The 72,089-nt window shown below is 35.5% G+C and overlaps 3 protein-coding genes and 1 pseudogene across 3 annotated transcripts; 2 read left to right on the plus strand and 2 right to left on the minus strand.

Annotated features, from left to right (window-relative positions):
- The first annotated feature begins 28,057 nt into the window (after nt 1–28,057).
- LOC120173949 (transmembrane emp24 domain-containing protein p24delta3-like) lies at nt 28,058–30,852 on the plus strand. The gene is made up of 4 exons (XM_039180972.1): nt 28,058–28,364; nt 28,976–29,200; nt 30,551–30,627; nt 30,708–30,852. Exons 1-4 carry the CDS (start codon nt 28,137–28,139, stop codon nt 30,850–30,852), a joined length of 675 nt encoding a protein of 224 aa, XP_039036903.1. The 5' UTR covers nt 28,058–28,136.
- Nucleotides 30,853–31,997: 1,145 nt separating this feature from the next.
- On the minus strand, nt 31,998–34,620 carry LOC120173914 (pto-interacting protein 1-like). The gene is made up of 6 exons (XM_039180950.1): nt 34,260–34,620; nt 34,061–34,170; nt 33,080–33,971; nt 32,733–32,966; nt 32,493–32,642; nt 31,998–32,367 (listed from the first exon to the last, which is right to left on the minus strand). Exons 1-6 carry the CDS (start codon nt 34,500–34,502, stop codon nt 32,215–32,217), a joined length of 1,782 nt encoding a protein of 593 aa, XP_039036881.1. The 5' UTR covers nt 34,503–34,620; the 3' UTR covers nt 31,998–32,214.
- A 1,248-nt stretch (nt 34,621–35,868) lies between these two features.
- Nucleotides 35,869–39,065, plus strand: LOC120173915 (annotated as a pseudogene).
- A 9,942-nt stretch (nt 39,066–49,007) lies between these two features.
- On the minus strand, nt 49,008–50,613 carry LOC120173948 (aquaporin TIP1-2-like). Its single transcript, XM_039180971.1, has 3 exons — nt 50,467–50,613; nt 49,824–50,001; nt 49,008–49,654 (listed from the first exon to the last, which is right to left on the minus strand). The coding sequence occupies exons 1-3, from the start codon at nt 50,611–50,613 to the stop codon at nt 49,008–49,010; spliced, it is 972 nt and encodes a 323-aa protein (XP_039036902.1).
- Nucleotides 50,614–72,089: the final 21,476 nt, after the last annotated feature.

A 72,089-nucleotide genomic window follows, 5' to 3' on the forward strand; every position in this document is an offset into this window, starting at 1 on the left:
CATCTATTCCATTGGCCTTTGCACATTTACGTTGTCATGATTGAAATGTTCTTCCTCTGTAAGTTTCCTGCACAAACACAATCTAAACAACCCTTTCTCCTCAGCAATATCAGTCAAGCCAAATAAATCTTGCCTAAGTAAAACTTATCCACCATAAGCTAATATAACCTATATGAAACTAAAATGATGTGCATACTTTGTTTAGACGAGTAATAACTTAAGTGAAAAGACTAGAAATTGAGTCTTTTTACGGAGTTATCAATAACGTTTATGGAATTGATACAAGAGTAATTGTAGAGTATGAACTGTTCTGAAATGACTAGATGAACGTTTATGTTGTGTAATGTGCTAAGTTGATTGAATATCCCATTGTATATGCATTGAAAGTCATAGGTTCATTTCGACATACATTGTATGTAATTTTTATTGATCGATTTTGTGTAATGCATAACGGTGCATTTTCGTAACAGTATTGTGTGTACTTTTGGCACTAGATGTGCAATCATGGTATTCATAATGAGTTTGTGAATCAAAATTTCATTATACAATTATGTATAAAAGTTATCGATTGATTTTGTTTAATGCATAACGATGCATTTTTTGTATCAGTACTTTGTGTACTTTCGGCACTATATGTGCATCCATGAAATTCATAATAAGTTTGTGAATTTATATTTTGACACTTTTCTTACAATGCATGTACCTTGAATTCTCATTTGGCATACATTGGGAAAATAAAGAATAAATTAGAAAATACTGATTGATAGGTATGTTGAGCATATTAAAGAGAAGTATAAACTAAAACATGGATAAGTTATAGGTGATTAAGTAAAGAAGGATTTTGAGAAGACTGTTAAGAAATGATTAGTAAATAGATTTTGAAGATAAATTTGATTTGTCATCAGTTAGAATAAGAACTTTAAGATCCTAGAAATATTAAGAACAATGTTGATGAATTGGTATGATTTTTGGTTTCAAGTGATTACTTGGGATTTTGGATGTTTAGATGTATGTATTCAAATGATATAAGTTGGCTTTAATAAGTGTAGTTGAATTTAAAGACATGAAAGGAGATTTATGTGGGAGATATAGCTGAGTTTTGGTAAAGTTTCGAGTTGAAATGGGTATTTTTGGGCAAGGGTATCAGTACTGAATAAACAGTACCGATACTTCAAAGCAAAAATAGGTGAAATCTGGGTTTGAGTATCGATACTGGAATAATAGTATCGATACCATAAGGTAAAATTGTATGAATCCTTAAAACAATATCAATACAGAATGAGTACCATTGATACTGATGGTATCGATACTAATGGACAAATATCGGTACCATTTTTTGTAATTCGAATTCCAGAATATAGATTGAGTATCAATACTGAAGGATATTATCGATACCATAGTGAGGAAGTATCGGTACTGGGCCTAAGATACTGATATTATTCATATTGAAATTGTGAATTAAGTGTTTCGTTTAGCTAAAGTTATTGAGGATTGATTAATAGTAATGTGAACTCTGATATTCATATCGATCGTATTATTGTGTAGATATTGAACGAAGGCAAGTTCCAGACGATTCAACGTTATAAGATCTACCAAGAGTGATAAGGGTTTTGCTTTGACTAAGTGAGGCCAAGGTGAGTGCATACTACTATACATATATTGTTTTATGAAAAGAAGACTTGCAATGAGTCTATTTCCAATGTTTTGATTTAAAAAATGTTTGAAAGTTTATTAAATGCTATGAATACATGTTTATATGAATGTAAGCATAGTTTTGATTCTGTTACGATGTGAACATATACTATTTATATTGCATACTATGTGACATTGATATATGTGATGATATAAATATGTGACATAAGCTATGTGAACTGTATAAATGGTAAAGCCCAAAAGTATGTTATATGAGATCTAAAGGTATAATTGGCATGCCAAGAGTCAAGATTCTAAACGGTCCTTCAGGACAATTCTACGTGGTTATTCGGGATATTTCTATACAGTCTTTCGGGACATAACTATGTTGTCATTCAGGACATTTCTACGTGGCACTTCAGTGCATATTCTACACGGTACTTCGGTGCAATTCTATGTGGTAGTTTCGACTGCAACCTAGTGCACAACCTCAATGCACTCACATACCTTGAGTTCTCAAAAATGTACCATGGGCTATTAAAAAAAATAACATGAATGAACAGTATATGATGTTATATGTTTTTTGAAATGTATTATGGTATCTTTATTCTATGATGTTTTACAAAAGTTAAGTATAAGATTAAATGTTTTAATGTTTTATTACACACTTTATTGCCTCACTAAGTCAAAGACTTAGTGTGTGAGTTTTTTCACACTTAGGTTCAAAGAAGACTGAAAAATAGAGCTAGGATAAGTCAATACAACATATCTCTACCAAAGATCATATCAGAAACAATTTAATATGTATGTTCTTTTGTTATATTGAATTTTGTTGGCATGTAAAAAAATGTTTAAATCGCATATGATCTGATCAGTTTTCGTAAACACACTTTATTGTATTTATGTAAATTAGTAAGTTTTATTTTCAATTTGAGTTTGAATTTTCCATATTTCCTTTTAATTATGGGTTCCACCATTTAAACAAATAAATGTTTAAGTTTTTAACTACTTTTTAATAGTTAATGGTTTGAAAAGTCAATGTGACACCTCGAATCCGTATTTGGGTCAGATACGGGTAGGGGTGTTACATTTAATGATATCAGAGCTATGGTTTAGCTGATTCTATGCTTAAACCTAATTCGATTGTGTTTTAAAAAGTATACAAGCCAACAAAAGTGAAAATTTTTTGATATGATAAGTAACGAGTATGTTGTTCTTACTAATAGATTTAAATGGTTATATCTTATTAGTTGGCTAACTACGAGGGCTCCCGAAGTGGAGCGGAAGATGAAGGATATGAGGGTAGTAGCAATTCACCTGCCCTGGCCAGGCAAGGTGAAGAACAGGTGCCTTAAGGAGTGCCTGTACAAGATCAAAGAGTGTTTTCCAGGACGTTGGACGTTATTCTGATGCGTTTCAAACCACTTGCTCCCTCAACTCCTAGAATGAATATAGCAAAAGAGTCGAAAGGGTTAGAACCACCCAAGTTCATGGGTGAATCTGAGGAAGGTCCTGTTGTTGTGGACCTTTAGCTTAATGATGTAAAGATCATGTTAGAGGGTATCCACTTGTCTGAAGTAGAGAATTTAGATGGAGCGGTTTTTTGCTACGAAGGCAAGCACGGGTATGGTGGACTAATGTCACCATGAGAATGTTAAGTGACCAGGTGATGTGGTCGTTGTTGCTAGAAGAGTTTAAGAACAAGTACATAGATGATTAGTTTATTAGGAAAATAAAGAAAGAATTTATAAGCTTGAAGCAAGGGAATCGCACCGTGTATGAGTACGAGTGAGACTTTAACAAGATGAGTAAATTTGCTGCTGAACTGGCTCTGACTAAGAATGATGCATGCGATTGGTTTGTTGAGGGCTTATGCTCTAGACTAAAAGAGTTGTTGATAGTTTTGAATCTATCCTCATTTCAAGAAGTGGTCAATTGTGCTAAAGCTCTAGAGAGAGCTCAGAATGAGATGTTTGGAGAACAAAAAGCTCAGATGACTAAGAGAACTGGTGCTTCATTGAGCTCAGCACCATCAAAGAGAGGCAGAGGTTCTGGTTTTCAGTCTCATACTAGATCCGAGTTAGATGCATCCATTGTCAAATGATCAAATCCAATGAGAGTTAAACAGACTCAATCAGTCTAGTCTGGAGCTGGAAGATCAAATCAAGGTCAATCGAGGCAGTGTCATAATTGTGGGAAGAATCATATCGGAATATGTTGTGTAGTCTTTGAAGCATGCTTTAGATGTGGGGACACCATACATTTTATCCAGGATTGTCCATTGATGACTGGTGAAGCTGCACAAACAGAGCGATCTACTACGATATCTCATAGAGGTAGAGGAAGAAATTGATGAAGGAATCAGTCTGAGTCGTCTACTCAACATGAGATAGTTCAACAGCTTGGGTCTACAATATTAAGACTAATGAAGATCACGATGATCTGGGGATCATTGTAGGTACTTTGCAGTTACTTGATAAATTTGTTTTGGTTTTGATTGATCTGGGATCAACCTATTTTTATATTAGTAGTAAATTGGTGAGAGAATTGAAAATCCAATTAGAAGCAATAAGTAACGATGTAATAGTGACTAACTCATTAGGGCATAGTGCTAAGGTGAATCAGTTGTGTCGAGGGTGTCCCATAAGGATTAAGATAATTGAATTCCTTGCTAATATGATGGAATTACCCTTTGATGAGTTTGAAGTGATCTTGGGAATGGATTGGCTATATCATTATCATGCCCATGTAGACTGTAGATTGAAGAGGATAACTTTGATAAGTCATGATGGATCAGAAGTGATTGTAAGTAGTGAAAGATTTAATCTGTTAGTAAATGTTATATCTGTAATTTTGGCTAAGAAGTTATTATTACAAGGATGTCCAACTTTCATTGCTAATGTGATCGATACTCGAGTCAAGAAGAGAGGACTAGAGGAAATTCCGATAGTCTAAGAATTTCCAGATGTATTTCCAGCTGAGTTGTCAGGATTACCTCCAGATAGAAGTTGAGTTTTAATTTTAGGTAATGCCTGGAACAACACTAATTTCAATGGCTCCTTAACGAATGACCCTGAAAAAACTAAGTGAGTTAAAGACTCAGTTGCAAGAGTTGTTGGATAAAGGACTTATGAGACCTAGTGTGTCACCTTGGGGTGCTTCAGTGTTATTTGTAAAGAAGAAAGATGGTTTGATGTGTCTCTACATTAATTATCGATAACTAAATAAGGTGACAATAAAGAACAATTATCCTCTCCCAAGAATCGATATTTTTTAATCAGTTAAACAGAGCTTCGGTATTCTCTAAGATTAATTTGTGCTCTGGTTATCATCAATTGAAGATTCAAGAAAGAGATATTCCAAAGATGGGTTTTAAGACTAGATATGGTCATTATGACGTTATTCCATTTAGGTAGACTAATGCACCTGCCGTATTTATAGACCTCATGAATAGAGTATTTCAACCTTATCTTGATCAGTTCATGGTCGTCTTTATTGATGATATCTTGGTGTATTCAAAGTCCAATGAAGAGCATGATGTGAACCTTAGAGTAGTTCTTCAAACTCTACAAGATAAGAAGTTTTATGCCAAATTGTCTAAGTGTGAGTTTTGGTTAACTGAAGTAGCATTCCTTGGACATGTAATATCGGCAGAGGGGATTCGAGTAGATCCTCATAAGATAAAAGCTGTATTAGATTGAGAAATTCCAAAGAATATGTCAAAATTTTGGAGTTTCCTAAGTCTTGTAGGTTATAATCGAAGGTTTGTTAAGAACTTTTCGATGATATCTTTGCATTTTTCCAAGTTGTTAAGGAAAGATGTATCCTTTGCTTAGAGCAATGAATGTCAAAAGAGTTTTGAAGCGTTGAAGAGAATTTTAACAGAAGCTCTTGTATTGGTCCAACCAGAATATAACAAGGATTATGTGGTTTACAGTGACACATCCCATAGTGGCTTAGCATGTGTATTGATGCAAGAATGTAAATTGGTAGCATATCTATCGAGACAATTGAAATCGTATGGAAGAACTATCTAACACATGAATTTGGATTTGGCTGCAATAGTGTTTGCTATGAAGATATAGTGTCATTACTTATATGGTGAGCTTTGCTACCTCTACACGGATCACAAGAGTTTGAAGTATCTGAAAACTCAGAAAGATTTAAACTTGAGACAACAAAGATGGATTGAGCTTCTCAAAGACTATGATGTAGTAATTGATTTTCATCCAGGAAAAGCAAATGTGGTAGCTGATGCTTTAAGTCGGAAGACGTTCTCAGCTTTGCGAGCTTTAGATACGAGATTGTCATTAAATAGAGATGGTGCATTACTTACAGAGTTAAAGCTTAAACTGACTTTATTGGATCAAATTAAAGATTTACAAGGTAAAGATGATAAGTGTTTGAAAAGAATAAAACAACTGAAAATGAAGGAAGTAAGGATTTTGAAACTAAGCTCGATAGTAATTTGTATTATCGAGAGAGGCTTATGATTCCAGATAATGAAGAGTTGAAGAATGACTTATTGTCGGAAGCTCATTATAGTCTACTGATTATGAACCCAGGTGGAAACAAGATGTATATGGATCTTAAAAGTCGATATTGGTGGCCAGGAATGAAAAAACAAGTATCACTGAATTTGTGTCCAAGTGTTTGAAATATCAGCAAGTAAAAGATAAACATAAAGTTCCTTCAGTATTGTTGTAACCAATCTCTATTCCTCAGTGGAAATGGAAGAATATTACGATGGATTTCATAACGGGATTACCCTTAACTCCGAATAAGAGAGACTCAATTTGGGTGATAGTTGACCGATTGACCAAGTTAGCACATTTCATTCCCGTTTGAGCTGATTTCTCTATAGACAAGTATGCTTAATTGTACATCTGAGAGATTGTTCGACTTCATGGTGTGCCTATTTCAATAGTACCTAACTAAGATCCACGATTTACTTCAAGATTTTAGAACGCTTTGCATGGAGCCTTAGGGACTCGATTGAACTTTAGTATAACTTTTCACCCTCAGACGGATGGACAGTCTGAGCGGACAATCCAGATCCTAGAAGATATGTTAAGGGCATGTGTTATCGAGTTTAAATAATCTTGGGAGAAGTATTTGCCTCTTGATGAATTTGATTATAACAACAGTTATCAATCGAGTATTAAGATGTTTCCCTATGAAGCTTTATACTGGAGGAAGTGTAGTACACCATTAAATTGGTATGAGCTCAAGGATCAGGACGTTCTTGGTCCTGAATTGATCAAGGAAGTAGAAGAGTAAGTTCAAGTCATTCAGCATAATCTAAAAGTGGCAGCCGATAGACAGAAGTCATTTGCGGATTTAAAAAGAAAATAGATTGAGTTCGATGTTGGAGACAAAGCATTTTTGAAAGTCTCTCCTTGGAAGAAAGTGTTACGTTTTGGCCAGAAATGATAACTTAGCCCTAGATTCATTGGCCCATGCGAAGTTGTTAAGAGAGTGGGACCAGTGGCATATCAGTTAGCTTTGCCACTGAAATGGAGAAGATTCATAATGTCTTCAATGTTTCCATACTTAGAATATATCGATCTAATCCTTCTAATATCATTGCGCTGGAAGAGATAGAAGTTCAACCTGATTTGACTTATGAGGAAGAACCGGTGTAGATTTTGGCATATGAAGTTAAACAGCTAAGGAATAAGATGATTCCATTAGTTAAAGTTTTATGGAGGAATAGAGGAAGCAACATGGGAACGTGAGGATTATATACATAGACAATTTCTCCATCTCTTTGTACAGTGAAAATTCGGGGATGAATTTTCTTAAGCGGGGAGATTTGTAACATCTCAAAAATCGGGCTAGTGACTAAAGTGTAAGATTTTTAAACTTCGTGATTAAAGTAGACAAATTAAAATATTCAAAGAGTTAATTGAAATTACTAGTGCAGGTTGATTAGAAAATATTGAAAGATGGAATGGTATAATGGTCATTAGACAAGAAATAAATTTAAAATATATTGTGAATGTGTTAAAAACACGTGTAAAATGATAGAAAGAGTAAAAGAAAAGTTTATAATTCTCTCTTTGTTCATCCTTTCCACCGTGAGTGCTTGGCTAAGGTAAGGAATCTTTAACTTAGTTATTTATTGTAATTTATGATTGGTTTTGATTCTTGGAGTATTAAGGAAACTTGAGAAAGCTTAAAGAGAAGTAGAAATTAAAAGATGAATAAGTTATGGGTGATTAAGTAAATAGGGTGAGAAGATTGTTAAGAAATGGTTAGTAAAAGGATTTTGAAGATAAATTTAACTTGTCATTAGTTAGAATAAGAAGTTTAAGATGTTAGAAAAGATTAAGAACAATGTTGATGAATTGGTATGATTTTTAGTTTCAAGTGATTACTTGGAATTTTGGATGTTTAGATGTATGTATTCAAGTGATATAAGTTGGCATTAATAAGTGTAGTTGAATTTAAAGGCATGAAAGGAGATTTAAGTGGGAGATTTAGCTGAGTTTTGGTAAAGTTTCGAGTTGAAATGGGTATTTTTGGGCAAGGGTATCGGTACTGAATGAACAGTACCGATACGTCAAAGCAAAAATAGGTGAAATCTGGGTTTGAGTATCGATACTGAAATAATAGTATCGATACCATAAGGTAAAATTGTATGAATCCTTAAAACAATATCGATACAGAAGGAGTAGCATTGATACTGAAGGTATCAATACTAATGGACAAATATCGGTACTGTCGAAACGATTTTTCCTTAAAGGTGAAAAAGGTGAGATTTTGAAAACCACATTAATTCTTAATTGTCCCTTTTTAATTTAAAAACAAATGCGATTTAAAAAACCTCTCGTTTCGAAAAATTTTGAATTTCCTTTACGATCGAAAAATACGGTTCGAAGAGTCGCCACCAATCTTTGATTAGGGTGTGATTGGGCACCCAAAAATTCTTTGTCATTTTAAATAAAAATTAATTTTAATTAAAACAACAAATTGAGGTCTGCGTGATCAAAATCCGAGTTCGGGAGTCGATTACGTTTGGGGAAGGATTAGCACCCCCACAACGCCCTAAATCGGTACCTAATCGATTAATTAACGTATTTGCAATGAACTTTACAAATTCGAATTTATTTTGATTTTTGATCTCATAAAACAAAGATATAAATTTAAAAACATTCAAAAGCACTCAAACAAATTAAATTAAAATTACCAAGTCATTTTAGAAAGATAAAGAATGTTCGATTATTTACAAATATCGAGACCAGATCTTAAAGATATAACAACCTTTTCTCGATATATTTAAATAAACGAACATTTCTTTTTCTCTCGTTCCCAAATTTTAGGTGATGAATCAATTTTTTTGGTTTCACTTTCGGGATACATTTTTATTTTAAAATCATTAAAAGCGGACCTCAAATTAGTTATGACTGCCCACTTCAACAATTTTAAATTAAAAGGGTATTACCCTTAGTCCGATTATGTAATAGGTCGAGTTATGAAAATAAGGCTATCATGCAAATTATACCAAAATGATGTCATGTAAAGACAAAATTAACTAAAATATGCCATGCACTCAAACAAACTTCTAACTCTTATAGATAAAAAAACAATAAAATTCATATGTATTTACAACACTAACATACATTAGAATAAAACAATATATACAATAAAACATGCTATTAATAACTCGATTTCACATTCAAAATTACCATGAAGGACCATAATAAAATAAAATTAAACTAAGCATGCAAAGTAGGAATAAACAACTAACTTAAAAACAAATCTAAGAATGGACTATGTTAAAATAAATTTAAATTTAAAGAATTAATTAAAAAAGTCTAAATTATGACTAAATTAAATCTATGGACGAAAATAAAAATATTAACATAATTACATACCAAACGTAAAAATACAAGATATTAACTTGAATAAATAATGGGGTCAAAATAGAAACTTTTTAAAGTAATGAGCCAGAATCACAATCATTGCAAAATTCAATTAAACACACAAAATGGACTAAAATAGAACATGCAAAACTAGAAGACCGAATATGCAAACAAGAGAAAATAAATACCCTAGCATTTAGGACTAAAATCAAATGTGCATAAAAGTTAAAGACCAAATTACGAAGCAAACAATACTCGGCTTCAGGACTAAAATGGAAATCAACAGCATACGCAGTGACCTTAAAATAATTAGCCCTAATAACCTAACATAAAACCTACTTTAAACTAAACCTAATCCTACACTCATATTAAACCTAACCCTCAGCCGTTTCACTCATCTTCTCTATCTCTCCCTTCTTCTTCCCCACGCTCGCACATTGCCCAAACCAGAAAAGGAAATCTACCGCTGCTCCATCTCTCGGCCACCACGTCTTGGTGGCTCTACTCCGTTCGATACCCAGTATAACTCCAAAGTTCAACGCCCACTTAAACTCGGCACTAGACCAAACTTCGATCCTATCCCTCTCTTCCCATGAACGCTTCAAGTTCTTCACACCGGCCACCGCTCGCCGATGACCACTCTCCATTCAACACGGTCTTCTACTTTGACCACTCAAAACAGAAATCTCAACTACTCATCTCTCAATCCCGACGACACGAACGAATGGTCTCTAAGACTAAGGGTAAGTAATCTCTCTACTTCTTCATTTTGTTTGGTTAGAACATGCTGTTAATAATAAATGAAAATAGTTACTGAAATATGGAAATGGTTGAATACCTGTCGAAGAATATTCGCTTGTATGCTCTGTATATCAAAATGGAAACCTCTGTTTACTTTCCAAGATTGCCTTGTTCTTTCTTCTTGCTCTATTGTGTGAAATAAAAAATAAATAAAACTGTTCTCTGGTTTTCGTAATAATATCTAATTGCTTCTGAAATTTGTTTTTTATTTGTTGAAAAATAGATGTTGAAGGAATCGTTTTTTTTCCTCTAATTACAAGATGGTCTCCTATTTTTTTTTCCCCCTTGTTGATGAATGGTTATCTAAAAAAACTGACCATCCCCCATTTACAGTTTTTTGATAACTCACAATACCCCCCACTCTCTACAAACCGTTCCCTCTAGTTTTTTCTGGTTTCTTAACTACCCAGACAAATTAAGCATCTACAGCTGCCCCTCTTTGTTCATTGTCGTGTAACGAGAATAGAGCAAAGATCAAAAGATGACCGAATTTGTCTGGTCTTGAGAATGTTACGTCAGGATAAATACTTGAAAAATCTTCAAATGACGAGCTTGCTCCCTATTCCTTCAGGAAGTATAAGACTCGAACAATCTTCATAAAAAGTGTCTGCTCTCTATTCATTCAGAGAGTATAAGACTTGAACAATCTTTAATAAAACGGGTCCGCTCTCTCTTCCTTCAGAGAGTATAGAACTCGAACAATCTTCAATAAACTTGTCCGCTCCCTATTCATTCAGAGAGTATAGGACTCAATCTTCAACGAACTTGTCCGCTCCCTATTCCTTCAGAGAGTATAGGACTCGAGCAATCTTAATAAAACGGGTTCGCTCTCTATTCCTTCAGAGAGTATAGAACTCGAACAATCTTCAATGAACTTGTCCGCTCCCTATTCCTTCAGAGAGTATAGGACTCAATCTTCAACGAACTTGTCCGCTCCCTATTCATTCAGAGAGTATAGGACTCAATCTTCAACGAACTTGTCCGCTCCCTATTCCTTCAGAGAGTATAGGACTCAATCTTCAACGAACTTGTCCGCTCCCTATTCCTTCAGAGAGTATAGGACTCAATCTTCAACGAACTTGTCCGCTCCCTATTCTTTCAGAGAGTATAGGACTCAATCTTCAACGAACTTGTCCGCTCCCTATTCTTTCAGAGGGACTCAATCTTCAACAAACGAATTTGCTTCACTACTCTTTCGTGAAGGCTTATAGAGGATTTGCTTCAAAGGTCAAACCTGAAAATCAAACATTATTCATCATGAATGTATATTTGAAAAATATTATACTAAAAAATTTAGAAGTTGAGAAATTTTTTGAAAATCCATCTCCATCGTGAAAACTTGTCTGGAGCCATTGAATATTTGAATCTACTTTGACTCAATTTTCGTATAAACATCATTCTTGTCAAAATCTCAAGACCAGTTATCTTCATCTCGATGCTTTCATATCTTCAATCTTCAACTATCCCTGGGAAACCTGTAGATATTTAAGCCATCATGCGATTATGAATGCCATGATCCTACTCATGCCTAAAATGTATGCAATTATGCAATTCAATGTGTTTTCTTCTTTGTAGGAACTCTATCTCCTTTTGATCTCGATGGAACTCGGCTTCATCTTGGGCACAGAACGTTTGATCAGTTCACCCCAGTCGACAATCTCAATTCCATATCTCTCGCCTTAACAGTACCTTGACTTATTTCTTTCTTGAAACCCGTCAGTATCCCTGACCAACTTCTCGACCAATGATAACCTCCTTGGGTCATCTTTTAATGGCTGAGATTTTCTTTGAATTTGAGGATTTTAGTTTCCCATGGCCACACAAGCTTACATGTTTAAACCATTGTCAACTTCAGAATACCTGCATTTTCCAAAATCTTTTGCACAATAATACAAAATGATCTCATGTACTTCAAGTTAAGCTATATGTTTTAACCTTTCAAAATAAGATGTTTGCAAAAGGGAAATTATCAAGAAAAGACATCTCTTTATTTATATAAATACAGAGAATTTTAGGCAACTAAATGGCAAACTTTTAACTGGAAACAGTAAAAGAACAAAAGAGTAGGCGTCTTCAAATATCAATAATGCAAATGCTTTTGAACTGACACGCCGTTAGAATGTCTCGAGTGTAGCTTTTATCAAAAGGATCTCCAAAATTGTGATGCTTACGAGTATGAAGCTACTTCTAAACTCCCAAATCTCTATCATTGGATGCCCTAAACCAGTATTGAATCTCATATACATTCAATTTCTCTTGGTTATTTCAATCGAGACTCATTAATCTTTAGTCTCATTCCTGATCACCAACTGTCATTGTTACTATCCATATCAGGAGCTATTTCCACTTCCAAAATTAATTCAGAACCTTCCACCATGCACGAATTCTGAATTTCAAATTCAACTCAAGTCGCCCTTTGCGGGTTTTCAACTTGAGACCTCCTTTGGTTCCAAGACGCCCTTTTCGGGTTTTCATCTTGAACCCTCCTTTTATTTCTCTTTTTTTTCATTTTTCTCTTTTTTCATTTTTCATTTTTTTCTTCCATTTTCCATTTTTTTTTTCGTTTTTTCCATCATTTTTCTTTTTTCTCATTTTTTCTTCTTTTCTCTTTTATTTCTTCTTCAAGCAAAATATCTCTTAACAGCATCGGAATTCACTGGATATGGTAATTCTGATCCGTCCATTTCAGTTAGGACTAGAGCTCCCCCAGAAAAGGCCTTCTTGACAACATAAGGTCCTTCCCAATTGCGCATCCATTTTCCTCTGAAATCCTTCTGAATAGGCAAAATCCTTTTAAGCACCAAATCTCCCTCATGGAATTCTCGAAGGTGAACTTTCTTACCATGTGCCCGTATCATACGTTTTGGTACATCTGACCATGACAAATAGCTTTCAATCTCTTTTCTTCAATCAAATTCAACTGGTCATACCTAACTTGGACCCATTCTGCCTCATCAAGCTTTACCTCTGACAAAATCCGAAGTGAGGGAATTTCCACCTCAATAGGTAAGACAGCTTCCATCCCATAAACCAAAGAAAACGGAGTTGCCCCAGTTGAAGTCCGTACTAAAGTTCGATAAGCAAACAGAGCAAATGGCAACTTCTCATGCCAATCCTTATAGGTCTCAGTCATTTTCTCTATGAGCCTTTTGATGTTCTTATTAGCCGCCTCTACTGCCCCATTCATCTTTGGGCGATAAGTAGTGGAATTATGATGCTTTATTTTGAACTGTTTACATACCGAGTCCATCATCTTATTATTTAAATTCAACGCATTATCAGAGATAATCCTCTCGGGCAAACCATATCTACAAATGATCTCCTTCTTTAAAAATTTGCATATTGTAGACTGAGTAACATTTGTGTAAGAAGCTGCTTCTACCCACTTGGTGAAATAATCTATGGCTACCAGAATAAAGCGATGACCATTTGAAGCTTTAGGTGAAATTTGTCCAATAACATCCATGCCCCACATTGAGAATGGCCACGGCGCTGTCATTACGTGCAATGGATGAGGAGGAGTATGTATCCTATCTCCATAAATCTGACACTTGTGACATTTTCTGGCATAATTGATACAGTCTGTTTCCATAGTTGACCAATAATACCCAAATCTCATAATCTGCCTAGCCATAACATGACCATTAGCATGGGTACCACATATTCCCTCATGCACTTCTTCAAGAATCAATTTGGCCTCTTTCGCGTCCACACATCTTAACAAGACCTGATCCAGACTTTTCTTGTATAGAGTCTCACCATCAAGCACATACCCTGATGCCATTCTTCTAATAGTTCTCTTATCATTCTCAGTGGCCTGTTCTGGATAACTCTGATATCTTATATATTGCAAGATATCATAATACCAGGGGTTTCCATCTTCTTCCTCTTCAATATTGAAACAATGGGCTGGATACTCATAAGCCTTCATTTCAATGGGCATCATATTTGAATGCTCGTTCATCTTAAACGCTGCTGCCAATGTGGCTAAGGCATCTGCCATTTGATTCTCTTCTCTGGGGAGGTAATTGAAAGTTATTTCTTCAAATTCTTCAACAAGCTCCATAACCAACTTACGGTATTCTACAAGCTTGGGATCTTTTGTCTCCCATTTTCCCCTGAGCTGGTATATTACCAAAGCTGAATCACCATACACTTTGAGCATTTTTACTTTGCGTTCAACAGCAGCTCTAATACCCAGAACACAAGCTTCATACTCGGCCATATTGTTTGTACAATCAAAATTAAGCCGACTGGTGAAAGGATAATGCTCTCCCTCTGGTGAGATCAAAATTGCCCCAATTCCATATCCCAAGGCATTTGAAGCACCATCGAAGTTCAACTTCCAATATTTGCTAGTGGATGCCACTGATTCTTCTACCGAAATAGCCATTAAATCTTCATCTGGGAAATCAAAGCTCAACGACTCATATTCTTCCGAAGCCCTGCTTGCAATGAATTCCGCTATAGCACTTCCTTTAATTGCCGTCTGGTTTACATACTGGATGTCAAACTCGGACAATAAGATCTGCCAACGAGCTAATCTTCCAGATAATGCAGGCACACCCATAAGATATTTCAAGGGATCAAGCTTGGATATAAGACAAGTAATATGATACAACATATATTGCCTAAGCCTTCGGGTAGCCCATACTAAAGCGCAACACAACTTTTCAATGGGTGAGTATCTTGTCTCACATTCAGTGAACTTCTTACTGAGATAATAGATAGCCCTTTCTTTCTTCTCAGTTTGGTCACGTTGCCCCAGCACACACCCCATGGAATTTTCATAAACCGACAAATACAGAATCAAGGGTTTACCAGAGATGGGTGGCGCTAAAATTGGAGTGCTCGACAAATATCTTTTCACTGCTTCAAAAGCTCTTTGACAATCCTCACTCCATTCCCCTGAGTTATTCTTACGAAGAAGGCGGAATATGGGATCACACTTTTCGGTCAGCTGTGAAATAAACCGAGCTATATAATTCAATCTCCCCAAAAATCCTCTGACTTCTTTTTGTGTCCGTGGGGGTGGCAAGTTTTGAATAGCCTTTACTTTATCTGGGTCTATTTCAATTCCTTTTCGGCTCACTACAAATCCCAACAACTTTCCAGATGTCACCCCAAAAGTACATTTATTTGGGTTGAGTTTTAACTGGCATCTTCTTAGTCTTTTAAAGAGCTTTCTCAAATTCCCGATATGTTCTTCCTCTGTCTTGGCTTTGACAATCATATCATCGACATAAACTTCTATCTCTTTATGCATCATGTCGTGAAATAACGTCACCATGGCCCTTTGATATGTTGCCCCGGCGTTCTTCAATCCAAACGGCATTACTTTATAGCAAAACGTTCCCCACATGGTAACAAATGTCGTTTTTTCCATATATTCAGGGTTCATCTTAATTTGATTATAGCCAGAGAAACCATCCATAAAAGAGAACAAAGAATTTCCAGCAGTATTATCCACTAGCGTGTCTATATGTGGCAAAGGAAAATTATCCTTTGGACTAGCTCGGTTGAGATCCCTGTAGTCAACACACATTCGAACTTTCCCATCCTTCTTCGGTACTGGGACAATATTAGCTACCCATTCAGGATATTTGGCCACTTTAAGAAACCCGACATTAAATTGTTTTTTCACTTCCTCTTTAATCTTGAGCAGCATCTCAGGTCTCATTCTTCTCAGTTTTTGTTGTACCGGTTTACATTCAGGCTTTATTGGCAATTTGTGAACAACCAGTTCTGTATCTAAACCCGGCATATCTTCGTATGACCAAGCAAACACATTCTTGTATTCTTGAAGCAATTCTATCAAATCTTGTCGACCTCCAACTGACAGAGTGGTACCAATCTTTATTTCTCTCTTATCCTCATCTGTCCCCAAATTCAAAATCTCAGTAGGCTCTTTATGAGGCAGAATCTACTTATCTTCATTCTCCACCATTTTCAGCAATTCAGAAGGTAGTTCACATCCCTCATCATCATCACAATCTTCGATCTCTCCTTGACATATAGGCTTCTCGAAATCAATCTCCGGGTCAGAGTCATTGGCATTCATATTATTGATATCTGAGCTCCTGAAAAAATAATGAAAGAGAAGATATATATACATATATACATATGGGAGGATCTTTTCCCATATAAATAAATAGAAAGAAATAAATAAATACATATATACAACAAAGAATGAATGAATGAAATGAATGGGAAAATGTTTGCCATTTGGAACTAACAGAATGCATCTTTTATTGAAAGCAAGAAAAAACAAACAGCTTAACCCTTTACATAAAATCACCTATTGCCCCAGGGTATGAACAACAGGGAGAAAGTTCCAGTGCATTACTCTGTAAAAGATTTGTAAACTACAGGCAGTTCTTCCGCGGTCCAACTGTTCAACACAAAGCCCGGTGGTGCAGGATAAATGCCCATAACTCTCATTTCCTTAAATTCATCATCAGTTATAACATTAATGCCTAAATCTCCCAAGGCATTCTCAACCATCGTCTCAGTGTTCCTTGAATTCCCTTGAAACATATGCCCCCTAGACATGAAAATGCTACTCAACGGCGGGAAGGTCATGGGTTCCCAGCTAAGGTCTTCACCAGCCCATCTGGCCTTTCTGATTTCTTGGCCCTTCTTAATTCCCCTCATCTTATCCCTCGAAGTTGGCTGATATCCCAAACCAAATCGATCTTTTTTAGTAATAGGGCATATAGGATTCACCGGTCCTTGCAACTGTCGGCCTAAACCCTTTCCAACTTTTGCTCCTCTTCCAAGAGTCAATTTAAGCCCCATCTTGGTACAGTTTGACAATCGAGGCTTTGGTATCTTCTTGCCTTCAGCCACAAACGTAGCATTGACAAACTCCAACGATCTGAAAGAACACTCGACGGGTTGCTCATCAACTTCAATATACGGAGCAGTAGTAGAAACAGAAGCAATAATGTCCTCTTCAGCATGAATACATACCAACTTTCCATCAATCACAAATTTCAGTCTCTGGTGTAATGTGGACGGAACTGCACCGGCCTGATGAATCCAAGGCCTTCCCAACAAACAATTGTACGTAGGCATAATGTCCATTATGAGAAATTCCACTTCGTAAGTTGCTGGACCAATATTCAGAGGAACATCAATCTTGCCCAACACTTCTCTTTTAGTCCCATCGAAAGCTCGAACCACACTTTGACAGGTTCTCATAAGTGTACTATCTAATGGAAGCTTCTTTAGAGTCACTAAGGGCATCACATTCAAAGCTGAACCATTATCAACCAAGACCCGGGACAACACATGCCCTTTACATTTAACTGTAATGTGCAAAGCCTTCTGACTACCCATCATCCCAGAAGGGATTTCATCCTCAGAAAAAGATAAAAAATTATCAGCTTGTACATTGGAAACTAAACGATCCAACTTTTCAATGGGCAACTCTTTCGGAACAAAAGTCTGGTTCAAAACCTTTAATAGAGCATTCCTATGGGCCTCCGAACTCAAAAGTAATGACAAAACAGAAATACGGGCAGGCAACTTGTGTAACTGTTCCACAACACTATACTCACTGTGCTTCAGAAACTTCAAAAATTCTACCGCTTCACTCTCAGTTACCGGTTCGTTGATAACAGCCTCATCTTCTTTTATCTGAACATCAACCTTTTTCCCTTTATCAACCGCAACCTTCTTCTCAGACTCTTTAAGTGGATTAAGAGAATAACACCTACCACTTCTAGTAAAGTGTCCTACCTCGTCTACTTCCTCATTCTCTTTTGTTACGTCTCCCATCTGGCAATCATATCTCCAAGGCACTTGTTTATTATCCCGATATGGGAATGAAGATGGAGGTGTAATAACTACTTTCGGGGCTACCTTCTCAGCAACTCGATTTTTGGGAGTAATAATTAGGGGACAACTGGCATTGTATACCCCTTTAGACGATCCTTCTGAAGCGCAAACTTCCGCTTCCTCTTCTTCAGCAATCTCTCTAAAGAACTCAATTTCTTTACTGTCCATCATGTCTTGTACCAAAGATAGGAAGTCAGGACATTGCTGAATATTGTGTCCCTCACTGTAATGATACAGACATACTTCTCCACTGTTAAACTATTCACCCATCAAACTGGGCTTCAACAATCCTACCTTGACCATCTGGCACCATACCCAACCCATGGGTGATACCACCTCACCAACATTCTTTATAATTCTCTTTCCTTTCTCTTCAGTAATCGCGTTAACTCCTGCCCCTGCATGGCTTGGCAACGGATTCTGAGCTATATTTGGCTGCTCACTGTCACCAAAGTTGATGACATTCCTCATTCTCAAAGCTTGGACAACCTTCTTAAAAGCAGTACAATTCTCAATGGAATGCCCAGGGTTTCCTGCATGGTACTCACACTGAGCACTAGCATCATACCATTTGGGAAAAGGAGGTTGCATTGGTGTCACGTGATACGGCGAAACCACATGCCGATCATACAAAATTTGAAATAATTCCTTATAAGTCATCGGGATGGGGTCAAATTGAGGCCTCTCTCTCCTCTGGTCCCTTGCCCCTTGTCTATTGTCATTTTGTGTCGATGACCCTGCTCCTTGAGGACGGGAAACAGTGATGTTATTAGAATCGTACTGCCTCACATTACTGACTTCGTTTTCCTTTTTCCTCGTTGGTGGTCTCTTACTAGACTCTCCTCCCTCGAGCTTCCCACTCTTAACAGCCATTTCAATCATTTCTCCCGCCGTAACTACATCAGCAAAACTTCGATAAGGATTACCGATAAGATGCGAGAAAAAAGGAGCTTTTAAGGTGTTGACAAAAAGCATATTTGTTTCTTCCTCTTCCAATGGCGGGTGGACTTGCACTGCTACATCTCTCCATCTTTGAGCATATTGTCTAAAACTCTCATTAGACTTCTTTTCCATTCCTTGCAACATCATCTTGTTAGGCCTAACATCCTTCACATGTTTGTATTGCTCAAGAAATGACTTAGCCAAGTCTTTCCACGATTTAATATTAACTCTACTCAGCTGGTTATACCATCGGATTGCCGAGCCAGTTAAGCTTTCCTGAAAGCAGTGTATCAACAATTGATCGTCCCCTATGTATCCGGTCATCTTCCTACAAAACATTGTGATATGTGCAGAGGGGCACCTGGTACTATCAAACTTTTCAAATTCAGGAACTTTAAACTTTGGAGGCAAGACCAGATCAGGAACTAGACTTAACTCCTTTGCGTCGAATCCATAGACACTGGTATCTTCCTTCATGGCTCTGACCTCTCTTTCTAACTGCTTCCATTTCTCTTCCAACAGATTGTTTTGGTCCTTCTTGGCTTCTTCATCAAGGTCTGGAACTTGATGATATTGATGTTCTTCCTGATACGAACTAGATCCAGGCTGTACGTTAACAGAAGCACCTACTGGATTAATGTGCACCTTCCCAACATGAACAGGGGTCACTTGAACGTTCTGAGATTGTTCTGGGGTTAACCCTGGATGATGAAGTGGGTCCTCAATTACACCTTCTGGCATAGGGCTTTTCCCATGTTCTGGATTTCTTCCTTCCAACATACTCGCAAACTTGGCAAACATCTTCTTTTGGGCATTCATCATATCTTCTTGCATTTTCTTGATATTATCTTGCAACTCCGACTGAGCTTTCTCAATTTGGGCAAGTTTATCTTCCATAACTTTCTTCCTGGTTCTGTAGATATGCTTGGGATTTTCCAGTATTACTCTGTCACAGTGTCATTTTGTTATCGCTGATATTTATTAATGAATATGAAACATATGATTATGAATGAATAAAATGCGATGCAAAAATTAAATGCATTAAAAATGCATATGCAAAATGCAGGGTGTTGATCCTGGAACGACTCCTTAGAACAACTCTTTATATTAGAACGACGTTCAAGTACAAAGTTGAAACACATCACAAATAAATCTGCACCATTTCTCCTATTTGCTGTACATGTGCTAGCAACTCCATGATCTTCTGGTTTTCTTCAGCCTCAGGATCTAGTTCTTCAGTCACATCAGCAGCTTCCTCAGATAGAATGACCAAATATTGAGCTATTCCCCGCGCGTGGTCTAGGTAACAAGCAATAAAATCCTCTATTTGCTTAACTCTCGCCTGAGCTCGCTCCCACCGAAAACGCCACTGTATATCCCCCTCATAAGGAACTATCGATAACTCACTTGCTTGCCTCTGAAAATCTTGAACCATGGCTTCAAGCTCACTCACTTGTTTTTTCAGACTTTCAACCTCTCCCTGGCTCGAGCTACTTTCCTTGTTTCGATATCTTCGTAATGCAGTCTCTAAACTTGAAATTTTCTCCTTCAACTTTTCATTCTAGGCTTGACTCTTTTGTAACCGCTGCTCTAAAGAATCATTTTCCTTCGATAAAATCTTCACTTGGTGTCTGCTTTGCTTGAGCTCTTCTTGACTCTCTCCGGCTACTCTTTTGAGGCTCGCCACCTCTTGCCTTAATTCGACAGACTTACTCGAGCTAGAACCTACTTGAGCTTTTACCATTTGCTGATAAGTTGACCGAAGATCGTCAAAGTCTAGCCGAAGTTGCTTCTCTACTTTTTCAATTCGATCTGCTCTACTCTTCTGAATGTCAATCTCCAATCCCTTTTGATACACTTCATCTTCCAGTTTCTACAAAGTCATTCTCCATTATCTCCGTTCTGCTTCGAAATCACGCTTGGCTAACTCTAATGGGGATGGCACCACTCTCAACTGTTCCTCCACTGGTTGAATATTTTCAGGATTCACCATTGGGATATTGTCATTTACTCGACCGCTTCTCCACTGCTCGTACTCTTGAGACAACTCGAGATCATAGGTAAACAAATTCACGCGACGAGTTTGCTTCCAAGCCTCAGCAACCCCTTTAACTTTACCCTTATACTGATCTCCTTTGAATGCAAAATCCGACCCTACCAAGTCCCATGTGGCTGGAATGAACTGCCTTGACCCATACTGTCTTGAAACTAGTAGCGGTGCATACCCAACAGAACCCCATATACCTGGCAAAGGAACCCAATCTCGCTCTCCACATCGGTAAAGTATATCCGAAGAGGTATTCCACGAAGCTCGCCACAAAATATCACCATCTCTGATATCCTTGAAGATGACCATCCATTTTTCTTCAGTAAAACCCCCAGGCCACTCTTTAGCAAGAAAGTCCTTCAAAGGTGAGAAACCGTCTAGAAATACTCGTCCTGGTGCTCTTTCAACATGTTTGAAATGACTCAGAATCCACACTAGCAGCAAAGGCGCACATCCTATAAAGCGTCCTTCTCCCTCGCGCCTACAAGAACTCAAAGATCGGAACGTCTCAGCTAGAATAGCTGGAACAGGATCCACGCGCTTGTCTAATCTTTCAAACAGGTCAACAACTGATACGTCTATATATCCTAGCACTTTTGGGAAAATAACAAGCCCATAAATCCCTAAAGCAAACAAGTCAAGCTTCTTTCTTTTATCAGGATGATGAGCAATTACTTCTTTCAGAGCAGCCCAAGAGATGCACTCACTGTCTCCCTTCTTCTTAATGTTTCTGATTACCCAATCTTCACTCATTCCGGTCATCAATAGTAATTTCTTCTTAAATGAAGGAGTGACTGGCAGCTTGGTATATATTCTATCCATTTGGGACCTCGGACAACGGACCAAAGCTTGATACTCCTCTATTGTTGGTGTCAGGTCCACTATACCAAATGTGAAACAGCTATAAGCTGGATTCCAGAACTGCGCCAATGCTCTAAACAGATTTCGGTCAATAGGAACATCCAGAAGACAAGGAACATCGCCGTACAACTGATAAAACATCTCCTTATCGGCTGCTTCCCATCTTCCCCATATCTCTCTTAGCTCACTCAGATCATTCTGACGTACGTTGATGTGAGTGTAACCAAATAACTCTGACACATATCCAGGCGTCACGCTGTCTCCATTGGTCAACTAGGACTGTTCCGACCACCTCAGAACATCTGCATTGTCCTCAACCTCTTTCCGAACCGTTCGTTCCATATTACTGGCCTTCTATATGGACATCGACCCCAAATCAACACCATGTAATGGACAATGCAATGCAAAACAGAAAAGAAACAAGGCAAAAACAACAAAAGATCGGTTAGTAAACATAAAGCAATTAAGTCGGGATAATAATTTATTCAAGAATCCTACCCACATGCTGGCTACCCAATCATGCTTTATCAGATCCTACCCAACATGATATCTACCCCCATGCTTTGTTATCCACAAAAATAAATCCTAACCGCATGATATCTAATTCGCATGCTTGTTCAAAAAATAAACCTAACCGCATGATATCTAGTTCGCGTGCATTTATTCGAAAAAAAATGAAAATAAATGACTCAAAAAAGCTTTTCCTTGTGTACCCTCCTCACGGGATTCTTAAGGTTCGGGTTTAGTTCAACCTAAGTTCGGGCTCTACGTTCACTATATGCCGGGTTAGGTTCTAAAGCAATAGGTTCTCGAATTGTCCTTGCCGGTGCCCCCTTGGGCTGCCGAACCCTCAATCCTGGCCCATCACAGGCTTTAGGGGATCGAGTTCAATTTCGAGGGAACACACCTCCTTATGTCCATGCGGAGGTGATTACCATCACGAGGACCATAAGGCGTGAGCTCCAGGAGCGATCCACTATCCCATGCGGAGGTGAAAACCACACGAGGGCATAGTCTCTCACTCCTACTTAAATAGGACGGAGCGGGGTTTTAGCTCATGTTATGATAATGCAGCTGTGCAGTGTGTGAGGAAAATCGAAAAACAATCAATAAAAACACTCAAAATCAATTCCCAAAACACACAATCATTCTGAAATCATTAGCAAACAGATCAGTACAACTATTTAATTGTCAATCAAATTAAATTAAAGAAATCAAAATACAAACAAAACTTATTAAAAACCAAACAAGGGATCAAAAATCAAATTAAAACGAATTTGTAATTTTCAATTGCAAAGACAATTAATTAATCGACTATCGGCTTGACTCTCTAAAAAAAAGTCCCCAGTGGAGTCGCCAAGCTGTCGAAACGATTTTTCCTTAAAGGTGAAAAAGGTGAGATTTTGAAAACCACATTAATTCTTAATTGTCCCTTTTTAATTTAAAAACAAATGCGATTTAAAAAACCTCTCGTTTCGAAAAATTTTGAATTTCCTTTACGATCGAAAAATATGGTTCGAAGAGTCGCCACCAATCTTTGATTAGGGTGTGATTGGGCACCCAAAAATTCTTTGTCATTTTAAATAAAAATTAATTTTAATTAAAACAACAAATTGAGGTCTGCGTGATCAAAATCTGAGTTCGGGAGTCGATTACGTTTGGGGAAGGATTAGCACCCCACAACGCCCTAAATCGGTACCTAATCGATTAATTAACGTATTTGCAATGAACTTTACAAATTCGAATTTATTTTGATTTTTGATCTCATAAAACAAAGATATAAATTTAAAAACATTCAAAAGCACTCAAACAAATTAAATTAAAATTACCAAGTCATTTTAGAGAGAAAAAGAAATGTTCGTTTATTTAAATATATCGAGAAAATGTTGTTATATCTTTAAGATCTGGTCTCGATATTTGTAAATAATCGAACATTCTTTATCTTTCTAAAATGACTTGGTAATTTTAATTTAATTTGTTTGAGTGCTTTTGAATGTTTTTAAATTTATATCTTTGTTTTATGAGTTCAAAAATCAAAATAAATTCGAATTTGTAAAGTTCATTGCAAATACGTTAATTAATCGATTAGGTACCGATTTAGGGCGTTGTGGAGGTGCTAATCCTTCCCCAAACGTAATCGACTCCCGAACTCAGATTTTGATCACGCAGACCTCAATTTGTTGTTTTAATTAAAATTAATTTTTATTTAAAATGACAAAGAATTTTTGGGTGCCCAATCACACCCTAATCAAAGATTGGTGGCGACTCTTCGAACCGTATTTTTCGATCGTAAAGGAAATTCAAAATTTTTCGAAACGAGAGGTTTTTTAAATCGCATTTGTTTTTAAATTAAAAAGGGACAATTAAGAATTAATGTGGTTTTCAAAATCTCACCTTTTTCACCTTTAAGGAAAAATCGTTTCGACAGGTACCTTTTTTTGTAATTCGAATTCTAGAATGTAGATTGGGTATCGATACTGAAAGATATTATCGATACCATAGTGAGGAAGTATCGGTACTGGGCCTAGGATACTGATACTATTCATATTGAAATTGTGAATTAAGTGTTTCGTATAACTTAAGTTATTGAGGATTGATTAATAGTAATGCAAACTCCGATATTCATCTCGATCGTATTATTTTGTAGATATTGAATGAAGGCAAGTTTCATACGATTCAACGTTATAAGATCTACCAAGAGTGATAAGGGTTTTGCTTTGACTAAGTGAGGCCAAGGTGAGTGCATACTACTATATATATTGTTTTATGAAAAGAAGACTTGCAATGAGTCTATTTCCAATGTTTTGGTTTAAACAATGTTTTGAAAGTTTATTAAATGCTATGAATACATGTTTATATGAATGTAAGCATAGTTTTGATTTTGTTACGAAGTGAACATGTACTGTTTATATTCCATACTATGTAAACATTGATCTATGTGATGATATGAATATGTGACATAAGCTATGTGAACTGTATAAATGGTAAAGCCCAAAAGTATGTGATATGAGAGATAAAGGTATAATTTCTATGCCAAGAGTTGAGGGTTCTATGTGGTCCTTCGGTACATTTCTACGCGGTCCTTCGGGACATATTTATGTGGTCCTTCAGGACATTTATACGTGGTACTTCAGTGCATATTCTACGCAACACTTCGGTGCAATTCTATGTGGTAGTTTCGACTGCAACCCAGTGCACAACCTCAATGCACTCACATACCTTGAGTTCTCAGTAATGTACCATGGGCTATTAAAAGAAATAACATGAATGAATAGTGCATGATGTTATATGTTTTTTTTTTGTGAAATGTATTATGGTTTCTTTATTCTATGATGTTTTATAAAAGTTAAGTATAAGATTAAATGTTTTACTATTTTATTATGCTCTTTATTGCCTCACTCAGTCAAAGACTTAGCGTGTGAGTGTTTTCACACATAGGTTCAAAGAAAACTGAAGAAAAGAGCTAGGATAAGTCAAAACAGCATATCTCTACTGAAGATCATATCAGAAACGATTTAAGTTGTATGTTTTGTTGTTATATTAATTTTTTTGGCATGTAAATAAATGTTTATATCGCATATGCTCTGATCAGTTTTTGTAAACACACTTTATTGTATTTATGTAAATTAGCAAGTTTTATTTTCAATTTGAGTTTGAATTTGCCATATTTCCTTTTAATTATAGGTTTCACCATTTAAACAAATAAATGTTTAATTTTTAACTACTTTTTAATAATTAATGGTTTGAAAAGTCATTGTGACACCTCGGATCCGTATCCAAGTCGAGTACGGGTTGGGGGTGTTTATTAGGCATGTTCATGGTAGAATTCAACATTTGATGTTTTTCAGCATGTTTATGGACATATTATGACCCCTACTACCATACATAAAGCTTTAATAATGCTTGGGAACCTTAGCAGAACTGTTGAGTGAGTTAGAGAGTCATTTTTGTGCACAAAATAGGACATTTCTCGGTTTGGGTATCTGTATTAGAAGAACAATACCAATATTGTTCCTTAGATAGTTAAAACAAATGGATTTTAGGCTAGAGGCATCTATACTCGTACATTGGGTATTGATACTCGTAGGAGGGTATCAATATTGATTTCACTTAGCAGATTCCAGTAGCCATTTATGGTATCGATACTCATGGGAGTATCAAAACTGGGGGTAGTGTATCGATACTCCAGTAGGTGTATAAATACTGAGGTATTTTTCAAAACATCGAAGAAAATTTTAGTATAGATACTCGTGACAGTATCAATACCATAGTATATAAGTATTGATACTCGGTCTAGAAGTATCGATACTACCCTCCCTTTTCAGCGTATAATAACCTTTTCAATATTAATACCAAAGGGCTGGTATCGATACTCAGGGGCCAGTAACGATATCGAAGGGTTATCAGCGTATAATTTTGGATAAATAATCTAAATGGTTAAAGGGTTAGAATTTAGGGGCCCAATAACATCAAAATGTTACGAAATAAAACTACAAGTGAGAACAACAATTAAACTCAGAACAACTAGAAATGGAAACATTTTGGATGACATAAAACTAGCATTGTTTGATGTTCGGGAAACAACTAAGACACCTGAGTTTACCTTAGCATAGGACAATCGTATTGTTAGATATCCTAGTCAGTGCCAAGGAACTTCAATTGCCAACTAGAAGTGGCATTACCTTCTAGTGACACGTCAGCATCACTGTTAATTTTTTAACGTTGGGTGAACAATATGAAACTAAAACATAACGTTAGATATGATTTTAAAACAAAATTAATCGGGTGACTAAAACAGAGTAAAAATGATAGTTGGGTATTAAACTTGTAATTTATCATTTTATTATTTTTTGATGTTTACATGACTTTATCTTACCGTGATAGTCAATATCAATGTTAATTTCTTAACCAAACCAAAGATTACTAAAACATAACCAAAATATAATATAAGGCTTAATACACCTTTTAATGCCTAAATTATAACTCAAAATATGATTTGGTGCCTAAAGAATCTTTTGCTAACAATAGGTACCTAACATTTTCTCTGTTATACTTTTTGGTGTCTACTGTTATATTTTTAAAATTTTTAGCTACCTATAATATATTTTTAAATTTTTTTAGTTTTATAATAATAAAAAAGAAAAAAAATTTAAAAAAATCGAACTCCTATTGTTGTCCCTCTCCTTCTTATCTACCACGACGAAGAGTCATCGCCAGTCGCGTTTTGTTCGGAGTATGACGAGGAACTCAACGGGTGCAATCGTGTAACATACGGACGACTGTAGTCGTCGAAATCACCGGAAAAAAATAATGTAAAACCTAGAAATTCGATGACCTTCATGGTATTTTTCACGATGATCGACATAGTTTCACGATGGGTGGGGGACTGGATCTTGTTGTGGCGACAAGACAGTTCTGATGATGTCAGCGGTGATAGCCATGGACCAACGATGGACAATCGATGGGTGAAGATGTAAAATTGGGGGTTTGACTTTTTTTAATTATAATATTAAGTTTTTTTAAATTTTATATGTGGACACGTGTCAAATAAAATCAAATTTAACGACCATTACGATCCACACTGGCAAATATAAAGCATGTCCGGGGTGGGCATGTGCCCATCCTAAAATCCATATTTCTTTGTATTAGCGTTTTGTTTTATTATAAGCGTCCACCCCAAACGAAAAATTTCAATAATTAATGTGTGTGCCCACTCTAAAATATATTTCCAGATCAGCCACTGACAATCAAAGCACCTAAAACTGTAACATTGGAAACGTTAGACACCTATTATTAGCAAAAAAATTCTTTAGGCACTAATCGTATTTTGAGGTATAATTTAGGTACTAAAAGTGTATTAAACCTAATATTAAATATGATTTTGAAAAAATTAATAGTTGGATGACCAAATAAAAACAAAGTCATAGATGGATCATGGATGGCAAAAATAAGTAATTTACCCTTGAATGAATAAACTATAAACTATAAATATTAAAGAACATTAACGAAGTAGAAGGAAACCGAAGCGGAGGTGGCCGTTGCCTCGTTGGTGCTCGACCTTCGATCGAAAATTTTCCGATCTCACCCAAAAGAAACCACCTCAAATTCTAGAAAGAAAAAAGATAATTCGTTTTGTGTTGGAAATGATAAAGGATTCGAACGTGCCCAAGGCAATGATATTCCCATCGTTGTTCGTCATATTATTACTGTGCGCTTTGAGTAGTGCTCCTGTGTGTGACGCCATTTGGTTGAATCTTCCCAAAACCGGTACTAACTACGTCTCCGAGGAAATCCACAACAATGTCGTTGTTTTGGCAGACTATGTAGTGGTTTCCATGGGAGAAGGTCAATCTGCTCCCATTGCCGTCAAGGTTTAATACCGCTTTCGCCTTTACTTTTTCCTTCCTTATTTCCCCCTTTTGATCTGGTTAAGAAATGTTTATTAGGGTTTGTTACTTTCTTTTCAGTTTTGATTAGTAGATAATTTAGACAAACTGAAACTAACTTTAAACTTCCATGTAATTTTCGATCGAAATTACTTATGCATATGCTTGAATTTTTGTTCTTGTTTCGGAATCAGATTTCATTGTTGCTTATGCTTGAAATTGCTTACTTTCGATAAAAATGTAGAATTATGGGAAAACAGAGATATAGCATTACATTGCTGAGGAGACCAAAACAGATTAACAACAGAAAAATACAATGAAAATATTTAAATTACATGAAAATTTAAAATTTTTCATTCATCGTCCCTGATTACATTATTCAATTGTAAGATCCGATGATCATGGACGAAAGTCGGATTTCATATTAGGGGTGAATTTATATAATTTTAAAAGGGTTGAAAACAAATTTTCAAGAGAAAATATTTATAGTATACAAGAATTTGAAATTTTTAGAACCTGTTGGTCCATCCCTGCCCATTATGAGGCCTTGTCCGGCATTAAGGTGAATTTGAAACTCAATGTTTGTAACTGTGTAGGTGACATCTCCGTTTGGAAACAATCTTCATCACAGGGAGAATGTGATGAAGATTGTGACTTACGGGCGATTTGCGTTCACAACAGAGGAGTCCGGCAATTACCTAGCATGTTTCTGGTCCGATAACGGTACTGCCGGAAGTGGTAAAGTTGTTATCAATATTGACTGGAAAACTGGAATTGCAACTAAAGACTGGGAGGCAGTTGCCAGAAAAGAAAAACTTCAGGTGGGAACTTCCTTTTCTAAATTTCCATCATTCACCTTTATTTGTGAACCATGGCCATGGCTGGTCCTGCTCCCATCAGTGCATATAAAATTATTGTTCAAAATATTTTTTTTGAGATGCTCAAACTTGTGTGGTGGTGTTTCATTGTCAAGCCTCTGTTTTTGTGAGCAACAAATTCTATAGAAAAGGAAATGAGATAGTTTAGGTTCTAAGTTTACAAATTTTATTGGGTAAAATACGCATTTAATACTTTAACTATCAATTTTGGTCTGTTTTAGTATCTAAACTTTTAATTTTTTCAAAATTATACCTAAAAGTTAGTTTTTACTTCATTTTAGTGCCCTTTAAAAACACAACGTTAAGTTTTGAATTTTTTTTAAATTAGGTATTAAAACGGATCAAAACTGATAGTTTATGTACTAAACGTGTTAAGTTTTTAATGGCAAGGTATTAAAATAAACAAAAACTAAAAATTAAGTATAATTTTTAAAAAATTGAAAGTTTATATACTAAAACGTATTAAAACTGATAAACTAGGTACTTAACATGTAATTTACCTAATTTTATTATTGGTTTGGCAAATGATATGAACCGGAATTCTTGAATCTTGATGAGTATAAACATATTTACGTAGAGATGAAACTTCTCTCATGCTTGTTTTCAAATTCTTATTTTTTCTTATTCTCTTTTTTTTATAAGGTATACAGATGGTCTCTCGATTGCGGTGTAATATTTTGTTGAGTCCACTGACTATTAAAATATATAAAACGGTCACTTAATTATAAGATGTTGATTTCTTGAGTCCTTTAACTATTAAAAGTTACAAAATGGTCATCCAACTATTCATATGTTCCAAACTCATTCTTTTCCATTAAAAAATTAATAGTTATCTGAACTGGATGTTAACATGCTGATTGAGATATGATAAAATTATTAAAGCTACTGACACCTCCATTGCTTACAAGCATTGGCTCGACAACATAATGTTTCAAGCACTGCTTTATGATATAATGCAAAGGAATAGTTGATCCATAAACTACAAATCAAACAGTTATGAGATAAGATTTTATCATATCTGTCAACAAGTTAACGCCAAACTCAGTCAACTGCCAATTTTTAACGGAAAATTATGAGTTTGGAACATATAGTCGAGTGATCATTTTATAACTTTCAATAGTTTTGAAACTTAACAAAGTAACGTCTTATAATTAAGGGATCGTTTTATAATTTTTAGTAGTTAAAAGAGTTAACAAAACCGCATCTTATAATCGGGACCATTTGTGCATGTTACAATAGTGTTTTTTCTGTAGACGTATGTGTGTGTTTCATCGTTGGCTATTTACATAAAAGGGGGTTGAGCTGGAGCTGACGAAACTGGAAGGAGCGGTGGAGGCAATTCATGAGAATTTACTGTATCTGAAAAGCAGGTATTTGGTAATGTTACTGTTGAGACTGTGCAGTTTAAAGCATCCTTAGTTGATCAGATATAATCCTTAATGGATAACAGAGAAGCAGAAATGGTGAGTACGAGTGAGACCACAAACGCTAAAGTCGCGTGGTTTAGTTTCATGTCTCTGGGTATCTGCATCCTTGTTTCAAGCCTGCAAGTCTGGTACTTGAAGAGTTTCTTCCAAAACAAGAAGCTTATATAAAGATTGTTGATTGGCAGATGAGGGAATTCAGTAAATTCTTTTCTCCTTAATTCCCTTTTCCTGTATGTTGCAAAACAAAAAATTTGATTTAATGCTGTGTTCTCACATTATAACATATATAAGAATCATACTTTATTTGACACTCACCCGAAATCCGAGTAACATAGCTTAGATGAACAACTACTTCATGCCTAACAAGGATTTTATTTTTGTCAATTTGAACTAAAGTACTCCTATATTCAGAATCTAATTAGTCTTGGGGAATGGAAATTTGGCACATCAAGTGTTTCACCAGTCGGGTATTGCCCATCTCAAAAGATTTTCTCAAGCTAACCATGAATGTTTGGAGGAGTTGATTCATTATCGGATTTGGAAATATTTTTCAATGTGGACACATATTAATACTAGAAAAATTTCGTATGAGTAAATATAAATAAAATTTCAAGGTGCACACCATTAGTAAAATGAACAATAAAGTTGAACAACCAGGCAAGGGCTTTCTTTTGAGCAATGGACCCCTTTCGAGGAACCTCAGTTCTGAATAGAAGAACATAAGGTATTCTCTTGGAAATGAAGTTGATATGACAATGAATGTCATCAATAAACCTCAAATTTTCACTAAGCATTCTTCAGTCGAATGATGGTATTAATATATGGGTTGTAAATATGATCTAATGATCATCCACTTTCATTTTCTTTTCCAGATTTTACACATGTGAAAACTGCATGCTGTGGTAACGGCACATTGAATGCACAAGGCTTTTGTACTCTCACAGCTAATCTGCTTTTACCAGAACAATAAGAGAATGATTTACTTGTATGCTCAAGCATTGTTCTAATCTCGTTTACCAAAAAATATTGATTCTGATCCGGAAAATATGAATGTTCAGTTGACAATCAAATCTTATAATCAGGAATTTCTAACTTGAATGCATAGATACAGGGACAAACGCAAGATGTTATATTAGGGCTTCAAAAAATTTAGGTTGACAAGTTTATAAAATTTTAGGGGTAAAAACATATTATTAATATATAATACAAAGAAAATATCTAAAATATATGATACTTTGAAATTTTCAGGAGGACATCTGCCTCCATCCGCTCCCCTCGATCCATTCCTGCTAGATATAAGAAGCATGTTCTAACAAACAAAAGATGTAAGAAATATAATAGATTCTGCATTGCTACATAGCATAAACACTACTTGAGAAAATTTGCTCATGCTGGCATATAGTTGATATAGATTTGCATGGTGAATAGGTGAGAAGAGATCAAATCTGGTTGGATGGTTATCTATTTTGCATGAGCAAATCCAGTTTTGTTCTGAGGAAAAAATAAAAATCGAAAACTTATACAACTTATCTAGGTATCATCCCATCCCCTGGTTCCAGCACTTGATAACTCATATTGTCTCAACAAATCTTTTTCACCTATGGAACCAAACCCATTTAGGAGTTGATCTTTCTCCCTTTGCATCTCTAACCAATACTCTGAGTCCTCAAACAACCTTAGTATCTGTCCAAACAAACCAACGAACATGATCCTCATTAATTGATCATGGAAGAACTCAAAGCACACTACATGGTGCTGTAGAAGTGACGAAAAGCGAGTTATTTAAATGACGAAAGAAGGAAGATTACGGTTTTCATTGTCGGCCTTTGAGAAGACGAATGCATAAGGCAGAGGCGTGCTATAAACATCATTACTTCCATCTCTTCTTTCTTGTAATCTTTGTCCAAGCAAGGATCAACTAAGCGCTCGCATAGGCCAAACCGGAATAAAGATCTTGCCTGCAAGATAGTTGAACCGAAAAGAAAAAAAAAACTTAAAGCTTTGGGATATAAAAACTTGATTGGGTTTAACATTGTCAATATAATTACCCAAAGCACTAAGCTTTCAAGGTTTTTGTGAGTGCTTTGAATAGCTTCTTTCCCTGTAATAAGTTCCAGCAGCACAACCCCATAGGAATAAACATCAATCTTTTCATCAATCTTTCCACACACCATGTACTCCGGTGCCAAGTATCCGAATGTCCTAACTATGTCGACTGGCTTTGTGTTTGCTTGGACTTGATAAGAATGGTTATGCACTACTGCTGCTCTGAAACCCGAGAGCTGCGAAAGAAATCCGGCACAATTAGAAAGTGCAGAAAGTTATGTTGCTACGTTATGAGCCTAAGTTGAATTAGTAAGCATCAAAGACATTTGAACATTGGTGCAGCACTTACTTGAGGTTGGCAATTATCAGAGAGAAGTATTTTAGATGGTTTCACATTTCTGTGAATGATGGGAGGTTCACAACAATGGTGAAGGTATTCGAGAGCCTTGGCGACACCGATTGCGATAGTCATCCTCTCGGCCCACTTGAGTTGTTGTAAACATTGTTTCAAGCTTCCATTGAGAAGGTTATAAACTATTGCATGCAATTCTTTGCTATCACAGTATCCAATCATCTCAACTATGTTCTCATGCTCTATGCCGGATAGTGTGTCCACTTCTCGAAGAAGATCCTTTGTGGACCAAGTCATGGTTTTGAGGACTTTCACAGCTGCAGCTTGACCATCCTCGAGGTTAGCTCGATATACCGTAGCATTTCCTCCCTTTCCAATCACCATACTGGGGCTGAAATTATCGGTGGCAATGCTGAGCTCTTCCAGTCTAAACCGCCTGCAGGGTTGCACTGTTTCTTGGAATGCCATCCTGTGAAACCTCCTCGTTGCAGTCACATTCTTCGGATTCCGCTGGCCTCCACCACCAGTTTGCCATGTCGACGATGATGATGCAGAAGAAGATGGCATAGTGAATGACTTCTTAAACTGATGTTCAGGAAACGTCTTCTTGAGAACGTAATGCCCATCACTGTCAAATTGACACATTGATGGTGATGTCGATGACGATGGTGTTGTCAAGGACTTTTTTAGCAGACGAGAGCTCGTCGATTGATCAACTACAGAGTTTATCTGGGAAGATGATAAACAAGATTCAATAGGTACACCTGTAGAACCTTGCTGGGATGTTCGCTGCCTTTGGATTAGGATTCTTCCAGCATCATCCATCACCAGAAGAGTGCATGTGGGAGGCAAACTTTTCAGACAAGCGCTTACAGACGAATCATTCGGCCTACAGAAAACACAATCATCAAAATATCAGACACATAATTACATAAACCTTAAACATTAATCACATTTATCAGCTTCATTTATCATTACCCTGGAATGTTGCACCCAATTGCTAGGATTGCAGCATAATTTTCCCGAACTTGATGAGATAAAACCGATATATACGAGTTCCCAGTACAAATTTTAACAAGAAAATCGACCTGAATTGTGAAAAACATGCCGCATAAGCAAATCATCAATCAGATATAAATCAATCCCAGTTTTCTAATCCATTTCTCTTGATTCATACCTGTTTGGATTTGCAGATATCTTCATGGATGTGGAAAGTGTTGGGATCAAAAGCATCATTCATTTCCTGGACATGAATTGCTAACACATTGTCCCCAGATTTGACAAGCAGGATGAGTAACTGGAGCAGCATTTCTCTGCTGCAATTATCGGATTTTAGACCAACAATTATCGTTTTGTTCTTCACCGTCCTGCAGCTCAGGTATGACATGATTCTGCAATTGATCTTTGCATTTCCACCCATCACTGGATATATAACTAATAATCTTCAGGCACCATTCCATTTCATAAGGAGGGATTTCTGGGGTTTTTTTTGTTGTTGTTGCGGATTTTAGGGTTTGGGAATTTCTTCCTTCATTGTCGTCGGACGCAGCTTTAAATGTTTTTGTTGGCGGTGGTTTGTGCTTTGCTTATCGTCACAATTAGCTAAGCAGTTACTTCTGTTAGGTAAAGTTGTTAGAATATACCCCCTTATTTCATTGGCTAAACTTCAACTATCACTTTTGTTCCATTTGGTTATTCAACTATTACTTTTTTAATATTATACCTAATGTTTCATTTTAGTTTCCTTTTGGTCACCTTCCATTAAAAAATTAACAGATCTGTTGAAGTGATTTTTTTTAATTTTTTCCAGTGATGACATGTCATTACCTTATGGTGTGACACGTCAACATCACCGTTAAGTTTTTAACGACGATACTAAAATGAAACCTAAACCAAACACTGGGTAAGATTTTGAAAAAAAAAAATAAAGTTTGGATACCAAAATGAAAAAAGTGAGAGTTTAGATACTAAATATTGAATTTTCCCTTTACTTTGAGTGAATTATACCATAGAGTAATCTACCCAACTATCATTTTTGTTCCATTTTGTTCACCTAACTATATTTTGTTTCAAAATTATGCATAATGTTATATTTTGATTTCATTTTGCTCACTCACCATTAAAAAAGTAAGGATGATGTTGACATGTTATCTTAAGGTATAGACGGAGTCAAGATGCCAACTTAAGGGAGCAAATCATAATTAACCATAAAAATGAGGGACAAAATATAATTAATCATAGACAATAAAGGGGAAATTTAAAATAAACTAAAATTTGAAGGACTAATTTAATATTTACCTATGTATATTTTTAAATTATAAAAAATAAGGGAGTAGCCCCTAGATATGCTTCGTCCCTATAATGTAACATCATCATTGATTTTTTTATAAAAAAATATTAAGTCAACAGTTCTACTAACTTTTTAATGATGGGTAGCCAAAATCGTAACGTTGTACTGATTTTGAAAACAATAATAATTGAGTGATCAAAATGGAATAAAAATAAAATTGAGTATTAAACGTGTAGTTTACTCATCATTATATTCTCACTATTTTTTCTTTAAAATAATAATTTATATATTTTTATTTGAACATAATGTATATAATGGAAGGGATAATATTACCGTAAGCCAATAATTAAATTAGTACAACGAATGATTAATATTTAGATATTTATAAAAATCAAATACTAAAAGACAACCACCAAATATTCCAAACGTGTAAGTTTTATTCGCCTAGGAATCTAATTCCAATGCCCGATCCGATGCTTATCTGTTGGCCTAATCGTCTTCTTTCTTCCTATGTGTTTTTGACCAACCCGAAAAGTAAGAATGAGATTAGGGCTTAAATTTGCCTCAAAAACAAACACTCCCTCTTCACTGCCCACTTTTCCTTCTTCCGTTCCCTTCTCTCGACCCTTCCCTTCGGTTTCCAAAAATTTCACTTTCCCAGGTTCCTTCCTTGTTGCTCTTTATCTACTTTTTTTTTACTGAAAATATGCGATTTCTCTTTTTTTTCTATTTATTCGTTTCTGGATTTGGGTTTGTTGAAATTCGTCTGTGTTCACTCTCTGCAGGGAAAAATAAGCTATCTTTGAGGCAACAAAGGGTCGGATATAAGACTGAGACGCAGTTAAGTGATATATAATGGAGTCAGGGAGAGAAATTCAAGAACATAACAGGAATCTTTATCCAGCAATAGAGCCTTATGGCACAGGTTTTCTCAAGGTTTCTGATGTTCACACAATTTACTGGGAGCAATCAGGAAACCCAGATGGCTATGTGAGTATCCATTGATTGTATCCATCAATTAGGAATTCTAATGGGATGTTTTTTTTACCTTAGTTTTTGTGTACCATTATTTTCATATTTTGCAGCCAGTTGTGTTTCTTCATGGTGGACCTGGTGGAGGAACATCCCCAAGTAACCGAAGGTTCTTTGATCCTGAATTTTATAGGATCGTTTTATTTGATCAGGTGGCTTTTTGTTCCTTCATGTTAAACTCATAAAAAAGTTTCTTATTTTAACCTCTAATTCTCTAATTATAAGATATACATGGTGTGCTGCAGCGTGGTGCAGGAAAGAGTACTCCCCATGCTTGCTTGGAAGAGAATACTACATGGGATCTAATTGATGACATTGAAAAGCTGAGAGAACACTTGCAAATTCAAGAATGGCAGGTACTGATATCTGGGATTTAAATAGTGGTCTGCTATCAAAGTAGCGGCCACTATATAGCAGTGACTTATGTCCGCAATCACAATAAAAGCAACTGAGAATGCTGTCACAGCCGAAATTTAAATCCCTGACTAATATACTAGTTTTTGATTGCTTAACCAATATGAGGTTTGGTTGGCAGTTGTAGGCCAGTTAAATGTACTGTTTTTCATTGCTTTCTGCTTATTTAGGTCTTTGGCGGCTCATGGGGAAGCACACTTGCCCTTGCTTACAGTGAATCACATCCCGAGAAGGTGCGAAATTTTGTTGACTAAAACTCTTGATACATACAATCAGGTCACCTGAAGTTCCACTAATTACTTCCTTGCTTGAATTGATTGTCTCCCGCCTTTATTTTAAGGTTACTGGGATGGTCCTTAGAGGGATATTCCTTTTGCGGAAGAAGGAGATTGATTGGTTCTACGAAGGTGCTGCTGCTGCTATTTACCCTGATGGTATGTTCCATACGTATTATTTGCTGGTCTATTTGTTAAGGATAGTCGTTCTAATGTTGTAAGATAAGTTGTTAATATTTCCATGATATTTTAATTTCAAAATCCATGGAAAGCTGTTTGGTTTGGAACATTTTAATGAATTTTGAACTAATTAGGAACTACTGATTGAACTCATCTTTTATGTGCATTGTTTTGACACTATTTCTTTTATGTTTCTCTTTCGGATGCTGATTAAATATGCAAAATTAATCGCTGAATAGTTATTCATTTGTTCAAAATATGTAGCTTGGGAACCGTTTAGGGATCATATTCCGGAGAACGAGAGAGAGAGTTTTGTCACTGCTTACCACAAGAGACTGCATTCTGATGATTTGGAAATACAAGTAAGAGGAGTCATCTTGTTTCGGATACATTGCTTTCCTTCATGTAGCCTTTTTTTTTTTTTTATTAAAGCTACAAATTGTTAGTGCAGTGTTTTTTATGTGAAAAATTACTAATTATTTTCTTCGTTAACTCTTGGGTTAACTTCTTAGTATGCAGCTGCTAGAGCATGGACCAAATGGGAAATGATGACTGCCCATCTTCTACCAAATGAAGAAAACATTAAGAGAGGGGATGATGATCAATTTTCACTGGTAAGTCGTATACCCTAGAAGACCTACAGTTTGGCATAGAGCTGGAAATCATGGAATACACTAAACAAGATTGTATAGTTTTAATGAAAATTTGATGCATGTCTCTTCGTTGTTGTGTTTAGGCTTTCGCAAGGATTGAGAACCATTACTTTGTGAATCAAGGATTTTTTCCTTCGGATTCGTTCTTGTTGGACAATGTTGACAAAATAAGGCATATTAACACTACAATTGTACAGGTATGTAACTTTTAATATCCAAGCATTCCAGACAAGTAGACGATCCTTCTGCTTGTTCAGAAGATGCTTTTTAACTCAAAGTGCTACAAACCGATGAATTTCAAGTTTTCAGCCCTGTTTACTTTGATACTCTTCTTGAGGTTCTGTTTGCTTCACTTAGTCGGTTTGATACTTGGAAGCAGTGGACTCCAACTGCTTCATGGTAGTACCAAAAGAAGCCCGATGTCCTCTTACGCTTAAATTTTTCCAGTGTGCGACATTTGACCTGAATTAAGACCAACTTGTCTGATATCCCTTGAACCATTTGAACAGGGAAGATATGATGTTTGCTGTCCCATGATGTCAGCCTGGGATCTCCACAGAGCATTTCCGGAGGCAGATTTAAAGGTAAGAACTAAAGTGTCTCTTGAAGATGATGTTTTACATTTGGATTGCCGGAATAAATCAAAGCCTTTTGTTGAAGGATATAATCTCATTGATATTTGACGCTTTCAGAATTTGTTGCAAGTCTGCATTTGCATGCAATTACACTACCTTAGAGACTTTTTTGTGTTTTACAGCGCTTGTTGATAAGGTAATGTACAAAAATACTGTATTGGTGTGGTCACAGGTTGTACCAGATGCTGGACATTCAGCCAATGAACCAGGAATAGCTGCTGAACTTGTGGCTGCAAACGAAAAGCTGAAAAACCTTGCCAAGAACAAACCTTGAAATATGAAAAGCTAGGAGTCAACAACGCATGCCATGCAGTCGTGGTTTGTCTCGTAAACACAAGCAGTTTGAGAATCAATTGAAGAGCATTTAGTTTAAATTAAAACTGATGAATTCATGTCCTTCATCTGTGTGGGTGCATCCTTTTCTTTGGAATACAGTGTTTAAGAAATGTAGGACACGAGAAATAATCAAACCTGGAAATAAAAGAAAACAATATTACATTCTCACTGAAATTGTATCAAAGGATTTCATCATCTTTGTTTTCTGTTGTATGCAACATATACTCTTAAACATTCTACGTTCAGATGAAGTAAAATATGGGGTTATATCAGCGGAACGATCAGACATCTTTAATTCAGGGAAAGGTTCTTTTTCTTATGGAATACATTGTTCACGTGCTGTGGTGGCAATCATATCACGCTGTGAGGATAATCAAGTCGTGTCACCGGCCACTGAAAGAAACATTTATAAATCTTAGTAGTGGAAAACAAGTGCATATCAGTCGGTGAAACCAAACTGGCCATTGTAGAAGTAACTAGCGAAGTTGAACGGTTCCATGTTTTTAGGATCCAACTTCGTACATCTCCAACTCATGGGAATGATGTTCTTCTCCTCTTAGAGAACTCAGATTTGAGCAGCTCTTCGTTCCATCTTCAACATGAATTGTTAACAAGCTTTACTGCATTTAAGTTTTTTTTTCCTCTCACTTGAATCTTAAATTTCAAAGATATCCGCTAACCACACATTCGTTGTTAATCTTTCACTTGTTGTAGCCTTCAAAGTCCAAAGAAACTTTCAGAGTCCAAAATCCTCCGAACGACCGCAATACCTTAGTACGACTATTGACAATCTTACCTGGACTGCAGTACCTTAGTACGACTATTGACAATCTTACATGATCTATAATAGTTAAATTTATTAATTGACAATCATATCTAACACTATTTGTCATGCCATCTTATGGATAGCTAAATTATGAATTTCAATGAAGTAGCTAAATTACAAAAAAAAAAAAAACTGATAATATTACATCACTTTCTTAAATTATGAATTTCAATAAAGTAGCTAAATTATGAAGAAAACTGATACTATTACATCACTTTCTGTCAAAAGGTGAACATTCAAGTCATTATTCAATTAACTTATCGTCATAAAACAAAGCAATGATTTCAAATTTTTGAGTAAAGCTAAAAGAGTTTGTTGTACCTTCTCCGCAAATCACACCTTCGTTGTTAATCTTTGCTCGTTGTAGCCTTCGGAGTTTATAGATGTTTTTAAGATTCAAATATCTTCTAGACAGCTACAATCTTTTGATATGACATATAATGTTATCTTCTAGAGTTAAATATACGGCATTTTTACCCGAAAATACACTGACAGGTTTTAATTACTTGTTAGACATCATTTCAAAAAAATTTATCGATCTAGCACCCTTTGTAGAAAGACGCAGATCACCATCCGCGCCTTTCATTATTGGTTCTGAATTTTCGGTCTTTAAACTCTCCCCTCACCTATAAATAACGCCTCCTTCAACCATAAACATCACAACATCAATTCCTCCTATATTTGCTTCACCAGTTCGTTAGATCTTTTATTGTAAGTTGATTTTTTAATATATTATATTTATTTTATATATGATTATTTGAAAAAAAATATATTGTACTAATTCTTTTCTATTACTTTTTTACGGTTATAAAATTGGAAAGTGAGATCATACGTCGAGATATTTTTGTCGATACAGTAATAATATAAAATTATATTATTTAAATTATTGTTAATATTTTTAAATTTTTTATTAGGTTATATTTGAATTCATATACTATTTATTTAATTAGGCGTATTTCAGCTATTTTTTTTTTGCAGAAATAAGACTCCATCTTTCAAACTCTCAGAATGAAGCATATTTCAGCTATTGTTTACTATGATAGAGAAATTCGAGAATATGAAATCAACGTCGTGTTCGTATCAAATCATTCTGTCAAAAATACTCTTCAAGAGAAAAATAACTCTTGAGGAGCTCATAACGAAGATTTCAAAAAAGGTTCATGTTGGAAGTACTAGAAGACTGTCCTCACTTCATTACATATTTCCAACATCGGTGTTTCCGTTAACTTATATAACGTTCGAACTATCGAATGATGACGATGTTTTAATGATGGTTGATTCTCAAAACCATTATTCAAACGCCGATACGGAGATGTATGCAAAATTTATTGAAGTGTGTGTTGTTCGTGGTATGTCATTACGCTCCCACTATGGGCTGGCTCAACAAGCTGATTAAGTGGACATCCCAACTACAGTAATGAGTAATGATTTTAACGTCATAATGGGAAATTTGCATCATGGTGCCATCCCATCAAGTTCAATGGGGAGACATTCATCAGCAACTTCTTACGATCTGCACTGAGGTGGCTCCACAAACAATCCGTATGGAAACATCACATCCAGTTCAAGGGGAAGGCATTCATATGCCAATTTCTTTTACCTGAATATGGAGATGCCCTCAACGCAACAATCTGTGCAGTACCCATTTGACACGATGCCTTCAAGCTCCAAGGGGAGGCATTCAACTACGAGCTTTTTTTACCTTAATATCGAGATGCCTTCAAGTTCAAGGGGAAGACATGCAGATACCAGCTTGTTCGACCTAAATGTCGATAGCGTTGAAGAACCCTTATCTCCACCAGAAGAACCTCTTCACGAGCCAGGTGCTGATGGTACTGAGACTGGACTATTCGTTTACCCAGAATCACCACAATTCAATATAGACTCCGATGATGATAATGTACAGGAAGTTCCCATACAAAAGATGCACACTGAACCTCCAGTACACATGTATGAAGCAGACTATGGTGCAATGTACGGGCCATAATTTGCGGATATGCCTAATGTCAATAACTATGGATTTAACTCATCAATCAATGATGGTGAGTTATATAAAGGAATGGAGTTTTCATGCAAAGAAAAAACGACGATGGAAATTAAGAATTACAATATTTGTAATTCTGTTCAGTCTAGAGTCGACCGCTCTACCACCGAAAAGTATGTCTGCCACTGTGTCCAACGTGATAACGGATTCCCTTGGATGGTTCGCATATCGAAGAGGAAGAGGAAAAACAATTTATGAGAACTAACCATATACAACAGTCCTCACACATGTTGTGCTGGAGGGATCAACCAAGATTATCCCAACTTGGACCCCGACATGATCTGTCAAGCCATCATGCTCGTGGTAAAAGTAAGCTCTCATATAATTATTGTTGTGTTGATTTCAGCTATACAATCACAGTATGGGTATACCGTCTCATACAGGAAAACATGGAAGACAAAACAGAATGCCATTAAAAAACTTCATGGCGAATGATGCATCGTACAACGAACTACCAAGTTGGTTTAGGGTGGTGCGCAGATTGAATCTTGGGACAATTATGAACTTAAAAACTTTCCATGCATACCACAATGATCGAGTGCTTCGCGATCAATGCCAATTCTACCGGTTTTTTTGGACTTACTCACAGTGTATAAATGTTGTGAAATACTGCAAGCCCGTGGTCCAAATCGACAGGGCATTCTTGTATGGAAAATATAAGCAAGTTTTACTATTGGCAGTTGTTCAAGATGGTAATCGCTACATACTTCCAGTTGCTTTTGCCCTTGTTGAAGGAGAAGATACATATTCTTGGGCTTTTTTACTCCGAAACTTACTCGTACATATTATCACGAGGGAAAAATATGTGTCATTTCAGATTACGGAGCTGAGATCAAAACATCAATGGAATCTTTGGGTCCAATGTGGCAACCACCCTATGTACAACATAGGTATTGTATCCGACACATTGCTGCAAACTATCATGAAAGGTTCAAGAATAATGATGAGCGCCAATTACTTGTGCTTATGGGTATGTGAAAATGCTATTATTTTTTTCTTTCAATCATTTTCATTTTTTATAGAAACAAAGTTAGTAAGTTCTACATTTGATGCTCAGGTTATGAACTACTACCTCAAACATTTGAGTCTCTTCAAGAGTTATGGGGAAAGAGCGAGGAAGGATACAATTACATCAATCTCATCAATAAAAAAATTTAGATAAATGCATATGATGGTGGATATCGATATGAACACATGACAACCAACTTAGTTGATGCTATCAATTCGATCTTAAAGGGGGCACGTCATTTACCAGTAACTGCTTTGGTGAAATGACATATTTTCATTTGGGAACGCTTTTGCCAAGCTCGGGGGATAAACTTAAACTTGGATGCAAAACGGTCATGTCTATCACCCTAAATTAGTTACAGATCTACAAAAAAGAATTATTGCATCAAATGGAATGTCTGTAAGAAGCTTCTCTATAACCCATGAATTGTTTCCTGTGACAGAGATCCCGTGACCTCATCAAGGGATTCAAGCTAACTCGGTCGTCCAAAATCCACTTGAATTCATTGTGATATGGATATTCGAGAAACGTCAAGAGAAAACAAAAGATGTGGGCATTATAGAAAACCCAGGACACAGTAGGAAAAAATGTCCATCTCTTTTGTCATCAAGTAATCGTTGATGTTGTGCTTGATGTAGTTGTTGTTAAGAAAGATAAGTATCTGTAATTTAATTTTCATTTACTTTAAGTTAATGTCATTTGATCATTACCATTAATTAAACAAGAAAATGATTCAATAGAAATGATTAAAAAACATTAAATGATAAAATCATTTGCTTGAATTAAGTAATAAATAAAATTAACAAAATAAATTAAGTATTAAACGGTAAATAATTAAAAAATTACAATTGTTTGTAAATAAAAAATTAAATACAAATATAATGAAATGTATGAATCTATCGATGCCTGCGTCTTGAATGTGTTCCGCAGGGTGGTGGTTGTCTGTCTCGAGGAGGATTTCTTCGTATAACTTGCTCTGACTCCTCACTCTCATCATCATCGTCATCATCGCCATCATTATCATCGTCATCATCGTCATCAGGAGCAGATACATTTTATTGATGAGGAACAGATGACGATGTAACACCTCCATAGAATAAGGACCCTAGAGGTGTATAACTGACTATCCCACTACTCATAGAAAACTGGGAAAACTGAGAAAAGATCGACATCGATGAGTGAGAAAACTGTATAGGAGGTGTCTGTGGGGTGGCCATCGGTGGTGATGTTGGACCCGTTAAATAACCAATATATGAACCCTAAGTTAGATATACAAACATAAGACATAATATCCTCCAGGAGGGGTCATATAACTCTGCGGCGGTGGTGACATCTGGTATGGGAAAGGTGGTGGCGGCATATGATATGGCTGCAGAACCATATGAAACAGCTGCGGAATGTACATCGGTGTAGATGGTGGCTGCTATGAAGGTTCCGGTACTGCAGCTAAGGATGAAATGGAAGCACCTACTCTCCATCCACGAGTCAGGGATGATGAGGTTATGACGGTGGACGTCTCTGTCGATGTCGATGAATTCTCCCGCCTCGTGTATCCTCAGAAAGTAGAAACGATTTTTCATTCCTATTGAACCACTCGTAATAACCATCTGCAATAGTCAAATGGTCCATATAAATGGGTTCTCTACAAGGAATGCACCCACGTCGATCCTCCCATATCATGACCCACTCATAAAGCTTCAGTAGCCAGTCCACATCTTTTTTTCCTTGTCGATCGGTGCTATCTAACTCGTCGAGATTTTGAGGTGCTTTCGGAATTGATTGTACAAAACCAAATTACCGGAGCACGTGATTAGTGGGATGTTACTCAACAATAGCATAACAGATCAGAGGGTCGTGTGGGATGCAAATCCTTGTCTCTTCGGTGCAATAAGGAGCCCATTCAAACTAAAACAAATATATATAATTCTTATCAAAATAATCTAATTATATAACAATAATTAAAAATAGATTTTTTATTTTAATACATACCTATGTGCTAGCCTTCTGAGCAATGACTAGCCTAATTAATTATAATTCATCAGGTAAATCCCGATGATATTTCCTTGCAGTAGACCGCCTATTCAATGAAATAATTTTTATTATATACTAGCTAAAATGATTAATATACGAAATCAGTATTGTAATTACCTCAATAATAGCGGGAAGACCAACGGGTTCTTCACAACCGAATATAAAAAGAGCATGTGATACCACGCCCAAGACTATAGCAGAAGGAGACATCCGCCGATAGCATTTTTCCTATAGTCAGTAGCTCGACACATTTCCCTATAGAGGAATGCCAAAACTGCCGTGCCCCAACTCAATGTGCCAGCTAGATGAAAATCGACGAGATGCCGCAACCACATACAATGAACTTGGTTACGCGATTTGTCCAGCATCAAGAGCCCTCCTATCAGCTGTAGTATGCATGCATGTGCATACATTTTTACCTACTCCTCCGAGGCGCCGCTACTAAAATGCTTGAAAGTTTCATCCAACCAATTTAACGGAATCCGACCACCGTTAAAATTTGGCGGGACACCTCCAAGATACTCCTAGCACAATGAATTACAGTCATCGTGCGCCACCCTAGAAAGCACATCTCCATCTGCCGGAAGCCTCAAGTGCATGGAAACATCCTCTAGCGTAATCATGCACTCTCCACGCAGAAGATGGAATGTGTGTGTCTTCGGTCTCCACTGCTCAACCAATGCATAAATCAGGTTGGATTCTATGTTACAGTGCCCTTCGTATCTAGCTCTAGCTATGTAACCAAATCCAACCTCAACTAAATACGACCAGACACAGGTTGATATCTCTAACTTAAGATTGCGGATAAAGGGATCTAATATATGATCTCTCTCCTAATTTAATAAATATTATATAAATTAATATATAAACTAATACTAAAAAATAAATAAATAAATAATTTATTACCAATAATTAAATTAAAATATATTTAAAAATGTTATCGTATCTGTAAAATGTCTCGAGATATGATGTCCATCTAAACGAAGCAGATCACCTTCCATTTTATAACTGCAAAAAATAATAAATAATAAATATAATATAATTTAATAAAATACTAAAATATTAATTTATTATAATATAGTATAATATATTACCTTCTAAATATAATTTAATCGAGTTTGAGCTTAAAGAGGGTTTGAGTTTTGATATGATTTCAGAGGATTTGAGAGGATTTGGTGTGTTTGAAAGAATAGAGGATGGGGTATTTATAGGGTTGGGGATAGGTTTGGGCGGATGGTGGTCATTAATTGGGGGAGTGTGAATGGTTAAAATTAAATGCATCCGCGCCTTACGCTGATGTGGCGCTAGCTGAGGTAAGGCGCGGATCATCCTTTATGCAAAAGGTGCTAGATCGGTAAAATTTTCTGAAACTGTGCATGACAAGTAATTAAAACATGTCATGGTGATTTTTGTATAAAAACACCTAAATATACTATTTTGCCTTTATATTTATTTGTCCTTGTAGCCTATAGATAGCGAATTATGATCCTAGGACTAAAACCAACCTTAAGAGTTAATATATAAGTCACCATACATAATTAGAGAAGAGATCATGAATTTTTCTTTCTCTATCTTCCTCTTTACATCGTATTTCACCTTCTTCAGCTCATCAAAACAATTGAACGCAACTTTTCTCCCAAATTAAAAGAGGGTGAGGGGAACTACAGGGTTTGTCATTTTCGTTTTAATTTTGTATATTTTTCCTAACTAAATTTAAAAAACATAATATTTGGTCACTTTAAATTTTAATTAATTAAGACATGCTTTTATAGGATTGTTGAAGTGACATAGTGAATATATAAAATTAAAAAAGAATAAACTACACAAATGTTCGCTAATATTTAGTTAAGTTCTTGTTTTTCCCACTAAAGTTTTACAAGTAGCAAATTTTAATTTACCCAAAACAAGTTTGAGTTTTTTTATAAACTCAAAATAGTTTAGGGATAAAGTTTTAATTTACCCATTTCATTAATATGCTTTTCTTCCGTCGGTAAAACAAACTCCTCCTCCGGAACCATTACCCTTCTCCAAGATAGCTTCCGCTTCCTTCAACTTTACCCCGATTTCCCCTCATTTCCATCGTTAACAAACTCATGAATCTCCTTTTCAATCGATATCACAGTCAACCCATCCAGATCACCATCCAAGATGTCAGATTTTCCCTTTTTTAAACTCTTTGTAAATGCCCTCAAAGCTTCCATAGGTCAAACCCCAATAAGCAATGGATTTTTTCCACTAATTTTAGCCATGACTTCACCCATTCTCTCACAATTCTCATCAACCCCATCTTCTTGTACGGGTAACACCAAGTTACAGTCGACTCGACGAGAAACAGAATTTGCTATGTTACTGAGAAATACCGGGGGGGGGGGAACGGGCATGTAAAAATCACTCATCTTCTCCATCGCATCTAACCGTTTGGGTGCTGTAGATTCTTATCTTCCACTGGAACAGATTCTTATGTTTTCCTCGCATAGAGAGAATGGGCATTCATTCACCCTATCAAATGATGAGTTAGTTATCGCAAATACCAAAACATTTAAAGTATATGAAAATAGAGCATCGAGTTGGAATAATGTCGACAGATAAAATTTTAGGATTTAAAAACATATTCTTATATGGTGGATATGTTGGCCGGTGCAAGTAGATTAGAGGAAGCAGAGACGCTGATGGGTTGCAGTCCGGAAAGGCCAGGATTGTAAATGCTACAGAGCTTGTCGTGGGCTTGCAGTGAGAAAATACTACCAATCAATTCAGGAGGGCCAGGATTGAAGTGCTGCGACAGTACTACTTTAAAACCTCAAATCAGTCTTAAAATCTTGAGCGATTTCTCTCACCAGCGACGGTGAGAAGATTAACGGGCAAGTGGAGTTGAAAGAAAAGCATATTAAAGAGATTGGTAAACTAAAATTTTATCTGTTACTTTTAATTTTACTTTTAAAATTTGTTACTTTTTAAATTTTTGTTGGGAAAACAAAAACATAACTAAATATTACTGACAATTTGTGTAGTTTATCATTTTAATTTTATATATTCATTTGCCATGTCAGCAAAATGTTATAAGTCTAATCACAATTAACTTTTAGTGACCACAGTTTAATTAAATAAAAATAAAAATGATCAAATATTATATTTTTAAATTTATTGAAGAAAAATATACAAAATCAAAATGAAAATGACAAATTCTATAGTTTATCCTTAAAAAGAGTAAACCGCTAAAAGTCGTCACAACCATAATTTTCCCAACAATTGATGTGGTGAACGTGAAACCTCTTTCATCAAAGACTATTGATTTGCCTCTACGTTTCTCTCCATGCTTTTTACTCTCCTCACTATTCCCTCTTTGATCTTGTAAAGAATTTTATTTTATGAAAATAATTCACAAGAATTTCGCAGAAAAAATTCTGATAAAAATAAAAAAACAAAGGGAAAAAAATAAAATTTGAAATTTTACAATAATTTTTTCCTTAAATAGTCGAAGATCATAATTTTATCACCTTATTGATGAAGAAAAGAGATTGTGATTATGTTTAATAGTTCATCTCTTTTGATTCGGATCAAAATTTGAAAACATTGATTTTGTGAAAGAGACTGAGATTAAATGATGTGAAAAAAGGTGATGGACAATGAGATGAGTTGAGAGAGAAAGAATCAGATTCTTTCTCTAGCCTTGTATGATGATTTATATATAGATTTTTAGTGTAAGTGTTAGACCTAGAGTGATGATAACTATATGTAGGTTGAAAGAGTAAATAGATCTAGATAATCATATAGGTCTGTAAATAGTTATGTTCGATATACTATAATTGGACCGAAGATATAAAACTACAACTTCTTTTAGTACCCCCATAAGAGATATAACACACCTAAAAACGACCCCCGTCAAACATATGGAAGGACATTATTTGGAATATTGACCTTCACTACATACAAGCAAATAGCCATAGTAATTGTCAATGCAATTTACTAAACCTAAAGCATGTTCTATTTGGAGCATTGACTTTCACTACAAACATGCAAACAACCCCAGACATTTTCATTGACGATCATACCAATACACTTACAAAGCGAAGATCAAATTTCATTCATTTTTGTGTCTGACAAATATACTTCAAAGAAGAATAATACAAGCTGCATAAAATGACAGATCCACGTTTTAGTGTTCATCCTGTCCGAATGCCTGAATTTAGAGTATATTCATCAGTTATTCATACTCTCACAATTCCCATTAATCTTCCCATGAGGTTGAGTTCTACTTCTAGGGCCCGAACAACAAAGTGAAGGCGCAACCAAGCTAATAAAGTCACGCTCTTCATCTTCCCAAACCAGACCTTCTTTCGGTAAACCCTTGGTGAAACCATAATAAATTACACAAGCGAAACAAGGTCCAATCCAAAAGATCCAATGGCCATCCCATAAGGAACCACCTAGCAATAACGATGGCCCTAAACACATAGCGGGATTAAGCCCCACGCCCGCACAGCCTACCTTCCCGGTCACAGTGATCGACACAAAAACTTCCAGTGCCATGGCACCTGCAACAACTGCACAAACCATCGACAACCCTAGCTCTTTGCTTCTTCTCTTGTCGAACGCTATTGACACACCAACAAAAAGCACCACAAAAGTACAAAAGAATTCCAATATCAATGCCGTTCCAGGGCTAACCCCATCGATAGTGCAGCCTCCAAAGAAATACTTTTTGGCTGCCTCGTGGTTTATTACACTGCTGAGTAGGAGAAACCCTGTGATTGAACCTACACACTGAGCCGAGATATAGGTAAATGCCCGTGCAGGAGATATGAATCCCTTGAGTGCAGCAATGAAAGTAAAAACTGGACTCGTGTCCACCTGAAATAGCGACGATCTAAAATTATTTTTAAGAGTGGATAATTATTAATTACATAAAATTTTTGTTTGACTGTAGCTACACATAAAAATTTCAAGTAGACACTAATAAATAAAATTAATGATTAATCAAATCAAATTTTAAGGTGAACCCTTGTTGTATTCGCCGCTGACCTGAAAGGGGGACTGTTACCATGAGAAAGAGAAAGACGATAACGAAGACCGCGACTGGGACAAGAAGCTTGGGATTAGCGTCGTGCGAGTCCAAGCAGGCGAAAATGGATGCGGTTAATGTGAATAATAAGCATGCAGTCGCCACTAACTCTGTCAGTGCTGCCTTCCATATCTAAAAAAATGGACGAGGGAAACATTAGATTATTAAATCCCTTTTCTTTTTCTTGTTTAACTATTTGTATTCAATTTATTGAAGTATTCTAGATTGAATTTTATAAAGGTGCGTTGTGAATTGATGCTCTCAACTCAATTTGTTATATTAACAAATGCCAAGATTTCAACTCATGACTTTATTTAAGGGATCCAATGTAAGAATATAAATAGTTGTCTTTATAGGAATAATAGTCATAATATAGAGGTAGAAGTATTGTTTGAAACCTATTCAAAACCTCTATTTCATAATCGCAATACTCGCAATGACCGCAATACCACTAATTATTGTCTTAATCACGCAACTTAACCAAAAATAGAACCGCAACCATAATTAAAGCTCTGATCCATTTCTTTATCCCATCAAACCAATTTGGGGTAGGTAAAAAATCTTTTCTTTTGATATTGAATGAAGAATATGAATTACCTCAGGTGAGGAAAACTCATGAGCACCAATGCAAGCAAAGAATTTTGTTTTTAGAGATCTCCTTTCTTTCGGGTTCGTTGTCTCGTGATTTTGAGCTGAACTAGTCGGAAGATTAAGATCAGATTGACTAGAGATAATCGAATCCATGACTTGAATAATATTAGAGAATATTTACATGAGAGAACGCTCTCTACTTGAAGGAACCATTAATCTTCAATCCATTCTATATATATGTATACAGGAGTGAAAGAACACTCGTGAGAGAGAGAGAGAGAGTTGGAGGTAATAGCATGTACGTACCAGGGTTTTAAATAGCTGTCCGTGCCCGCGAAATAGTAGAAGCGTTGCCTTCTTATATACCCGTTATACTCGCAATAACGTTTGTTATGACCGTAATCGCGATAAATGAGACATAATCAAAAACGCGACCGCGACCACAATTTGTAATCTTACAAGAAATGAGCCAACAGAAAAGCTGTCGAGAGTTGACGTTTGAGAAGAATACTAATAGTGATTTGGATTAGGGAAAAGACCAAAAGCAAAGCACCAAAGAAAGTAATAATGGGAGCATATCTTCTCTAATATGCTTCTTGTTGAGTGTGCAGAAAGTTAAAACAGAGGAAGTCGAAAATCTTTCGAATATCCATTTCAGAAAAATGAAATGTCGTTAACTTTGAAGACGATGCTTAATGATTATACTCCCGGTTTACAGTGTACGAATGTTTGGAAATTGTCAAATAATTATATCAGTAAACAGTAATCAATTCCAGCTAGTTATCCTTTAAAACAATTACCTAGAAACTCCATATTACATTATAACAACTGTTCATCACACGAACACAACCTTAATTATTACGCATATGCAAGGCAAACACATGCATAGATGGAACATGAACTTATTTTTCCAACAAGAAGAATCATAGTAAATAATTTTCTAGTGTTCATGCATATGTTTAAAACAAACATATTTATAAATATTATATCAACTATCAGGGGAAAATGTACATTGCACACCCATTATTTTAAGAAAAATGTTAAATTTAGTTTAATTTGTAAATAGGAATAGAAAAAAATAAGAAAAATTGTATACCCAAATTTTTTTAGAATAGGGTATTAAAATTTTGGACCCTTATTTTTTAATTTCTAGATCCGCCACTATCAACTATTATAAGATAATATTATGTATAATGATCACACAATAAAATAAAGACTTAGTTATAAAATTAGTGTCCAAACTATATACTTTTCCCAAATAAGTACTCAAACTTTTTTTTTAAAATATTTAGGTGCCTAACGTTACAAATGTTACCACTATAGGTGTCTGCACCGTAATGACAGTTAAATTCCACCATTAAGTGACACGTGTCATGTTCTAGTAATTTTAAAATTTTTATTTAAAATTAAAAAGTAAAATTATATATTTAAAAAAACCCAAAAATCTTGAAAAACTTTTAAAAAAATTCAAAACTTTGAAAACTCCAACTTCAATCCTTAAACCCACATCGACTAACATCGTTTGACGTCGATCAAACCTCCACCATAACCTCCACCCTACGACAAGTCAAACCCGACCATAAATGTCATTTCTCCGACGAAGGAAACAACGAAATATTGACCCAAAACTATGTCTCTGGCAAACTAAAACCCCAAGTTTACGATACTCAGGCGATCCAACGACACACACGACACTACAAGAATTAAGATTTTTAGTAACCATTTAATCATGACACTATAAAATTTCATCACATAAAGTATGTTATTTATGACGAAAATTATATTTGTCACTTTTGAAATGAGTAATTGTGACTTATTTTTATTTTGTCACTATTTAGATAATAATTGTGACAACTTGGAAATTCATCACAAGTAAAAGCAAGTTGTCATTATCAATTGGTCATTAATAGAATGGTCCAATTGGCGCCAACTTATTTTTCGTGGGAAAAATTGTAATAGTGACAATATATTATATAGTCACTGTTACTATTCATAATTGTGATGAAAATATTTTGTCACTAGTCTTAGTTGGTGACTTGTGACGTTAATTGTTTTTGTCACTAGTCTTAGTTGGTGATTTATAACGACAATAATTTTTATCACTATTTGTAACACCCCAACCCATACCCGATCCGAATACGAGTCTGAGACGTCACATCGACTTTTCAAAACATTTACTTGTACAAAATAGTGAATAATTTTAAACTTTTACTAAATACAACTGAATAATTTGCATAAAATATAATCATATGATTTTACAAAACCAATTAGAGAATAACATATTCAAATCTTTATTTACATGCCAACCACAATTAGTATTACAAAATACATACTATTCATTTCTCTTCTGATCTGACCTTCAGTAAGGAGAAACTAACTTGTCTTGCTTTTCATCGCTCCATAAGCTCGTCCAAACCTACTTGTGAAACACTCACACGCTAAGTCTTTGACTTAGTGAGACATATAAAACATATAATATAAACTCTTATTTATAACGATGCATGTACAATTGATACTATCATATCATACAAAACATATAATATTTCATATAATTAAATATATTCATATACGTAACTCATCATTTCCATCCTTACCTTATTCCATTATCATTTAAATCTCATAGTCATTCTTAATTAAACAATACACACAACCACTTATATTCTATCATGCAACAATTATCCACCTGCACATATATTATCATTCACAAAGAATCACAAATAGCATCATCTAATCCTTATAACATGTCACACATACACATATTACATACAATATATTTATATTATTGCTTTATTAGCCCATGTATACTTTTGAGAACTTAAGGTATGTGAGTACATTGAGGTTGTGCACAAATGCTGTCACCACAACTCGTATAAATTACACCGAAGTGCCACGTAGAATTTACACCAAAGTGTTGCATAGAATTGCACCTTAGCGCCTTATAAGATTATCTATAAGGACCACATAGAAATTCCTTAAGAATCATATACATATACCAATAATCAAGTAGGTGTCTCAAAAGACCTCATACATTCTCCAAAGAATACATATACGTCCCGAAGGACCACGTAGAATTGTCTCGAATGACCGCGTAGACCCTCTACTCTTGGCATGCCAACTATACCTCTAACTCTCATGACAAATAACATGGTCATTATTCTTTATATCATTTCATATATTCACATAAACACACAGTTCACTTACACGTAGAACATTCCATATGAGTCACATTCGCATGTCACATGGCTTATATCTTGTTCTTATGTCCTTTCATAGACATATATTCACATGTTCGCATAATCACATAGCTTATATTCTTTCTCACGTAGTCACATAGGTCCATGTCATATAACATATATCACATAACACATATCTTGTCACATATACCTTCTCTCATGAGATGTCATCACATAGCTTATGTCACATAAATTGTATTACATATACATATAATCACGTAGATTACTTTTACCTAGCTTCTATAAACTTTTCATGTCATTTCACATTTTTTGTATCTTATTCTTATGACTTCTCATAGACATATTTAGTAGTTTATAAACTTGCATTCACATGATTTATAATCTTCTTCTCATAATCAAATATATAATGCTTAATAACATATATATCATATAAATATATACTAACTTATATCATTTCATATAATTGGACTTATATTAACAAAATATGATAATTTATTATTGAATTATGCTTCGTTATAACAAATTTAAGGAACGAAACGTTTTTATGAATAGTACTATATGGTATGAATAGTAGTATACGGTATGAACAGTACCCTGAACAGTGCTACAATGTACCGATGCACTGCTATAGTACTGCTATAGTAACTTCAACTCAACTTATATAAAACTCATAAAAAATTAAGCTTTCATTTAAACACATAAATTTTACCATATAACTTATCTTATATATTTATAAAATCACTTATGTTTATACCTCCTAACTTAAATATTGTTCTAATAGAGTTTCATAACCTTTCTCGTGTAATCACTTATACCATATAGTATAAATTATACTTGGTCATATTATATTCTCATGTTCATTCATTCCTTATGCCTTTATCACATAATTTATTTCATATTCTTATACAATCATATAGATCATTTGTATTATTTTACATGACTTATCACACTAACATATACTTATGCACACATATAAATCATAACAATCATAGGCTTTTGCTTATGGAATCATGCATTTAAACATGGGAATGAGACTTATCATAAATCTTACCCAATGACATATACAACATCTATATATAATGTTATGCATGCATTACAAATCAAATAACATTTTAGGAGTCATTTCTTACCATAGTAACTCTGTCACTGGCTCATCGCAAGCCAATGTTTGTTCTATAACATAAGTACAAGTTAAATTGCACTGACCTTAGCCTTGCTTACTTTGAGTCGATCCTAATTCTTTGATCGTTTCAGAACATAATTATGTTAAATATCTACATAATCACACATATAATATACATATTAACATTCCACTTGGCATACTCTAATCTTTCATTTCTTAAACTAAAATAAAGATTTATTTCCATTTTTCCTTTGTAGTGCATCGATACACACTATAGTGTATCGATGCACTCATGGCATTCAATGTTTTCATTTTAAAGGGTGCATCGATACACACTGGATAATTTCTGGAAATTTATCCTTGATGCATCGGTACATGTTGAATGTGTACCGATGCACACTAGCCCATAATTGTATTTTAAGCCCGAAAATTCATCATTTTCAGCTTAAATTCTTCATGTTTCATTCCCTTTTCTATTCTTAACTCAAGTACACATACTTAAACTAATTTCTACTCATTCAATACATCCTTAACCTCAAATTCCATCTTTCATATGGAAATCAATAATCATACCAAATTTTCAAGATGCTCTAAATCCAATTCTATCACTTCATATCTCTTAATTAAGTTGATGACAAGTCAAATTTAGTTCCAAATTCAACTTATCAACTTTTTTCCAGAAATTCTCTTAAAAACCCATTCTCTTTAATCTTTCATAACTTACAAATCTTTGAGTTTCTATGAACTTTTTCATCTCCATCATGTTTCCTAAGCCTTCCTTAACCAAAACCATACTTAAATTTTAAGGATTAAGCAAAATAAATCAAACTCACCTTATCTTGGGGCTTCACGCTGGAGAAGAGAAGAAGAAGAAGATAAGTTTGGAAACTTATCTCCTCAAAACATGCTCCACATGGGTATTATAATACCCACTAATATTATTTAATTATTTTCCTTGTTCAATGACTCATTTGCCATTTGACTCTTTTTATAATTACTAATAACTTCCAGGAAATATTTTCAAATAAATCATTGAACTATTGAACTATTCTACTTTAATCACCAAATTCTAAAATTTTACAATTTAGTCACTAACTTGGTATTGAGGATGTTACACTATTAAAGTGAATAGGTGTGTCATACTTGTATTTAGTCACTAATAAAATGTTTGAATTGACATCACATTTTTTATACAAGAAACAATATAATAGTTATAACATATTAAGTGGTCACTATTATTATTCATAATTGTGACAATAACATTTTCACTAGTTAGTTTACCATTTTATAATGGTATACTTGTGACAATTTTAAATTACATCACAAGTATCACTATAAGAGTAAAGGTTTGTACTGGTAAATTGATAGTGACTATTAGTAATTTTTCACATATTAAACTTTTGGTGACAAAATTTTTGTATGACACTATTAATAAAAACAAGTGTGATGTATTTTTATTTCATCACTGTTATAGTAATAACTAAGATGATTATATTTTTCTCACAACTAAATTCTCACTATAAGTATATAATTGTGATACAAATTTCACAGTCACAAAATTTTTGACACTATTAGAATACGCAAATTGGTACAATTATTTCCTAGGCAAGAAATGATATGATAGCGACGATATATAAAATGATCACTATTATTTGATATTTATTGTAATAATGAAGTTGCTTGTTACTTAAAATTTTACTTTTTTTTGTGATAAATATTGACATCAATAATATTTAAAATTGTTGTAAAGATAAACTAGTTTGTCAAACTGTAAAATTTTGTTATTAATCTTATGCTCTAATTTGATTAATTTTAGTTTGTATACATTTTAAAATTTTAAATTTCAATAACCATCCAAATTGAACAATGATTATATGAATAATAAATGACTAATAAAATTACCTTAGTCTTTTAAATATATTATTTTAATTTTATTTTTATTAACGAAATAAATGATTGGCGATACTATAAACTTTGATAGTTCCATTTAATATTCAATTATGATTAGTTGTTTTTCTTCAAAATAATTGATTAATTTTGATAAGTAATTTATGATCTTTATGTAGATATATGTGAGTTTTTCAAACACAGTTAATTATTAGAATTTTCTTTTTTAATTTAGGAATTTAACTACAAGGGGTTAATACATTGTCAAATATTTTTATTTTTTAAATATAATTTAAGAACACTTGGTATTATTTCAGATTTAAATCTTAATATTTATATGATTATATTTTCAAATAAACCTAATTATTTTTTTATATTTATCTTCCACAAACGTATTTCATATAAGAAATCATAAAAAATTTAATTAAATTATCATAATAAAAATTATTATTATACATATAGATTAAAATCAATAAAATTAATTTCAACAATAGTTTAACATAATTTATTTTTTCAACAACATATATTTCTTTCTCAACACAGTGGCTAGGTGTTGCACTCTTTTCTTGGGTCCCAGGTTTGATCATCTTAAAAGCTATGTATTGTATTAATTTATCAAAAAGTAAATGTTAAACCAACAACCAGATGGTATGGTGATATGAGACAATATACCCCTTAAGCAAATTGGGTTGGGAGGATCGCCTAAGCTTAATCGATGGCAATAATTGCAATGCAAGTTCCTAAAGAAAATGAATACAACTAAAAATATATTATCTACTATAATTGATTGCATAATAAATTTTTAATTAATTTAGTTATGTAGTTGTGATAAAATATTTGTCACTAATGAGGATGATATTAATATCTAAATTTTTTTCGTTGTTATTAATATTTATGTGTAAAAAAAGTAGTCACAAAAAATAAAAGTAATTGTGACAATTCGTTAAAATTTTCACTAATATAATAGTGACAGAGTTGTAGTCTAATATCCCAAATTTTGGACTGGTGACTAGAATGTAAATTTTGAAAGTTTGGAGATTAAAGTGTAAAGTGTAAAGTTGTAAAAGTTTAAGGACTAAAAATATAAATTTTCAAAAGTTAAATTATGAATTTGTGAATTAGTAGTTTATCTCAAGACAATTAGTTTAGTGGGTTTAGAATTTTGATATGGAGTTTGCATAAAAGTTTATTAAAAGACAAAGATCGATAATTATTCGAATAACCAGATCGAATCAAAAGATTACAAAAATTTGAAGGATTGTAGATTTGGGTTGGGAAAATTATATGGATATTTTTAATTAGTGGAATTTAAGTTGTATTGGTGGAATTTGGTGAGAATGCACTATAAAGTGAGATAGTTCAATTTAGTGACTAAAATAAAATTTTAGAAAATTAAAGGGTCAAAAAGAAATATTTAGAGATGATATTTTTATGGTTATTTCATAATATTAAAATAGTGATAATGGAGTGGCATGGGTGTAATTTTGGGAATTCATTAATCACAATTTAGTCTTTTGGCCCAAAATGAATAAAAAGTATTTTTAAATTGATTTTTAAATGTTAATTATGAGATATTTGGTTAGAAATGTGAAGAAATCTCATTCTCCTCCAGCAAGATGCCTAACCTCCATAGCCAATGGGTAAGTTTGATTTTTCTTCAATTTTGGACCATTTTAATTAGATTTTGGACTAAAGTATGAAATATAAAAATATTCCTCATTAAATTCTCTACAATTTGGTGTAATTATTTCTTGGTTTCATGCTTGAATGGTGAAAGTTTTGATTTTTGTGGATGAAGGGGAGTTGAGAATTTGATGAAATTAAGTTTGATTTTGATATTAGGAGTTGTAGAGTTATAATTAAGCATGAAAGTTGAATAAAAATTGTTAAGGGATTGGTTTGGTGATTTGCCATTGATGGAAATGTTAGGAACTTGGTTGATTTTGATTTGTTTTGCTTTGAATTTGATTGGAATGGATTAGAAATGGTGTAATATGGCTTAAATTGTGATTGAATCAAAATGGAGACCATTATGGAAATTATTGAAAAGTTAAGGTCCTATTTTGAAATATAATATCAGAACAGTAAATTGGACTAATTTGGAAGAGTTTATAAGTCTAGGAACTCAATTGTAATTTGAAGGAAGTTGGTGGTGAGATGGTGAAGTTGTTAGGGACATTTTACAAAGTTTAGGATATTTAAAGGATTTAAATGCAAGCTTTGAAAAATTTGGATACAATGATGGAAATTTTAGATAAAATATGGGATTGAATTACAATTATGTAAAGGTACATGTATTGAATTGAATATATTTTTACAATTTTGGAATGTTTAGGATTGACTTGAATAAGTAAAAATGATAAGGGATCAAGATGCAAGTTGTAGGAAGTATAGAAGAAATTAAGGATGCAAAATAATGAGAACTGTTTAGATTTTTTAATATGGCAATAAGTTTGAAAAATCACCAGAAATTATATAAAAATTACTTAGAGATTATTTGTATATCGTTGTGTTTGCATATAAATATAGTTTTGTTTAAAATAAACGGGGATTGATTTAGAATTGTATGATGAAAGATATGAATTTTTGATTGATTATAGGTCAAAAACAGGTCAGCAAATTATGCTCAAAACGGAATCTGGAAATTGGATTAGAAAATTCACTATAAATTTTAAAAGTTGAATTAGAAGAAGTAATTTATATGGTTAGATTTATATTCGAGTCTAGTTTTCAATGAAAGAAACGTAATTAAATTCCAGTGTGTAGATAAATACATAATAATGGTTCTTTAAGGGTAGTGCAAGTTGTCAGAATATGAAAACTTAAGAATTGAAGTGGAAATGGATTAGAAGTTGAAGAGTGTTGTCTAAATGTTTGATTAGAATGCTTGATTATATTTTTGGATGCAAGGAATTGAAGTTAAATGGAAAGGAACCATTTTGAATAAATGGGAAATATTAAGAATAATTCTAAAAGAATTCATTTTAGAGAAAATAACCTCAGTGACCAAAAATCCCATATAATATACGATTTTAACCAACTTTTTCCGGATTTGCCAAAATGACCAACAAAATCGCAATGCGATCGCTAATTCGCAACGTGATCTCCATTATCGCAAATTCGCGTTGCATTTTCGCAATGCGATAGTTGAAAATCGCGTTGCGATGGTCTACAGTATCGTTGCGATTTTCCCAATTCGCAATGCGAATAAGTAAATCGCAACGCGAATTGGGAAAATCGCAATGCGAATAAGTAAATCGCAACGCGAATTGGGAAAATCGCAATGCGATACTGACTATCGTAATGCGATAATAAAAAATCATAACGAGATACTTACTTTCGAACCGCGATACTGACTTTCGCAACGCGATTCTGACTTTCGCAACGCGATAATACATAATCGCAATGCGATTTTCAAAGCGCCATTAGTATCCTGGCCAAGTATTTTATTTTTAAATTCCAAACACGAATATTAATATATTGGAACACTGAACTGTCCACAGTATATCCCGTAATCGCAACTCATAACCTAAAACCTAAAATCACAACTCAGTCCCATCTCCATCTCTCACTCTCTCACCCATCTCCGACGAAATCCGTCCCCATCTCCAGCGAAATCCGTCTATCTCCATCTCTCAGAGCCACCCTCACAATCAGAAATGGAAAATCAACCAAATCAACCAACGAGGGTTAGTTTTTTTAATTATTTTCTTTTTGAAATTTTTGCATTATTATTAGGTTTTTCATATTGAAATTGATGATAAGTTTACTGGTAATTTCAATAATAGATTAACCATTTCACTTAGATTGCTTATTAAATCAACCGAGAATCGCAACGCGAAATGCAAATCGCAACGCGTTTTTTGTTTCGCGTTGCGATTCTCTCGTTGCGATAGTCGAATTCGCGTTGCGATTTTCATTTTCGTGTTGCGATTTTCATTTTTAGAAACTATTCTTCTTCTGCAAATTGAAACTTGAATGAATTGCATTACTTCAACCAAAAAACAAAGACAAATACGAAATTCACAGTGTTGCATATTTAAGTTTGAAGAATAAACTACTACTATTTATGTTTATTATTGTTTTTGGTATATCTTCACAGTGTAGTTTTTGGTATATCTAATTTAGTATGTTTATTGTTTTTGTAGAACTTTTATTCGGCTCAATTGACCTTGAGAAATAAAGTCAGCCTGGCCAAAACAATTGCGTCGAAGCTTTCACCTGCACAAAGAAAAATGTTTGAGGATACATGCTTCGGGCCATGGCTGAAAGTACAACATCCCGGTGGAGATGCGATGTTGACACACCTGTTTCTTCAAACCATGACTAGCGATCTACAGAGACTATACAACGTCGTGATGAAGAGATATGGTTTGATTTTCCACCGGCGTATACGTGTTTTGGACGGGAGGAGTTTTGCTTAATCACCGGTCTACGCTTCGGACACGATGATGTAGGTCGGTACACTAGACACATTACCCGCCCATCATGGCTATCCCGGGTTTTTCCTGAGCTGGAGAGGCCGAGTCTACACGTAGAAGACCTGACAAGATTTTTGAATAATAAAGATGGTTTTACTCGGATGGATGACGTCGACGTTGTCCGAGTATGCCTTCTAATTCTTTTGCATGCCGACTTTTTAGGCAGAGAGGCCAGACAACCTATTCCAAATGATCTAATCAAATTGGTAGAAGACCTAAATGCGTGGAACCTGTTTCCGTGGGGCTCGTATTTATGGAAAGCTACATGGAATAAGTTATCGTCTGCCTTGGATGATCGAAAAAGTTTGCATGGCGATGGTTCCAAATACACTTTGACAGGCTTTATTTGGGCCTTTAAGGTAAGAATTTTTATATGATGTTTCCAAAATTATAAGTAATTATTTAACAATTACTAATGTTTGTTATTATATTGTTTGTAGATTTGGATATTTGAGGCCTTTCCCGCCATGAAGACATATGCAATAAAAACTTCAAATGATATTCCAGGGCTATTTCCTGGAAGAGGAAACAGACCTTGCAATGGGAAGATTTACTACGGTATATGACAATAAATAATGTAAGTTAACATAAATACTACCATATGTTTATAAACAAGTTATTACTAGTACACGTTTAACTTTGTTTGAGCTTTTATATTGTTAGGAGGCCAACACTCCTCTACAGAGGCTGACACCCACGGAAGCTGAGCTTGCCACTGATTGGTGGCAAGCTAGTAAGCGTTTTTTTTTGATGGAACGGTTGATGAGCAGCCTCCACTTCGGGAGCCATCACCTCGCCCAGAGCTATCACCTCACCCAGAGCCATCATCTGATCGACCCGGCTATACACCTCCATAACGACAGCCATCACCTATTCTGTCACATCATCGAGCCTCTTCTCCACCATCACCGCAAGATAGGCGACCGGCAAAGATGCCACGACGTTTATCTCACTGTTCTCCACCTCCACCTCAACGAGATGAGTTAGGGGAGTTACGTGATGAGGTCAATGCCTTGCGTGAGGAGGTCGGTACTTTACGCAAAGACGATGGTGCATGGCGTGTTGAGGTGTCTACATTACGCGGTGAGGTAGCCGCTCTACGTGAGATGGTAGCATCGTTGCAGAATGAGGTTCATACTCTACGCAACGAGGTAAGTTTAAGATTTTTCATACTCGTAATTCATTTGGTTGCTGTCAATACTGCCAAACTGTTTTTGTTAGTATTTGTTTTTGGTTTTGTTTTTGTCTTTTGGTTGAAGTAATGCAATCCATTCAAGTTTCAATTTGCAGAAGAAGAATAGTTTACTTTCGCAACACGAAAATGACTATCGCAACGTGGAAATGGCTATCGCAATGCGAAATGAAAATCGCAACGACAAAATCACAATGCGAAATGAAATCGCAACGACAAAATCGTAACGCGAAATGAAAATCGCAATGCGATTTGTGTTTCGCGTTGCGATTTTGTCGTTGCGATTTCATTTCGTGTTGCGATTTTGTCGTTGCGATTTTCATTTCGCATTGCGATAGCCATTTCCGCGTTGCGATAGTCATTTCGCGTTGCGATTTTAAGTTTCGTGTTGCGAAAGTAAACTATTCTTCTTCTGGAATGATTATATATGTTGTCCTTTTAAATGTTTATATAAGTGCTTACTTCTGGAATGTTATCTGAGCATTTTGTGAACTATGATAGAATAATGATTTGGGTGAATACAATGCTAGTTTGAAACATATTTGTCTTTGTTTAATATTATGTCTGTTTATTTACTGATTTATGTATTAATTTTTTTTAGCGGCTCGATAAGGTGGATGCTTTACGTCGGGTTTTCCTTGCACGACGGAGTTCACACATCAGACGGCGTGGACATGCTATTACGTCTCCGTTCACCCCAATGGTGCGAAGACTCCGCAAGAAGAAGCCCGACTCACCGGTCATCCCTCAAGAGTCCCCTCCAATCGTTCAAGAGGCCCCTATTCTCCCTCAAGATTCCCCCCCACCGTTCAAGAGGCCACTGTCATCGTTGAAGAGGTCCCTCCCACCATTCCAGAGCCCGATTCACATGGGGTAATATATCGAAGTATTGAGAAACCCCCACCGGTTCCGGACATGATGGATGAGAGTTGGCTCTCGTATGAGTTATCGGCTAGTACCCTTCCGGTATCTGAAGTGGAGAGGAGACAACTACCAGAAACAATTGTGTATAATACCCTTTGGGCTAAGACCGCAGTTGATTTTTATCTACATGAGCGGAGCCAAGGGTGTTACACTGACATCAGCAAACTCAACGATGAAATGTTTTTGTTGCTTGATCGGTCTTGGTGGGGTGTGCTATTAGGGGTTGAAGACAGTGGCTATTTGGATGGGGAGGTAAGTCTTATATTTTTCTTATATATGATTTTGATTAATTTGTTTAAAAATTAATGTAATTCACTAATATATGTATTTTTTTGTAAAACAACATATCGATGCGTGGGTGTCACGTCTACTAATAATAAGGAAGCTTAGGAAAAATTAAAAAAATTCGCTATATACAATAATGCCGACGGCTTTTCACGCAGTTCACTTGAAGAATCAACGAGATGAATCATTTTTGTTGGGCAATGGACAAGCTAAACTTTATCCTGCATGGTGGGAGGTCGATAAGGTTAGTGTTTATTTTTTAAATTTTTTAAAGGTGTTCATAAATAAGTGCGTAAATAAATGAATTATTACTTATGATCGCAGGTGTTTATCCCTGTTTTGGAACGTCATCACTGGCTTCTCGTCCAACTTCAGCTCCCATCCCTGAAGATAATAGTGTATGACAGCATGATCAATTACATATCACTGTCTGATTTGAGAGATATTTTCAAGGGATGGAGCTCTCATTTGGCTAAATTCTTGGATGGGATTAAGTATTTGAGTCATTCTGGACACAAGAAGCCAAAGAAGTTCAATGTCACAGTTGTCAGAGACGAGACCGCGCCACAGCAATCGTCGGGAGCCAGAGGGGATTGTGGTCCTCTCGTATGCCTTTGCTTGGCGCGTTTGACGACGGGAAGCACAGAGTTTTTACCTCCCACCGATAGAGATAGAGCTGCAGTAGGCTTGTGGTTTCGGCATTATATGGCTAGAGAAATATATTCGAGACGCTGCCTACCTGCATCCGCGTTATGAAAGTGTCCATTGTTAATTGGTAAGTCAAATGCAAGTTTTGTTAACATATATACTCCTTTTGGTTTGAAAATGTTTGGTTAAGTACCTAGAATTCAATAATTTGCTGTTTGTAGGTTTTAGATGTGTAGGAAGTCTTGTTTGAGCAAATGTTTGGTTTCTGCAGGTTAATCCTTAAGTGAGCTGCGTGAAATGGATGTACGGGGTCACAAAGTTGTTGATTCATTGATTCAATAATTGATGAAGAAATAAGAATTATTATTATTTTTTGATTGTTTAATTGATTTGTAAAAGATGATTTGTAAATGTTGATTTATTTAATTGATGTGTACATAATTTGTGTTGAAATGTAATAGTTGATTTGTTGATTTTCAATCTGCTTTATGTTGAAGGCAAAACAGACTATCGCAACGCGAAATGGCTATCGCAACGAGAAAATCGCAATGCGAAATGAAAATCGCAACGAGAAAATCGCAATGCGATTTTCATTTCGCATTGCGATTTTCTCGTTGCGATAGCCATTTTCGCGTTGCGATAGCCATTTTCGCGTTGCGATAGTCAAATGAATGTCTAATAAGTGATAACAACTGAACAGATCATAGCAATGTTCAAAATCAAGTTACTAATACATGCCTAACTGAAAATGTTAAAAGTGCACACATAAAATACACATAATGCAAGTTTTGTTAACATATATACTCCTTTTGGTTTGAAAATGTTTGGTTAAGTACCTAGAATTCAATAATTGTTAAAAGTTTATGCATGTTAATCCTCGTTGCCTTTTTCATTTCGCATTGCGATTCTATCGTTGCGATTTGCATTTCGCATTGCGATGGTCAAATGATTGCCTTTCGCAACGCGATTCTGACTTTCGCAACGAGATAATACAGAATCGCAATGCGAGTTTCAAAGTTCGCAACAGGTTTTAGTTTCGCAAGCCAAATTTTTTGTGTATATATATACGTAGCAGCAACAACTCATAACCTAAATCCCTAAATCGCAACTCATTCCATCTCCATCTATCACTCTCTCCGGCGACATCCGTTCCTATATCCAACGACATCCTTCCCCATCCGGCAACAGGTCTTAGTTTCGCATCTCGTTTGTTTAGTTACAACCATGAAATCATCTAATGTTGATCATGTTTGGATAGATTTGTGTTTTGGAGGGTCATGGGAGAATGTTCATGGTGTTTTACAATATATGCCTTTACCCATGAATCTTCAACTAAAACTGTGATTAAAGAAGTTAACTTATGAAACCCTAATATTACGTGTTTCAAAGAAATTGAATTTAGAGCCCCTAGGTGGATTTAGGCTATCTTATCAGAGAAATGGTAAAGTTTATTTGTTAACCGACAATGAAGATGTTGAACGATTCATTGCTTACATTAATGTTTCAAGTGATGATGTTACATTGTATGTTGTTGAACCTAGAAGTAGTATTGTTGGGTCAGTAGCAGGTAGTAATCAACTAAGTGGGTCTCAAAACCCACAGCCTTTCTCTAATCCAAATCCAAATAAACTTTCAGCACCAAATTCCGGTTTCGTATTGACCAATTAGACGATGATGAGCCAAGAGAAAAAATTGTGAGTACTAGTCAGTATTCAAAATTTGATCTTGGTCAATACCCGGACTTTGATATTGGTCAATACACGGATTTTGATGATGTTTCAGAAGAAGAAACAGACCCTGCGTGTAATGATTTTGATATTGGTCAATACCTGAATTTTGATGATGAAACACCCGTTGCCGAGGAAGATGTTGTTGATGATAATGAGGAGGAAGTTACGACTGTGAATGAACATGTTGAACATCCATTCTGTAATTCATATAATCCTGAAGAAGAAAAAGAAGAAGAAAAAGTCCCCGAAGAAAAGAAAATGCCACGGGAGTATAACTGGAATATGCCAGAATTACTTCAGTTACCGGAAGAAGAGTTGGCAAAGAAAGCAGTTGATTGTTACACAAAAGTTATTCGTATCAAGAAAGATGATTGTTTTGATACAAATGAAGACTTGAAGATAGCTTTGTATACGAAATGTGTGGAAGATGGCTATCAACTAAAAGTTAACAAATCAAGCAAAGATCGTTTCGAAACAAGGTGTACGATTGACAAAAACTGTACGTGGCGTATGATTGCAAAGAGGATAAAAGATTACGCAATGTTTCAAGTTAGGACTTTTATTGATAAACATACATGTTCAAGAACCCAAGTTTTTCCTCACCATAGATAGGCAAACAAAAAGGTGTTGGGTGGTTTTCTGGCTGAGTTAATGTTTTTGAATGGCAGGGTATATCGGGGACATGAAATTATGACTGACATGAATGCTCGGTTCAAGATTAGTATATCATATTCTCAAGCTTGGAGAGCCAAATGTTATGCCTTGGAATTGTTGAGGGGGTCGCCAGAAGCATCGTTTGCCCAACTGCCGGCTTATTGTCACAATTTAAAGCTGAAAAATCCTGGGTCGGTAACTCATATCAAAACAGATAGAGATGGACGCTTTGAGTTGCTGTTTATCGCCATTGGTGCTGCGGTTAGTAAATCAATATAATTCTGTTGACTCATTTCTGTTAGTTACATGCATTTCACATTTAAATGATTATATTTCTTGTGTATATTATTTTGTAGATTCGTTCGTTTATTACTTGCATGCACCCAGTTATTATAGTTGACGGAGCACATTTGAAAGGTCGATACCTTGGAGTAAACTTATTAGCAGTAGCCATGGATGCTAACAATGGGATATTGGCAATAGCTTACGGGGTTGGCAAATCTGAAACCTCTGATTCATGGACATGGTTTATGGGGCATCTTAGGGATTGCATAAGTCCTATTAGCAATCTGACAATCATATCCGATAGGGCAAACTCAATTGACAACGCTGTTAGAAGGTGTTTCCCAGATGCTTTTCATGGACTTTGTGGTGTTCATTTGTATAGAAATCTAAAATCAAGGTCTGCTGGTATAAAAAAGCACAAATGGACATACTGGAAGGCTGTAAAGGCTTATTGGGAAGTGGATTTCAATAAGCATATAAACTGTTTAAGACGTGTTTTGCCTCAGTGTGCTCAAACACTAGAAGATGTCGGGTTTGAAAGATGGTCAAGAGTACATCAACTTGGAGCAAGATATGGTTTCATGACGTCTAATAGTGCAGAATCAATTAACGCTCTAAGTCGTCATTCCCGGAAATTACCCATTACTATGTTAATGGAGTTTTTTTGAGCCTCTATTCAACAGTGGTACTACAAGAAAAGAAACCATACTGGTATTATTTCTTTGAATTCGTAACTTATTATATATTTTACTAAGTATTATTTATTTAAATTTACAGGAACATTGGAACATCGTGTTACACCATGGACTGAAAAAAAGATAACGAAACGTGTTGTGAAGTCAACGTCATGGAGAGTTGAACCATGTTCAAACACTTTGTTTGAAGTACTGGATAATAACTTAAATGGGTTTGTCGATCTAAATGCAAAGACGTGTAGTTGTATGAAATGGCAAACATCTGGTTATCCGTGTGGCCATGTTATAAAAGTTGCTCTTCATCTAAACCAAGATGATTCAAGCGCATACTCTATGGATTGCTACACTACAGAAGTATATCGACAGACTTATGTCGAGATTGTCTATCCTATTTCACATCCTTCTGAGTGGGACATACCAGATGACTTACAAACAGTTTTGCCACCAGCCATGGACAGAAGGCTACCTGGCCGACCATAACGATCGTATACCGTCTAAGGGTGAAGAGAAGAAGAGATCGACATGTAGTCGGTGCAAGGAAAGTGGTCATACAAGGTTGACATGTGGATCACCAGTGCCATCACAATCATCTTTTCCTCTACCAAAATATGGATCATCATCAAAATCCAAAGCTCATATGGTGTCAAGAAAAAGGCAATCAAAATCGCAATCATCTTTAAAATCCCAATCACAACTGGCTTCACCTTTTGGGACTGTTAACTTAGGTGATTTTTAAATGCAAACGTTGTATTATGTAGATTTTATGTGTGAATTTTTAACATTTTCAGTTAGGCATGTATTAGTAACTTGAGTTTGAAAATTGCTATGATCTGTTCCAGTTGTTATCACTTAATAGGCAATCATCTTAATGTCTATCGCAATGCGGAAATTACTATCGCAATGCGAAATGAAAATCACAATGAGAGAATCGCAATGCGAAATGAAAATCGCAACGCTAATTTCGCAATGCGAAATGAAAATCGCAACGAGGGAACCGCAATGCGAAATGAAAATTGCAACGCGAATTTAATTTTGCGTTGCGATTCTCTCGTTGCGATTTTCATTTCGCATTGCGATAGTACTTTTTGCCTTCAACATAATGCAGATTGAAATCAACAAAATCATCCATTACATTTCAATCAATTAAACAAGCACAAATAAGAATTATGTTAACATCAATTAAACAAATCAACTTTTACAAATCACCTTTTACAAATCAATTAAACAATCAAAAAATAAGCAATAATTATTAGAGAAAATAACACTTCTACTATTGAATCAACTTTTGCAGCCATACATCATTTTCACGCAGCTCACTTCTGAGATTAACCTGGATAAACCAAACATTTGCTCAAACAACACTTTCTACACATCTAAAACCTACAAACAGCAAATTATTGAATTCTAGGTACTTAACCAAACATTTTCAAACCACAAGCCTATAAACATACCAATTGTTTATGGACATTTTTATAACGCGGATGCAGGTAGGCAGCGTCTCGTATATATCGATCTAGCCATATAATGTCGAAACCACAAGCCTACTGCAGCTCTATCTATATCGGTGGGAGGTAGATACTTTATACTTCCTGTGATCAAACGGTCCAACGCCAAGCATACGAGAGGACCACAATCCCCTCTGGGTCCTTTCGTTTGTTGTGGTGCGGTCTCGTCTCTGCTAACTGTAATATTGAGCTTCTTTGGCTTCTTGTTTCCAGAACGAGTCCAATAATTTATCGCATCCAAGTATTTAGCCAAATAAGAGCTCCATCCCTTAATAATATCTCTTAAATCAGCCAATGATATGTAATTTATCATGCTGTCATATACTATTGCCTTAAGGGATGGGATCTGAAGCTCGACGAGAAGCCAATGGTTACGTTCCAAAACAGGGATAAACACCTGCAATCATAAGTAATAATTCATTCATTTGCGCACTTATTTATGAATACCTTTAAACTCAATCTAAAATAAACACTAACCTTATCGACCTCCCACCATGCAGGATAAAGTTTAGCTTGTCCATTGCCCAACGCAAATGATTCATCTCGTTGATTCTTCAAGTGAACGGTGTTAAAAGACGTCGGCATAATTGTATACCGTGTATTTCTTTTATTTTCCTTAAGTTTCCTAATTATTAGAAGACGTGACACCCACGCATCGATATGCTGTTTTAAAAAAAAAGACATATATTAGTAACTTACATAAATTTACAAAAAAAATAATCAAATGAAAATATAAGAAAAATATAAGACTTACCCCTCCATCGAAATAGTCATTGTCTTCGACCCCTAATAATACGCCCCACCAAGACCGATCAAGCAACAAATAGATATCATCATTGAGCTTGCATATGTCAGTGAAACACCCCTGGCTTCGATTATGTAGATAAAAATCAACTGCGGTCTTAGCCCAAAGGGTGTTATCCAGAATTGTGTCAGGTAGTTGTTTCCTCTCCTCTTCAGATACCGGTATGGTACTGGCCGGTAACTCATACGAGAGCCAACTTGAATCCATCATGTCCGGCACGTCAGAGGGTTTCTCAAGAATCCTACATATGACGCCATGTGAATCGGGCTCTTGAATGGTGGGAGGGACCTCTTCAACGATGACAGTGGCCTCTTAAACGGTGGGAGGGGACTCTCGAGGAATGATAGGGGCCTCTTCAACGATAGGAGTGGACTCTTGAGGGATGATAGGCGAGTCGGGCTTCTTCTTGCGGTGTCTTCGCACTATTGGGGTATACGGAGACTTAATAGCACGTGCATGCCGTCTGATGCGTGAACTCTGTCGTGCAAGAAAAACCCGACGTAAAGCATCCACCTTATCGGTCCGCTAAATAAAAATACAAATATCAGTAAATAAACAGACATGATATTTAAACAGTGAAAACAAAGATAAATATATTTCAAACTTTCAACCAAAAGACAAAACAAAGACAAATACTAACTTCATAATGTTAAAGTAAAAAGTTTAGCAGTTTTGGCAGCAACCGAATAAATTTACTAAGCAATCTAAGTGAAATGGTTAATTTAAGTGAAATTACGAGTAAATTTATCATCAAGTTAAATATGGAAAATCTTAAACTTACCTCGTTGCGTAGAGTATGAACCTCATTCTGCAACGATACTACCATATCACGTAGAGCGGCAACCTCACCACGTAAAGTAGACACCTCCACACGCCATGCACCATCGTTATCAAGTAGAGTACCGATCTCCTCACACAAGGCATTGACCACATCACGTAACTCCCTTGACTCATCCCGTGGAGGTGGAGAATAGGGAGATAGAAGTCGTGGCATCTTTGCCGGTCGCCTATCATGAGGTGATGGTGGAGAAGAGGCTCGATGATGTGACGGGATAGGTGATGGCTCTCGTTGTAGAGGTGTATAGTCGGGTCGATTAGGTGATGGCTCTAGGTGTGGTGATGGCTCTCGAAGTGGAGGAAGTGGAGGCTGCTCATCATTCGTGCCATCAAGAAAACGCTGACTAGCTTGCCACCAATAAGTGGCAAGCTCAGCCTCCGTGGGTGTCAGTCTCATTAATGGATTGTTGGCCTCCTAAAAATATAAAAACTCAAACAAAGTTAAACGTCTAATATTAATAACTTGTTTATATATGATAGTATTTGTGTTAACTTACATTATTTATTGTCGCATATGGTATTAAGTCTTCCCAATCCAACAGACGTTTCCTCTTCCAGGAAATAGCCCTGGGAATATCATTTGAAGTTTTTATTGCATATGTCTTCATGGCGGGAAAGGCCTCGAATATCCAAATCTACAAACAATATAATAACAAACATTAGTAATTGTTAAATAATTAATTATAATTTTGAAAACATTATATAGAAATTCTTACCTTAAAGGCCCAAACAAAGCCTGACAAAGTGTATTTCGACCCATCGCCCCGCAAACTTTTACGGTCATCAAAGGCAGACGACAACTTAGTCCAGGTAGCTTTCCATATATACGAACCCCACGGAAACAGATTCCATGCATTTAGGTCCTCTACCAATAATATTAGCTCCTGAGGAATAGGTTGTCTGGCCTCTCTGCCTAAAAAGCCGGCATACAAAAGTAGTAGAAGGCATACTCGGACAACATCGATGTCATTCATCCGAGTAAAACCATCTTTCTTATTAAACAATTTCTTCATGTCGTCGACGTGTAAGTTCGGCTTCTCTATTGACTCATCAGGAAAAACCCTGGATAACCATGATGGGCGGGTGATATGACGAGTGTACCGGCCTACATCATCGTGTCCGAATCGTAGACCAGTGATTAAGCAGAACTCCTTCCGCCCAAAACAAGTATACGCCGGTGGAAAATGAAACCATATCTCTTCCTCACCACGTTGTATACTGTCGGGTAGATCGCTAGTCATGGTCTGAAGCCACAAATGGGCCAAACTAGCATCTCCACCCGGATGATGTACTCTCAGCCATGGCCCGAAGCAGGTTTCTTCAAACAATTTTCTTTGTGCAGGTGAAAGCTTCGAAGCAATTGTAGTGGCTAGGCTAACTTTAT

This window comes from Hibiscus syriacus, unplaced genomic scaffold, assembly GCF_006381635.1.
Source record: "Hibiscus syriacus cultivar Baekdansim isolate YM2019G1 unplaced genomic scaffold, ASM638163v2 tig00111993_pilon, whole genome shotgun sequence".
In the NCBI taxonomy this organism is placed as follows: Eukaryota; Viridiplantae; Streptophyta; class Magnoliopsida; order Malvales; family Malvaceae; genus Hibiscus; species Hibiscus syriacus.

Coding starts and splice junctions, on each gene's coding strand:
- LOC120173949 (XM_039180972.1), top strand. CDS start 28,137: ATGATAAAGGATTCGAACGTGCCCAAGGCAATGATATTCCCATCGTTG. Junction 28,365..28,975: donor CTGCTCCCATTGCCGTCAAG/GTTTAATACCGC, acceptor GTAACTGTGTAG/GTGACATCTCCGTTTGGAAA. Junction 30,628..30,707: donor TTACTGTATCTGAAAAGCAG/GTATTTGGTAAT, acceptor AATGGATAACAG/AGAAGCAGAAATGGTGAGTA.
- LOC120173948 (XM_039180971.1), bottom strand. CDS start 50,613: ATGGATTCGATTATCTCTAGTCAATCTGATCTTAATCTTCCGACTAGT. Junction 50,002..50,466: donor ATGAGTTTTCCTCACCTGAG/GTAATTCATATT, acceptor CCATTTTTTTAG/ATATGGAAGGCAGCACTGAC. Junction 49,655..49,823: donor AGTCCCCCTTTCAGGTCAGC/GGCGAATACAAC, acceptor TATTTCAGGTGG/ACACGAGTCCAGTTTTTACT.
- LOC120173914 (XM_039180950.1), bottom strand. CDS start 34,502: ATGGGTGGAAATGCAAAGATCAATTGCAGAATCATGTCATACCTGAGC. Junction 32,967..33,079: donor CTGATAATTGCCAACCTCAA/GTAAGTGCTGCA, acceptor TTTCTTTCGCAG/CTCTCGGGTTTCAGAGCAGC. Junction 32,368..32,492: donor AAAGGCCGACAATGAAAACC/GTAATCTTCCTT, acceptor TTGTTTGGACAG/ATACTAAGGTTGTTTGAGGA.